This window comes from Azolla caroliniana, unplaced genomic scaffold (genome assembly GCF_043228905.1).
Source record: "Azolla caroliniana isolate FFs.n. ecotype wild unplaced genomic scaffold, voAzoCaro1.0.p SCAF_18, whole genome shotgun sequence".
Lineage (NCBI taxonomy): Eukaryota > Viridiplantae > Streptophyta > Polypodiopsida > Salviniales > Salviniaceae > Azolla > Azolla caroliniana.
In genome coordinates, this window is record NW_028230453.1 from 8,727,774 (window position 1) to 8,799,862 (window position 72,089).

At 42.4% G+C, this 72,089-nt stretch overlaps 3 protein-coding genes across 3 annotated transcripts; 1 reads left to right on the top strand and 2 right to left on the bottom strand.

Annotated features, from left to right (window-relative positions):
* The first annotated feature begins 1,337 nt into the window (after window positions 1-1,337).
* Window positions 1,338-5,025, top strand: LOC147852352 (uncharacterized). The gene is made up of 7 exons (XM_087334510.1): window positions 1,338-1,485; window positions 1,764-1,891; window positions 2,010-2,128; window positions 2,266-2,428; window positions 2,541-2,739; window positions 2,872-3,125; window positions 3,223-5,025. Exons 1-7 carry the CDS (start codon window positions 1,339-1,341, stop codon window positions 4,925-4,927), a joined length of 2,715 nt encoding a protein of 904 aa, XP_087190636.1. The 5' UTR covers window position 1,338; the 3' UTR covers window positions 4,928-5,025.
* Window positions 5,026-6,752: 1,727 nt separating this feature from the next.
* LOC147852353 (uncharacterized) lies at window positions 6,753-8,784 on the bottom strand. The gene is made up of 2 exons (XM_087333801.1): window positions 8,155-8,784; window positions 6,753-7,356 (listed from the first exon to the last, which is right to left on the bottom strand). The coding sequence occupies exons 1-2, from the start codon at window positions 8,758-8,760 to the stop codon at window positions 7,225-7,227; spliced, it is 738 nt and encodes a 245-aa protein (XP_087189927.1). The 5' UTR covers window positions 8,761-8,784; the 3' UTR covers window positions 6,753-7,224.
* Window positions 8,785-26,205: 17,421 nt separating this feature from the next.
* LOC147852354 (uncharacterized) lies at window positions 26,206-29,568 on the bottom strand. The gene is made up of 3 exons (XM_087334139.1): window positions 29,486-29,568; window positions 27,708-28,919; window positions 26,206-27,079 (listed from the first exon to the last, which is right to left on the bottom strand). The coding sequence occupies exons 2-3, from the start codon at window positions 28,875-28,877 to the stop codon at window positions 26,654-26,656; spliced, it is 1,596 nt and encodes a 531-aa protein (XP_087190265.1). The 5' UTR covers window positions 28,878-28,919; window positions 29,486-29,568; the 3' UTR covers window positions 26,206-26,653.
* Window positions 29,569-72,089: the final 42,521 nt, after the last annotated feature.

The window sequence follows — 72,089 nt, forward strand, 5'->3', positions numbered from 1 at the left end:
ATACACAGTCATTAATAGCGATGGTGATGTTGAGTTTTACATTTTGTGATTAGGGTTGACAATGCTTGCACAAATTGTAATTTAGAAGAGGTCACGCTATCATGAAAAATAACAGATGATCCCATGATTTTGTTTCATTCCAACTAGGGAACCATGATGTTTGTTGTTCGGATTAGTTAAATCAGTGATAAGCAAAACCGAAGAAGCTCTAGGATGCGCAACCATATTTGCGTAAGTTCCATGGCCATGCAAGTGGTCAATAGTGTAATGGATGAGGATGCACAAGAAACTAGCAAGGAAGAAGCATCGAATTCTCTCCTATCACCGGTTATGGACCCGCTATACATAACACCTTTCTTTTGTTATGGTTTATGAGAGCTGAGAGTCGTAAGGGACAACCCCACATCAGCATTCTATGAATTCTTGGACACTTACGCTATGCTAGGGGGGCCAAGAGGGAGGGGGGGGGGGGGAGAATTAATAAACCCATATTGCATACATACAAACAGTCCTTGGCATAGGACAAATGTTTCTTGTTTGTATGCAACAATAACTAACTAAAACTTGGTTATGAGAACAATAAAATGATTTTGATTGCTAAACTTTAGGTCTAAAATTAGACTGCAATTTCCAAAGGGTCAAGAGTTAAAGATTAAACAAGAAAAAGAGAGAGGTTAGAATCAAATCAAAATACAAATTTGACTAAATTTCATAACATAAAGAACAAAAAAAGGACCCATTTACAAAAAATATTAATGCAATCAATCTCTTAAAAGTTTGAAAAGGAACAGAAGAAGAAAAAAAGGAGTTCAAATATGGTATTGGAAATTTACGAGAATGCCCCTCGCCCCCCCCCCCCCGCCTGAACTTTATTGAATAAATTGCAAAACAAAATTCGTCGTTTTTTTGTTTTCCAAAAAGAAGAGGGGGCGGGGGGGGGGGGGGGATTCGGGATGACGTGGCGATGACGTGGAGTGTGACGTGGCGGCGACGTGGCGGGGGGGAAAACCCGCGAGCAAGATCAGAGGAGTTGGGTTTGAGAAACTCCAAACGAGTAGTAACGGGCGGTTTTCAAACGAAGCGGTTTTCGGAGGCGGTTTCGGGAGCCGGCGGGAAAACCGGCGGTTTCTGCCGGGACTCAGACAGTCGTTTTGGGGAGAGAGAATCTTCACAGAGATTCCTTCCGAAGAAAGAAGAAATAATAAAGCAGGAAAGACAGAGAGAAGCGAGCTCTTCATCTTCCCATCTTCATCAGTTTCTCTGTCTCTGGTTCTGTTTCTCGAAAATCTCGATCTTCCTCTTCCATAGCTAACTCTCAGAAAACCTCCTCTGCAAGCCATGCTTCCCTCTGATCGCAAATTAGAGAACTCCATTGATCCTTTGCTGGGCTACCCCCCTGCTTTTGCAAGCCTCTGCTCTCACTCCCTCTTCTCTCCCTCATCCTCCCACTCTTCCTTCCTTCCTTACCAACTCTCCCCCAAGCAGGTAAAACCTTTTGTAAATTAATCTCCATTAATTACCTCCGTCGTTAATCATTCATCCATTACCACCTTGTCAGTGTAATTTCCTGAGTTTGTACTGATCTCGCCCATTTTCATTGCATTCTATGTTTCTGAAAGATTTGTGGTCTGTTTACAAAGTCGAAGCGCTGTTCTGCTTATTCTTGCTTGTTTTTGGACTCTTCATTATACATTTAATCTGTTTTTTTTTCTTGCCTGTTGTTTTAAATCTAATGTCTGGAAATGCTGTTATTCTCACCATAGATTGCTACTTGCAAAGGGCTGGACGCCCTGTTTCCAGCCATCACTCATGGTTCTGATAATGAAGAAACCATGGCATCTCTCAGAAGAAACCAGGGTGGATTCCTGTGGGCTCAACTCAATCATCTTGGGTAAGTGCTCAAATCATTGTGGGATCTTTTTAACTGCATTTGCTTGTCCATGCACATAAATGTATACCATACTATAGGCGATCTAATTTATCTGCACTGTTTTTTTTTTAATCATCAGAAATGCTGGCTTCGATCCTGCAGAGTTTCGGATTGATCCATTTGGCAATGTGTTACAGTGGGCTGCCCCTCCCTTTACTCCTCTTGCGTGGGATGTGGACCATTGGTTTCCTCTGTCAAGTAAGTGTGAAATACAAACCAAATCGCATTAACGAAGAAGAAGAAGAAGAAGAAGAAGAAGCAGATTATTTACTTCTGGTGCATTCCATCTTCTGATACATTCTTAGAGCTTTGTTTCTGGTTTTCTTACTATTTAGGGGGAGGTAAAACAGTGGCGAGAAACCTTAGGTTAATCCAATGGCAAGTTCGTGAGCAGAAAGGCCAGAGGCTTGAGTTCCTCATGCCTTGGTGGGATTTCCAATTGGGCATCTCAGTAAACCAGTTTCTTCTCATTTATGCATCTAAGAATGCTGATTTCAGGTCAGTGGTCCTATTCATAGAAACATTAAGCTTTCTGCTACTTGTTGCTTATGCTTTGATTTTCCATGGCCATGGATTGATATAGGGCCACTGTGTTGTTAATTAATTCCAGGCACAGGGCCTTCTCATGGATCTATGGTAGTGATCATCATCATCATCATCATCATGAGATTAAGCATAGCTGGCCTGCTCACTTCAAAAGAAGAGCTGAACAACATGGATATGCAGCTGCCGGAATCGTAAATCTATCCGAGATCCAGAACAAATCGCAACCCGATTCTAATGCCTGGCCATGTGAAGTAAATAGTAATGTATGCATTTCTATAAAATGCATGAATCCTCCGAATCCTCTTTAGTTTTAATCTATACCCCAAAGTTTATTTGCACATTTTGTGGAAGATTTTGATGTTGGTAAACGGTCTCTCGTAAATAAATCTCTGCAGAGAGAAGATGGTGAGAGGAAGGCTATGATATTGAATGCAATTGAAGTTCAACAAAAACAAGAGGAGGTCTCCTTGATCGAGAAAGAGTTGAAGGTAATGAAAGACCGGAATGAGAGGGAGAGCGTGGCTCTCGAAGAGCTCGAGAACACTCTAGCGAGGCACAAAAAGCAATTAGAAAAGCAACGGATGTGGTCTGAAACACAATCGCATTATCGCCAATGCCTCGAGCGTGTAATCCGAGACACCTTACACCAGTAAGTAAACTCATTTCTGCAATAATATCATATACTATGTATATATAATGCATTGATCTCTAGCTAAAACCTAATTTGTTTTGATGATTTAATGTAGGAATATTATATATAGAGAGCAAGCAAGGATTAACCAAGCGGCATGTGGTGCTTTGCTCGCCAAAATTCAATCCCACAAGGTAAATGCCGAAGACGTTGAAATCAATCTCATCAAACAGTTGAAGCATCGGGAGGCCCTTGAGGTACTTGCGGCACAACCTGACTCGGAATTGTCTGCCCATACAAATCTTCTTGTAGATCAAGATGGATTCGACACAGGTCTCCGAGGTTTAACTGACCCACCAAACATGGTTACTGACAAAATACTAGGAGTGGACAAAGTTGGTGATGGTAAAGGTGAAGAGAAATGCTCGATAGATGTTCTGGTGAAGAGAAGCTCGGATGTCAATAGCATGGATGCTTCCTCGAAGCTGCCAATGATGGACACCATCATGGAAGAGGAAGATTGTATAGAAGAAGCAAAATTGGGAGGTGAATCCCAAAGTGTATCTCCATTGAAGAGGAAGGTAGTATCAGATCCTGATGTGAGACATGGCTTTCAACGACAAAGGATCGAATCCAATGGTCAGATCTATGGTCGAGATGAGTCGCTAAATGATGTGAAGGTCTCTCATGTAAAGGTGAGAAGAGAAGGGCAACAACTTGAGGATGTTCTTCAAGAGGCATTGACTCTTAAGAGTAGCCAACAACTACGCGATGCCGATGGCTATGGTGACACTAACAGCTTTTTTGTAAGCAGAAATGGCACATCCGGATTGGAGACAGAGGAACAAAGAACAAATAGGTTAGGGAAATCAAATGTGGAGAAATGGTTGCACCGGCTCCTCCTTAATACCAGTGCTTCAGACGAGCCATCACATGATAGTCATGAAGAGAGACGACTCTCTGATGCTGCTGTTGGGTCGAAGAAAGATCGTTATCTAGATGTGAAGAAACATGAAGATGCCGACAGCATGAGAAATGAACTAGAGAAGCCGAGGAAGGTATTAGATGGGCTCTTCCGGATGGTCAGTTTCAGACATGATCACGTGAGAAAGCTCAAGACATCCAAAGAGAGAATGAGAAGTGGTTATGATGATAATGTGATGAGGGACGGAGGCTCGCATAATGAAGCTGAGGAAATCCATTGTATGCAGGAAAATGTCGAAGTATTGGATGACTTGAGCGAAGCGTGCAATGACTCTATTTGTGATGTGGTTCCTAGTGACATAGACTTTGTGAAGAAAATGAAAGATCTGAGAGAAGTGGAGAAGAAGAAGAGGAGTTGCTCAACAACCTCACAACAATCTCAACCACGGCATTCGCATCATCAAGAAATTAAGGGCGATGACACTGAAGGTCTGCGAGCATTTACTGCGATCGAGAATCTGAACCTGACAAACATGAAGAGCTTCCCGTCGGAATCGAAACGTGGTGCTTGTCAAGATCAGCTGAAGAGAAGCTTGAGCATGAGGGCTCTCACAACCAACTCAGGTGAGAGATGCAAGGACATGGCAATGCACACAAGGAGGGGCTCTGACATGTTCACATCTTCATGGTTGTCATCATCAATCCTAGAGGAAAATGATGACCATGACCATGATCATGATCCCATGGCGTCTATACTTCAACCTTCATGGTCAATGAGAGGAGAAAAAGAGGATGGTCATAACAAAAGCACTAGTGGTGGCCTCAAGGCTTCCTTGAGAACATGTACAAAAGCAGTGAAGCATGCTGTCTCAAAGAGAAGGTCCAACAAATTATGACACTACTGTTAAGGAGACAATGATATATAAGCTCCATATAAAATCTTCTAACCTCCTAGTGGGTAGTTGTGTTCTATTGTTAGATTGTTCTTTTTTGACACACGATCCAAATGTAGTTTTCTAGGGGATCAATTGTCGTAAATTGTTGATAAATGTGCAAATGGAACTTGGGCTTGGGTTGGAACACTAGTTACATACATACATCATGAAGCAATGGTGTGTGATAAGTGAGAAATCTTTTTTTTAATTTTCACAATGGAGGAAATGGAAAAGCAAAACTCATGACTGGACAATGACATCTTCATTTGGGGGAGATCAAATTGGCGATCATGCTTCGTTGAACCATGTGTCTTTTGTTAAATCTGAGACAAAACAATTATCATTTACAGATTTATTTAAGTGAGAGTTCTAATAAATGCTATTTGCCTATGATCTAACTTTACAGATATATCGTCACCTGCAAAGCAAGACAATGTTAGATATAAACCTTCGTGTATAATGATAGGCCACATGAAGTCTATTTATTGCACTACAAATATTGTGACATGAAGTTTGTCCCTTCTTTGGATAATTGTGTTTAGCTTTTTGCGACATCCATCCATTGAGTTAATGACTTACTAGATAGTCTCTCCATTGTCTCTACATTATGTCCAAACAAAACCAAACTTTCAGTTGTATACAGTAATATCGAGTAAATGTTGCTTAAGAGTCAAGAAGGTAAAGGAATGCCATGCCACTTTTTCAAATCATAGATTCCACTCCAACCTTCAAATGATTAAATTTCCCAGAAATTATTATGAGGTACCGTGGAATATAATTTTTGAAATCTAGCATGCAACTATGAGCATGAATATTTTAGTTGCAGCAATTGTATAACAAAAACAGATGTAGTAGTATAATTGGAAATAAAATTAGCTTTGCAATCTTCGTATCATCTACCAACCCATCAATTTTTTGTTGACCTATAGTAGACTTCAACAATTGTAATATTATGGTTGATCCCACCATGATAGCTCAAGTAACAACGTAGATTTTCTTGCATCACCACCTTTACATAGAGCCTTAATGCAATTCTGTCATGAATCCTCACAAACACTTCTTTAATGGAGATCGTACACACTAGAGTTAGCTCCGAAAATTTGACTTGGCAACATTTACATTTTTTCCCACCATAGGACTCAACGAAGTACTAAGGGATTAGTGTATGATTGGATTGATAGACTCATCACAAAAAGCAGACTCAGATGTCCAACAGATGTTGCATTCTACAAATAAACGATGAGTGAGTAATGATCCATGTTTTGTATTTAGATGATTTGGCAATTCTCACGAGAAACATTGAGGTCAATCTATAAACTAGATAAGTAGACGTTCTAAATAGGGTTGGGGGTGTGTGTATAAAGGGATCAATAATTTTACTTAAAATTTCGATATAATCAAAACCTTATTCCATAAGAGAGTGAAAGGGTAATTGTATTAGTTGTGAGAATGTTTTGTCTCAAAAAATTCAAAGTTCTATAACACATGTACATACAAGGGTTTTGGATAATTATGCTTCATCTAGTCACACTCAAGCTCACACCTGTTTTAAAATTAAACAAGGGATATGGCCTGTTGCTCTTGATGCCCGATGATAAGAAGTAGTTAATCACTTCCAATAAGATTGCTTTAGACCATTGATGCACGTGTAAATTTTTTTTTAGAGGTATAGATTATTTTACTGAATGGAGGAGCTATTCTAGAAGATAATGCTGGTATAATCGGATCCATGGCGCATGACAAACAACAATACAAATGTGAAAATTACAAAAATAGAACCCATCTGTGGAGAATGCTCCTGCACCTCAGTGCATGTGCCATTGCGACTTCTTGTATTTATTCTGGACAAAAAACTGAGTGAGAAGGCAACAAGAGAAACACAAACAATAGGAAAGTGAGAAGGCATATGGTTGCAAAACTGAGAAAACAAGTTTTTTGTTTGTTACCCTAATATGTACAACTGCTTTGGTTTAAAAAAAAAAAACTCTGTAAAAGAGGTAATATCCACAAGCCTCTTAAAGCGCAAGGGGGCAATGTAGAGGATAGTCACACAATATTTATTCAATGTGTTTTTCTTAACTCTTAATGGGAGGGAAGGCAGTGCAAGCCCAATTTATTTTTGCACTCTTTTAAGTTACCAAGTGCCGAATCCGCAGAGCCCCACTCTATATGATAGGCTTAGTCGAAATGGAACAGAACATGACCAAACACACAAACACGAATCCAAACCCAAACACAAACCCCCATATGAGCTCTACTTATTTGCTCCAAAATGAAGCCCTAGCGATAGAGGCTAAAGCCACTCCCGCAGCTGCAATGGCTAGGCCAGCAAAGATCAGTGGACGGTTCATAAAGTGGAAGCTCGATTGCTCCTTGTTGTTTGCTAGATCCTGCAATCAATGATTTGCCAAGTGAGATTAGAGACAAAGGCTTGTAGTTTTTCCTCTTCCACTTTATGTTTTCATTACTGTATAGTAAGCCCATTAGCTATTTGATGGACACTGACTACTTGGGCCTGCTCAAGGGGTTAGCTAACCCTTTCTATTTGCCATAGTTCAAACACTAGGTCTATGTTTAAACCACAGCCATCCCAATTCCGGCCAACCAAATGACCATCCACAGAGCTACTCCATAAACACATGTTTATGCATCACAAGCACATGAATACAAAGCTCTATCGATGTATAGTGTATCTATTTATCTATATATGTATGTGTATATATATATATCGGACTAAACCTATGTCTATGGCCATAGCATAACTAATCAAGACTATGGCTATTCACAGCTAATGGACATACCTTTGACCTTATTGACTCCATTAAAGGAACAAGTATCCATAGCTACAGTATGATTACGCAGCAATGGCTGGTACTTAGTTTTCTATATATAAGACTCAACCCTACATCTATGTCCTAACCATAATTAATCAGGATTTGGATCATCCACAAGCTTGCGACCACATATATTGGCCTAATTGACTTCACTAAAAAATAGTAACGCGTAGCAATGTGATGATTCAGAATGAATGGTAGCTCTCTTAATCTGTCTAATCTAGGATTATTTCCCAACCATAGAAAATCAATATTATGTATGGCCAACCATATTTCCGCCTACAATCTAATGGTGATATCTATTGGCCTATTCAACTACAGTATGACATGAGTACAGTGGACGATTCAGAATACCTTTTCTTCCTCTACTGAATTGTTGTTCGAAGTTTGGACATATTGAAAATAATTCTTTCCACTGGCAGATAGATCATAAGGACCCTCTTCTTCTTTCTCGATTTTTTGTCCTTGAGAAACTTCAGCTTCTCCTGGAATTTTGACATGTTCAGAAACTTCTTTTTCTTCACTTTCTTTTACATCAACAGATGCTTCAGAAAACTGAGAAGAAGGATTCTTCTCCTCCACTTCATTTTCTTTTGCATTAACAGACTCATTACGAGCTTGCGAAGGATTCATCTCTTGGATATCTGCTTCTACTTCTTCTTTCATTTCTTTATCGACGTTAGGCTTCTTCACAGGTTCAGAGCTAACCTCATGACGCAAAGATGTCTTCACTGCTTCTATATCTCCTTCTGAAGACGTCTTGAACACGCCAACAGCTTCTTCTGAAGATGTGTTCACCACGTCCATAGCGTCTCCTTTCTGATCATCTGTTCGGGAATCTTCTTCTTCTTCTTCTTCTGTAGGCGCAGGGGTTCCGTCACTGCTCGCCATGTCTTTCTCTTCAGTAACGAGGAGGCCAGAGACTGCGACCGTTTCCTCCATTGATGGAGAAGTTGCCATACATAGATAGTTCAAAGCTAGATAGATGATGATGAAGAAGAAGAAGCAGCTTAATGAAGAATACATATGTACATACATACATGATACATATATAGAACTTAGAAGAATACACACACATTCATACATACATTCATACATACATACTGATACATACATACATAATACATACATACATACACACGCACACATGCACACACATAGTCTCTTTGTGCGTTTCCTTGGGTTGAATTCATATGAAGAGATCATACTTGACTATCACGAATGCCAGAAGACATCTGTCGCTCTCCTCAGTTCCGCCATCGACCTTTCCTCCTCACTCTTCTACTGCATCATGCCATGTGCTGGCTCTTACGAAGGATGGTTCTTTGACATCTGCACGTTGGAGACGAATACTGTTAACAATTGAGTGATTGTTGCATCACATGTTGCAAGCGAGCTGTAACTCATGTGTTGAGTTTTTGTTGTGAATGTATTTAGGGTAGCCATTGCATGTGTGAGCTCATATATGGGTCTCATGGATCAAGACTCAAGGTTGGCTTTGCTCTAGTGTGTTTCCTTGCTTAAAGTATGAAAGTGGGGATCACAATTTATGCTCATATGCATGGATTTGATGTCACTCAGGGGCCAAAGCTTAACCAAGTTTTTATTCCGTATGTAAGAGGATAAGCCAAAATATGAAATTTGAAACTTGTGCATAGGGTAAAGCTCAATGATGGGCGAGTCACAAGAGTGTTACCTTGGAGTAAATCTGGATGTGTGATGTGACCTAATTGTTGTTATAATGTACATAAAGAGTGGTACCTTGGAGTTTTGTGGGCATGTTGAAGACCATCATATACATTTTGGCCAAAAGGCCACTACTTTTAGGTATAGGTATCTACTTACTTTAGGTAGTCGGTTTGAAAAACTATGTAAGTAGTCTCATTTTCTTGATCTTGATCTGAGGGAGATTCCCCGTTTTGTGTATAAGCTTCCTTGTATAGTCTCATTGTAATAATCCTTCCTAACTAATGGGAAAGTAGCTTTATTTTGGAAAAAGAAGAAGAAGCACACATTACGTGTTGGTTCATCAGATACTCCATAGTATGGAACTATGTACTCTGGATCGCTTTATGGGGTTTGAGGGTGGGCTAACATGATGAACAACATACATATATGAGTCGTAATATATGTGGAGTGTGGTTATATAGTACTCATACATCAAAGCTATGGGTATATTTGAGGTCCTCTATAAATAATTAAAGGTATTTCTTGCTTAGTGCTTCATAAAAACAATGTAAGACAATCATTCATAGGCGATTTCACAATTAAGGTTTGCGCATCAAAAACTTAGGGACGGGGAAATTATTAACAATTTATAAGCGGGCAATGGAATTTGTGTGCATATATGTATATTATTGTTTGAAAGGCATAAGAATATACATGGATATATAGAATATTAAGACCTTGATCCTTAACCTAGGCTATTGCATAATATATTTTCTCCATTTCATAAGTTGTTACTCATGAAAGCCTCATGTATGCCTAAAATATGGATACATGTTACACATATTTATCATTTTGCAGTTCATGGAAATTCTATAGGCAAATTTTAAATGGTAAGACAAATAGTTGAAATATCAAATAATTGAATATTTATTCTCATGACAATAAACTAGAGATCTCAAAGAAGATTGGATCCAATTGACCAAAATGACTACGCATAAAAGAGTTTCATGTTTGCGTGTTGACTTTGTTGGATGGATCCCATGTTTTTCCCTTTGGACTATTGGGGGTTTTCTTTAGGAAGTTGAGTAATGTAATTTTATTGTGCATATCAATGTTTGTTCATTTGTATTGTTTTGTATGGATCTTGTCACATGTAGTTATGTGTGTGCGTGCGCGTGTGCAAGTGTGTTTGTCAACATGTGCGAGTATGTGGATTGCACAAGTGTGTGTGTGTGTGTGAACATGTGCACCATGATGTTTGAGTGACATAAGTAGCAATGGGCCTGGTTCGGTTCGGATTCTTTGCCTTGAAACCAAACCAAAATGAACCAAACCATTTATATAAACAAAAACCAAACCGAACCAAACCATTTAGGGAAAAGTTGAAACCAAACTGAACTATTTAATAAAAAATTTAAACCTAACCACATTTAAGCTAAACTAATTAAAAAATTAAATAAAATAAAAATACACTAAATTAAATAAGCATTTATGTTGAATTAATTAATTAATTAATTAAACATTAATTAAGCCATTCAATTAAATAAACATTTAACTTAAGTGAATTAAATAAATAAATAACATTAATTAAACCATTAAATTATATAAACATTTAAGGGATAAAAAAAGATAGCCCAAAAACCTATAAACAGATAAATCCATGTTTCAAAACCAAACCGAACCGTTTATTAATATTAAAACCAAACCAACCCATTTAATTATTTTGGAACTTATAAACCTTTAAACTATGGCTTAACGGTTTGGTTCCATTTGAGCTGAAACTGGGCCCATTGCTAGACATAAGGCTAAATGTAATTAGGAACAACTGAATGCAAGGCCAATCCAAATATAAACAAGCAAGAGCCAATAAGGAGAGAGCAAGAGAAAAGCTAAGGGTTACAAACCATAGGGAAAGGCAAAGGAATAGAAGGCGAGATAGAAGCTAGTGACACATAATCATAAAGTACCAAGCATGACCATGAGTGCTTTGAATATCATACTACATTAACATATTGTGAAGTTATTGTTAACGCCATTGAACTTTGTAACAAACTAGAGAATAAATTTTATGGAGAATCAAGTGTATATGCAATTGAATATTTTAACCCGACCATCTGCAATAACTCGTCTATAAATTTCTAGCATGGCTAAACCCTGAAAATTGGTTATAAGATTCAGAAGCAAAAGCTAAAATATCTAAAACCCAACGTGTGTGCATTGCTAAGACTTCTACAATTACAAATACAAGGTGATCAATCCATTTGAGGGTGAGCGCTGAGCTCATGAGTGGATGATACTTTAGGAGAGACCCTATGTGCTCATGAATGGAGATAGGTTTGTTGTAGTAGGGTTTAGGGCTTGCACATTCATTGCATGAATCAATTTTAAATTCACAATTTGTTGAAGCAAGAGAGGTAGTGAGTGAGATCTTTATATTGAAAGCTGGGCTGAGAGTGTGAGAGAGATGTTTATAAATTTCAATATGCTACCTCTTGTTGAAGGTTTACTTGAATGCACCACAATAGCATGACAACTATTAGAAAAATGCATAGAAAGTGGAGATTTTTAAGCGATTTTCCATTGTTGAGCGGCAAGCTCAACCGGATCCAGATCGGCTGAACAAGCCTGAGTCGGATTGGCATCTAGAAGGATGAGCCGGATCGGTGAGCCGGTGAGTAAGTAAGCCGGTGAGCTGGGGAGCCGGTTAGCTGGATCAAGCAGTAACCGGAGGCCAAGTAACAGCTAGTCTACTAGGGAGTTAATATCTCGTAGTTAGTGTCAGACGCTCGTATGAGCATTGAAGTACACCGTACTTTTGTTAGTTCGTATGGACTTGTATAAAAGTGTTCACTGAACATAGACTGTGTATAGGCATAGTAGTATTTTTGAATTGAGTTTCTATGTGCTCTCTCTCTCTCTGTCTCTCCCGTGTACTATTAAGCTCTCCATTAAACCTGTTCTCTGTTTTTTGTTTTCTATTGCTTCCGCACGCTATTTGTTTCTACATGGTATCAGAGCGCGAGGGTTGAGAACCTCTGCAGCCGACATTCGCTTTCACAAGAAAAAAACCTAACCTTTGTAAAGAACAAAAAAAAAACAAATGGATAGAGGAATGGCTAGCTCACTTCCGGTGGAGAAGCTCGACAGATCCAACTACGCATCTTGGTCATACAAGGTGCACTAGTACCTGCTTGGGCATGGTTACTGGATCTATGTTGACGGAGCTAACGACACAACACCTGATGTAGTACACACAGACTTCCCGGTGTGGGAACAATCAACAAGCAGAGTGATGTACTGCTTTGCGTCCAGTGTCGGAGACCAGTTGCTGAGCCACATCCGAGATGCCAAGACGCCGAAAGAGGCTTGGGGAAACCTGAAGAAGGTGTTCACTGCAAGCACTACAACCCGGAAGCTGCAACTCCGACAGGAGTTGAGCAATGTCCGACAGAAGGACATGTCGGTGGCTGATTACACGGCTTGAATCAAAGAGATCCGTGACTCGCTTGCCTCTATCAACGTTACAGTAGAGGAAGACGAGATGGTACAGGTCTGTCTTGGGGGCCTGACGTATAAGTTTCGAGCTTTCCGAACAACAGTATGTATGAGGGAGAATACGCCATCATTTTTCGACTTACAGTCGATGCTCATTGTAGAGGAGAACCATGCCGGTATGTCAACAAGTGCACCCACCGACAACCGAATGTTGTACACGGAGGTAGATCGGCCCCCCGTGGGTGTGGTGGACGAGGCGGCCGACAAGGGCAAGACCGACGGCACAGAGACCATGTCGACAGCAGTTCCGAGACCTCCACAACCAGGGGGAGTCAAGGCGGCGCCGGAAGCCGGCAAGACAAATCCGCCACGGAATGTTGGTACTGTGGTAAAAAGGGCCACAGAGAAAGCGAGCGCTGGAAGAAGCGCGCCGATTCGGACAAATCCGAATCTGGCAGAGAGAATCGGCAATATTCACACTATGTAGAAGGATCCAAAACTGGAAAAGCCGGTAAAGGGCCAACCTTGGTGATGAAACACGAGGCTAACTCGATGAAGAAGACCACATCCAAATCGGAGGAACTGTGGTACGTTGATTTCGGTGCGTCGAACCACATGACGAGCCATAAAGAGTGGTTCTCCTTCTTGGAGAAACCGGAACAACCAGGAGTCGTCGAAACCGGAGACGACACTCCACACCCAATCGTGCATATCGGAGAAGTCCCTTTGAGCCATGTAGGACATAGGGGGAAACTGATGAATGTATTATACGTTCCGACTATCACGAAGAACCTGGTGTCGGTGGGACAGATCGTCGACCAAGGAATGCAGGTGCGGTTTACGCACCTCGGGTGCTTCATCGAGGAAGAGGGCCAGATTATCGCGCAAGGGCGTAGAGATGGGAGGATGTTCATCCTCGACACCAATGATGTCGGCACCGCCTTGTTCGCCAAAGGATAGAAGGTCAAATCAGACATTGACCTGTGGCACAAGTGGATTGGCCACGTCAATTACCAGAGGCTTCAAGAACTGCAGACGAAACAAGTTGTTTTCGGTTTTCTGAAGTTTAGTGGCCGGAAGGCCCATGTATGTGAAGCCTGCCAACTTGGGAAGCAGCACTGGCTTCCATTCCCCACCGAACGAAATCGTAGTCGTAACAAGCTCGACCTTATTCATTCAGATGTATGGGGACCAACACAGAACGCGAGTCTTGGCGGGAGTCGATACTTCGTCTCCTTCATCGACGACTATAGCCGGCACACATGTCTTGACGAGAACGCAACGTTCCTTATGCGCGACGCTCGGCCACAACCGAGCTTAGAATGATACACAGAAAACGGGAAATAAAACACGACAAGAAGAAGAAGAGAATACACAGGAGGTTTACGTGGAAAACCCCAAACTAGGGGAAAAACCACGGTAGCCCACAGGTTGCAAACTGTCACTATGTAGGAATATACAACAGTGAGTTCACTGAGGCACCGACCTCGTGCTCACAAATCTTCGCCACAGGCGGCGGTCACAACAGAAGCAACAACCTCTTTCTTTCTCTCTCTCTCTCTCTGTATAGTTACACACACTAATCTCGTGCAAAAAAGGAAAATGACAACAACAAACAAAAAGTTTGCCCTAAGTCATATTTATACTAATATGACTTTACGGCTATTTACAAATATAGCCTCGATGGGCTCTCAGAAACATATTTATGAATATGTCTCTTCCTTCGGTTCTCACCGGGTCTGCACCATCTGGCTCTCCGTAGCCGGGTACTCCTTATCCGGTTCTCACCGGGCCTGCACCATCCGGCTCTCCGTAGCCGGGTACTCCTCATCCGGTTCACACCGGGTCTGCACCATCCGGCTCTCCGTAGCTGGGTACTCCTCATCCGGTTCACACCGGGTCTGCACCATCCGGCTCTCCGTAGCCGGGTACTCCTCATCCGGTTTGTTCATCGGCACTGTTCTTCTCCCTTCCCATCCGGAGGGACCTGTCTCCCAACAAACTCCCCCTTCACTCTGGCATGGGGTGTCTTACCAGTCCGATCCTCTTCCGGCATGCGTCCAGCTTGTCGGGTGTCAGCACTTTGGTCAGCATATCTGACCCGTTCTCGGCCGTGTGGATCTTCGTCAGTGCGAACTCCTGGTCATCTACTCTTTCTCGGATTCAGTGATACCTCCGCTGGATATGCTTCGTCCGGGAATGGTAGGCCGCATTCTTAGCAAGGTGGATGGCACTTTGACTGTCGCAATAGAGTCGGTATTCCTCTTGCCGGATACCGAGCTCTCCGATGAAGTCCTTCATCCATAAAATTTCCCTGCCGGCTTCCACAGCTGCCATGTACTCCGCCTCCGTGGTTGACAATGCAACCGTCTTCTGCAACCTCGACTGCCACGAAACAGCTCCCCCTGCATATGTCATGACATACCCGGATGTAGACCGGCTGGTATCCACATCAGCCGACATGTCCGAATCGGTGAAACCGTCCAGTTGAGGTTTTCCGGAGCCGAATCGGAGACACATATTTGAAGTGCCCTTCAAATACCGGAGTATCCATTTGACCGCGTTCCAGTGCTCCTTGCCAGGATTACTCATGAACCGGCTCACCACTCTGACTCCGTATCCTATATCCGGTCGAGTACAAACCATTGCGTACATCAAGCTCCCGACGACAGAGGCATATGGAATCTTCATCATATCCGCCTTCTCTGCTTTTGTCTTAGGGCTTTGCTTGCCGGATAGCCTGCAGTTTGCTGGAAGTGTCGATCCGACCGGTTTCGCTTCTGACATGTTGAACCGGTGAAGCACCTTTGTCACATACTTCTCCTGTGACAGCCATAATTGCTTCGCTGACCGGTTCCGGATGATGTGCATCCCCAACATCTGTCTTGCCAGACCCAAGTCTTTCATTGAGAAGGTCTGGTTGAGAGCCTTCTTCAACATCCGTATTTTGACTTGGTCTCGTCCGACGATCAACATGTCATCCACGTACAGAAGGAGTATCAGGAAGTCGCCTCCTTCAAACTTCTTCACAAACACGCAGTGATCGGCCTGCGTCTTGTGGTACCCTTGATCGGTCATGAAGGAGTCAAACTTCCGGTACCATTGTCGGGGAGCCTGCTTCAGTCCGTACAGGCTCTTCTTCAACCGGCATACCAGGTGCTCCTTCCCTTTCTCCACGAATCCTTCTGGTTGCTGCATGTAGATCTCCTCTTCGAGGTCGCCGTGAAGGAATGCCATCTTCACGTCCAGCTGCTCTACCTCGAGGTCCATGCTTGCTGCTATACTCAGCACCGTCCGGATGGAGGTCATCTTTACTACCGGGGCAAATATCTCGTCGAAGTCCACGCCCTTCTTCTGCTGGAACCCCTTCACCACGATCCTGGCTTTGTATCTTGGGGGGTTGCCGGCATCTCCCGGTTTCAACTTGTACACCCACTTGTTTCGGAGTGCCCGCTTTCCTTTCGGGAATCCATCTCATCCTGCATGGCACTTAACCATTTTCGGCTGTGGGTGTCTTCCTTCGCTTCTTCGAAGCTTTCTGGCTCCCCCTCATCGGTCAGCAGAACATGCTCTGCATCCGGAAATCTCCGGGGCGCCCTTCTCTCTCTGAGAGGATATCTACGTCTTCGGGCTTCGGTAACCGGCTCGTCCATCTGCTCTTCATCCGAATCCGATTCGGGGTCTAGGCCGGTTCTGGTTTCAGCTTCCACTACTTCTTCTTCAGCCTGTTCGGTATCCTCACCGTAACCGGCTGGTCCCTCGAGTGCTAACCGGTCTCTTGCCGGTTGGGTCTGCTCATCGTAGAGTCGATCCTTACCAGTCGACTCAGAGTTCATTATCTTCTTCTTCGACTCCCAGTCGGCGAGCGTCTTGTCCTCCATGAAGATAATATCTCGACTCCAAGTTGTTTTCGGTTTTCTGAAGTTTGGTGGCCGGAAGGCCCATGTATGTGAAGCCTGCCAACTCGGGAAGCAACACTGGCTTCCATTCCCCACCGAACGAAATCGTAGTCGTAACAAGCTCGACCTTATTCATTCGGATGTATGGGGACTAACAGAGAACGTGAGTCTTGGCGGGAGTCGATACTTCGTCTCCTTCATCGACGACTATAGCCGGCACACATGGATCTACCTCATTGAGCGGAAGAGCGAAGTCTTCGACTGTTTCCGGAACCTCCAAAGCATGGTGGAACGGAAATTGGAGAGGAAGATCAAGTGCCTGTGGTCAGATGGCGGAAAAGAATATTTTTCTGGCCAATTCAACAGTTATCTGCAGCAAACAGGAATTCGGAGAGAGTTCAACTGCAGATACACACCGGAGCAAAACAGTGTGGCCGAAAGGATGAACCGGTCACTTGTCGACGCGGCAAGGGCAATGTTGGAAGAGAAGAACATGCCCCATTTCTACTGGGCGGAGGCGGTCCGGACGACCGTCTACATCCAAAACCGGATCGGTGACAAGGTGTCCGCGCATGAGCTGTATTTCGGGTGCAAGCCGAATTTGAGACACCTTCGGATTTTCGGCAGCATAACATATGTGCATGTGTCGGATGAGAAGCGGAGGAAGCTGGATGCAAAATCGGGAAAGTGCATCCTCGTCGATTACTCACATGAGCAAAAGGGGTATAAGTGTTATAACCCCCGGACGAAGCAAGTTTGAGTTAGCCGCGATGTTGAGTTTGATGAGACGACATCATGGTATGCCTTACCAGCTCCGACTTCTGACCCTGACCCGATACCGGAGGATGAGGCTAGTGAGCCTGAACCGGTCCAGATAGAAGATGATGAATCCGGGACTCAAGAAGAGAGTCCGGAATCGTTTCGGTTGAGTGGGCCGAACGAGAGACTGGGTCAATCCGACCAGTCAGAAGAGGAACCAGCGAGTAGTGAAGACTCTACCGTGCTCTCCCCGCGTAGGGAACCGAGGAGATGGTTCACACGCAAAGAGAAAGGGAAGAAGAAGATGCCGGATTATGAAACCAGTAATGATGAGTCAGATCAGAGCGGATTCGACTCCGGAAAGGAAAATGACGGCTCTTCGGCACCGAAGACCGAACCAGCCAAGAAGGGCCTCAAACCGGGTAACGGTGGGTTACGCCGGTCAACCCACCAGAAGGAACCTGTTAAGCGGTATGGATACAATGAGTACATGGCGCATCACTATGCGTACATGACCAAGGTGGCGGAAGTGCGTGAGCCGGAGAGCTACGTAGAAGCGGCAAAGGACGCACATTGGCGTGCCACTATGGAAGAAGAGATGCAGGCACTTGATGCCAACAAGACATGGGACCTAGTTGACCCTCCCCGTCACTATAAACTGATCGGATGCAAGTGGGTGTACAAGGTAAAGTACAACGCTGATGGTTCAGTTAACCGGTACAAGGCCTGGTTAGTGGCGAAGGGATACGCGCAGACCCACAGAATTGACTACGACGAGACCTTCGCTCTGGTAGTGAAGATGACGACGGTTCGTGTGGTGTTGGCGGTTGCTGCGGCAAGGGAGTGGCATCTTCACCAGATGGATGTGAAGAATGCATTTCTTCAAGGCGATCTAGAAGAAGAGGTCTTTATGACCCAACCTCCCGGTTTCCAGACAGAGATGAACAAGTCGGCGGTATGCCGACTGAAGAAGTCACTTTATGGCTTGAAGCAAGCCCCCCGAGCTTGGAATGCGAAGATCACGCACCGGTTGCGTAAGATGGGGTTTGTGGCCTCCAAATCCGACTCTTCACTGTTCATCCGGCAAGGTCCGGACGGTCCGGTTTGCATCTTGCTATATGTTGATGATCTAGTCATCACCGGACCCGGACTCGATGAAATCAGCGAGTCAAGTCCTAGCTGTTGGCCACATTTGAAATGAAGGACCTGGGGGACCTTCACTATTTCCTTGGGATCGAGGTGATCCGAACCCCCGATGGCATATTGCTCTCACAAAGACACTATGTGTTGAATATGTTGTACAAGTTCGGATTGACAGAATGCCAACCTGTCTCTACACCCTTGGATCGGAAATAGAAGCTATGTCCCAACTCCGGACCGGCCTGCGATGAGAAACAGTTCCGACAAATTGTCGGAAGCCTTATATTTTTGACCATCACCCAACCTGACATCAGCTATCCGGTCGGTGTGATTAGCCAATTCATGCAGAAGCTGACCGTAGAGCATCTTCAGTGCGCGAACCAAATACTGTGATATGTGAGCAACACGAAGGACCGGGGACTGTTATACCGGCATGGTATAACCGAAGAGCTAGTCAGCTACACTAATGCCGACTGGGCCGGCGATGCATCGGATCGCCAATCCACCTCTGGATATATGTTTTCCCTTGGTAGTGCGGTTGTTGCGTGGAGCAGCAAAAAGCAGCCAACAGTGGCTTTATTGAGCACTGAGGCTGAGTATCGGGGCACTATCGTTGCCACTTGTGAAGCCATTTGGCTTTGGCATTTGTTGCAGGACCTGCGGATCGTGGTGCCAACCCCGATCCTGATCTACTGTGACAACATCAACAACATGTAGCTCGCCAAGAACCCCGTATTCCATGCTCGCACAAAGCACATAGAAGTGCACTACCACTTCGTGCGTGAGCATGTCCTGAGCGGTGAAGTCAAACTTCGGTATGTTCATACGGATCGGCAAGTTGCTGACATCTTCACCAAACCGCTCGGATCGGACAAGTTGCAACACTTCATCGAAATGCTTGGTGTTCAGCATCTCGACGTGCCACACTTGAGGGGGAGAACGGGCAAAGACACCGGAACGGGCAAAGGCAAAGAGACTGCTGATTGCGCCGGTGAGGGAAGAACCGATAAAGGGAGAGACAAGAAGAAGAAAGGAGCCGAGTCAACCAAGGAAGTCGAGGTGCGCAGGAATAGAAGGGTCGTGGCAAACGTGACCGGACTGGACGAGGAGCGCGAGCAAGGCGGAGTGACGCCATAAGGAGCCGGGTGGATGGACTGACTGCCATGGAGACTGACACTACGATCCGACCTCAAGTTGAGCTCGAGGGGGAGTGTTGAGCGGCAAGCTCAACCGGATCCCGGTCGGCTGAATAAGCCTGAGACGGATCGGCATCCAGAAGGATGAGCCGGATCGGTGAGCCGGATTGGTGAGCCGGTGAGTAAGTAAGTCGGTGAGCTGGGGAGCCGATTAGCTGCATCAAGCAGTAACTGGAGGCCAAGTAACAACTAGTCTACTAGGGAGTTAATATCTCGTAGTTAGTGTCAGACGCTCGTGTGAGCATTGAAGTACATTGTACTTTTGTCAGTCCGTATGACTTGTATAAAAGTGTTCACTGAACATAGACTGTGTACAGACAGAGTAGTATTTTTGAATTGAGTTTCTGTGTGCTCTCTCTCTTTGTCTCTCCCACGTACTGTTAAGCTCTCCATTAAACCTATTCTCGGTTTTCTGTTTTCTATTGCTTCCACACGCTATTTGTTTCTACAACCATTTTGAACCACAATTGCTCAACATAGCCCGCATCATGAAACAAAACTCATTTTTTGCAGAGTATGCATAGGAAGATACTAGGTGCAAAGAGCCATCTAGATTGTGGTGAAAGTAGGATTGACACAAGGTATTTTTGTATATGATTTTATTGATTATTCTTATCTACATTTTCTATTTATTCCATGTTTATTTTTCCTTTATTCAACAATGCATAGATTCCTTCTATTCTTCTATAGGCATGGATCATCTCTTTTCTATTTTCTACAAGAATATGATAATGAAGACATTTTGTATTAAGGGGTTTCAGAAGTAAGAGAACATGAAAGATGATGATATCACCATCAATGAAGATCATTGCTACCATGTCATTGCCAAGGGCAGAGAATTTTGTGTTAGATAGTGCACATCAAGATGGTGAACGAAACCCTCATAAAGATGATAATACAAGCGGTGAACATAACAACCACATTTATATATATTCTAGCCCGCAGGCTAATATTTTGATGAATTTAATAGATTGTTTCAAAGGTAATTTTGATATATCCTTTGTTATCCTTGTATTTACTTGGTTATGTGGCAATGTTCATGGTATTTACATTTTACATCATGCTTAGAATGTTGATGTAAAACTTTTTTGTCGGCTGCAGAGGAGTCTCAACCCTCGCGCTCTGATACCATGTAAAAGAATACGTGTGTGGAAGCGTATGCGAAAGATACATAGTACATGGTTCAGAAGTACGACAGTTCGGTAAAACGCAAAAATCACAGAGAAGGAGAAGGAGAGACAAAGAAAGTAGAAAAGAAACTATATTAAAAAATAATTCTCTGTATGTTCTTTGTGTACATACTTCGTGCTCAGTGAGCACCTTTTATACAAGCCCTGACTATTGGGTTCACACAAGTACTTACAGTACTTGACTGCTCATAAATGAGCATCCTACACTTACTCCCAAAATTATTCCTTATGAGGAATAACATTCTAATGGCCTCTTGGTTTACACACCGCTACGACCATATTGTGCGCACGGTTTTACGCACCCAGTCTATGCACTAGGTTACGCACCCGTTTACACACCCAATGTTGAGCTTGTCTGTCAACAAAAAGGCTCTCTATGGACTGAAACAAGCATCGAGACCATGGCACAGAAAACTTTCAAAATCTCTGAAAAAAATTGCTTTCAAAATGTCAAAAGCTGATCCATCATTGTATGTAAAGATTGTGAATGATTGCATTGTTGTGATTTTGATTTATGTTGATGATTTAATCATTGGAGGTGATTTATGGATGAAATAAACAAGTTGAAGAAAAATATGGAAATGCAATTTCACATGAAGGATTTGGGAGAGCTGAAATACTTTCTTGGTATTGAGATGATCAGATCTAAAAGTGGAATATATATGCTGCAAAAACAGTATGTTACAACCGTGCTGAAGAAATATGGAATGCTTGGATGCAAACCTATTGATGTACCGCTGGATAAGAACTGCAAATTGAGGGCTAATTTGGGAGCAAAAATAACAGATGTGAATATGTACAAGTCTATGGTGGACAACCTCATATACTTGACTATAACAAGACCTGATTTGAGTTATGCAGTTGGATTAGTCAGCCAGTTTATGCAGCAACCAACAAAGCCACATTTGGATTGCATTAGAAGAATTTTAAGGTATGTAAAAACTACTCAAAACTATGGACTGTTTTATAGGGCTGATCTGGACATAAAGTTGGAAGGATATACAAATGTTGATTGGGCTGGAAGCCAAACTGATAGAAGATCCACAAGTGGATATATGTTTACATTGGGAAGTGCAACTATTTCATGGAGTAACAAGAAACAAGCTATTGTTGCATTGTCAAGTACTAAAGCAGAATATAGAGGAGCTGCAATAGCTACATGTGAAGAAGTATGGATTAGAGGATTGCTTGCTGATTTGGGAGAGTATATAGATGGCGCAGTCACAATCTGGTGTGACAATATGAGTAGTATTCAGCTCACAAAAAACCCAGTGTTCCATGCAAGAACAAAGCACATTGAAATGAATTATCACTTTGTTAGAGAAAAAGTGATTGATGGAGAAGTAGATTTGTTGTATGTGAGTACAAATCGGCAAGTGGCTGATATTCTTATGAAGGGATTGAGCATAGAAAAACATATAGTTTAGGGACATGACGGGAGTTATAAGCATTGATATGATAGCTGGAAAGCATGATGGAAAAGAAGACTGAAGATGATCTCAAGAGTGGATAAGTTGAGCTTGAGGGGGAGTGTTAAGAAACAAGCTCAACAAAAGCAATGTGCTGCTTATTGGTAGCTGAGATCTTCCGTACTAGCTATTAGGAAATTAGCTACTATTAGACATATAGGTAAAACAACTATTTACCTACTCACAACTATTTAGCAATTCACAGCTAATTAGCTGAGTATGTAAGTCACTAATATACTTAGGTAATTTAAGAGTAAGAGAGAAAAAGAAAAGTAAGACAACAGACGAGAGAGGGTTCTCTATGTAATGAAACTAAATGTTTTTGGGTTGCTATAGAGGTGAGTCTCCTTCCCCCCTTTCTCTCTCCCTTGAACACTAAATGATCCTGCACATCACGTATCCGTTGTTGCACTAAGAAGAGTCATAGCGCCTTCTTAACACGAAGAATGTCGTATACCACTCAAGGACCAAGCACATCTAGAGGAGATACGATCACTGGCTCTAGGAGAAGGTAGAAGAAAAGGAGTTTGCTCTAGTGAAGATTCACACAATGGAAAACGGTTTGGACATGCTGACGAAGGTGTTGTCGACAGGGAAGCCAAATGTGTGCCAGCAAAGGGTTGGACTGATGAAGTACCCCATACCAGACTAAAGGGGGGGTTTGTTAGGTAATAGGTCCCTCCAGATGGGAAGAACACAAGTTAGATGGGATGGAGAACTAGCTGAATCAATCGGAATCCGATCGATTGAAGAACCAGATGATAGCTCGCTTGTTCGAATCGAAATTCGGATATTGCATAAGAAGCCGAATCCATTGAATTGTACTGAGCTATATTTGTAAATAGCCTAGATGTGCCCATTAGGGCTATAATTGTAAATAGCCCTAAAGTTGCATTAGTATAAATACAACTAGGGCAAATCATTATTATGATGAATGTATACTTAGTGTTGGTTGTTGCCTCTGAAACAGAGAGAGAGAGAGAGAGAGAGAGAGAGAGAGAGAGAGAGACCTCTATAACCGTTAGTCTGACGAAGAAGAACTCAAAGTTGTTGCCTTGTAGTTTCTTGTTGTATACCTTACTCATATAGTGATTTCTTGGAGTTCGTGGACTCCCGTGGTTTTTTCTGTTTCCAGGTTTTCCACGTAAAATACTTGTGTCTCTATACTTCTTTTGTTTTCTTGATTATTTCTGTCATTTCAATCTTTGCACCTGCATACGTATTAACCGGTTGTAGCTGGTTGAATCCTTATCACAAGCATGTCCATTATTCCTTGCAACACAATATTTCGAATATTTTCTTAGAGATCGGCTTTCAATGCAAAAATGGAGATGTGGGGTATCAATCCCTATACCTTTCGCATGCTAAGCGAGCAATCTACCATTTGAGCACTAAACATAACACATAACGATATGTATGAATCTAAGTGAAAAGTTATACAAATCCTTGTTTTCAAATTTAATCCCTTGAGGTCAAATTTAAATTAATACCTTTGCAATGATGCATAGTAGAGAAGAAGGCAACGACCCTATACTTCCCGCACACCAAGCAAACATCCTAGCCTTTGAGAATCTAGCAACATTGTTTGTGATACATTGGCACTCTATTTGTGAAATGAAATCCCTTGTAAAATCTTGAAGTTAATTCCTTTATTTCAAGTGTTTCCTGATACGTTTGTACAAATATGAAATGAGGACAAGGGTATCGATCCCATTTTAACCAAGACCCTTCCTAGTTCGTCTCCATTCGAAGTGGATTGACATTCACGAAAATAAGACACTTAGACCTTGCCCTTCAATTCTTTGATTCATAATGATACAAAATGGAGAAGCAGGGTATCGATCCTCGTACCTCTAAGAGAGCACTCTACCATGTGAGCTACATCCCCATCATGTTTAGATTTCTTCTCATTCTACCAAACAAGCTTTAATTTTGAACATAATCACTAGCCTATAATAATCCTTGTTTTTAAATTCTAGAGTTAATCTCTTGAGCTCAAGTTCTAATCAGTACATTCGCAATGATACAAAATGGAGAAATTGGGTACCAACCTTGTACTTCACACACACCAAGCAAGCATTGTTCAATTTCTTGTAAATGCCCATTAGGTTTAAAGAAAACGATTTCTAATAATTGTCACAAACAATGCTATGATTGATCATTAAACTATGAGGATTCTTATTTGTGAAATGAATTTGATTATGACATAATGAAGGTATATCCTGTAGTTCAAGTTTTGATTGATACATTTTAACTAATACAGAATGATTGAGTGGTGTATCAACCCCCTAGCCTTTGCATCATAACGTATACCTCTTGTTGTTAAGCATGAGGTCCACAATTTAAGTTGTGTTCCCACCCATTTGAGCTACATGTCGAGTGGATTTACACAAATGGAACTAAGATACTTAAGAGATTGGCTTTCAATTCTTAAATTTATAATGATACAAAAATGGAGATGTAGGGTATCGATCCCCATTCCTCTCGCATGCTAAGCAAGCGCTCTACCTTTTGAGCTACATCCCCAAAACATTTAAGAGGTCAACAATTTGATTTGAGCCGTTATTAGCTAGGTTTTGTGGCTTGAAATCGTGGCTTAAATGATTTAATTGGTGTAAATTGTAATGGTTTAGGGTTGACCCTTGAATATTTTCTTGAACCTTTTAACTTTGAAGGCTAATTCTTAGTTTAGAGAACCTTTGGAAAATTGAATCAAACCATGAAACTACCATTTAACAGCTTAACAATTTGAGAATCTCTAGAATCATTTGTTTTGAGCTTGGATTTTTTGTAACGGTTCACTTTGAACAGTTTCAATTTAAACAAGTTCGAGGTTGCATAGGTTCAATTTGGTTTGAGTTTCAATTTTTTTAAATGGTTTGAGGTTGAGACTTCCAAACCAAACCAAACCACTATTGATTGTTAATAGCCCACTAGTGTTTGGGTACTAAATCAAATCAAGTCTTTGGAACATCTTACAACTTGTTTCACTACTATGAAGAAACAACATATCAATATAGATGGATATCTAGTTCTTTACAAGCATCTCAATTACCTTTAAAATTGTGCATCTTATTTATGATATTTTCCTTGATATGTATTATCAATGCAATCATCGTCACCAATAAATGAGAAACAAAATCCAAGATAGAGTTACACTACCCTTCTAATATTATATACACAAGGCAACCCATATTGAAAGCACACAACATACTTCATTCTGAGTTTTGAAGATAAAAATATGAATATTGTTGTAAAGTATTGGTTCTACCTATTGTAAATATATACATAACATGAATGTATGTATGTATAGACAGATGTGTAGCTTGAGATAACTACATTTTGGACACACATACATAATTTATATGGCTAATTTTAAAATTCTAAGAGGTTTAGGGAGCAAAATTACTAAAGTTGTTAACTCATTTAACTGTTGTTAATGATAATCATTCACCAATATAGTTGGGAAGTTATTAAGCCATTCTGAGACTGAAATATGCAAAATATCATTAGCAAAATATATATGTTTTTAAAACCCTTTTTTCTCTTTCTTTCATTTTTTGGGAAAGAGATGCCCAAAAGCAAAAGCTTACAAAAATACTTCATTATGTCTATGTCATAGACCATCTTAGATTAAAGATTTTAGATGATTACACTGTTTTCTAAACATTACCTCTTCAAGCACCAGCATATAAACTGTGAAAGAATAGGATTTAACGAAAAGAAAATAAAGAAATTCATATATCGCCCCAAACTTACATTGGGTGGCACACTGCATTTCCTAAACTCTGATGATGCACTCCAAGAACAAGCCATATATATATGTTGTTCACATCACAAACAAACTTAAAGAGCGAGTGAGAGTGAGAGAGAGAGAGTGATTTAGTACCCGATGATAAGTCTTTTTTTCTCCACTTCTTATCCAAGTTTCCACTCATAAGTCTCTCCTTCTGGCTATATGTGATGGTCTGAGAATTTTTTTTCGTTGAGCTTTTCTGTAAGTTTTTCCCATTCTCATCCTAGATTCATGATCATCATCATAGTGACCAAGTCACTCTCTTCAAGAAAAGCCTATCTTTACCATGGGGTTGTGGAACCTGGATCACTTTCACTGTGAGCTCCTGTCCAATCTTGAAAAGCTTATTCAGAAGATCTTCTCCACCCATGCAACCTAGTTGAGAGGCTGGAAGGAGACCTTGCCGACCATTTGGCAAATCAACAATAACCCCTATAGATGTTATGTCCGAGACAATACCATCAACAGTGTCAGGGTCTCCTTTCTTATAGCAATCATCAGGATTGAGTTCAAACGTTCTCAATTCCTCATCCATCTCTTTTTGCCTTTGTAACAACATGGCTTGCCTTCTATATGCTTTCATGCGCATTTTTGCCTCCAAATTGTATGGCCGCCTCCTCATGGAAGAACTAACCTGACTGTAGAGAGGCATAGCTGTGTACTCCTCCTGATGTTAAGGAAACAAAAAGGGAAATATTAATATCACACATTCTCCAACTTACATAATTAACCTATAAAAAAGATCAATCATGTATGTTCTCTACTAATTCCATAACTTAACAAACATGATTAATCATGTATATTCTCTCCTAATTATGTAGTACCTTAACAAACACAACTAATCATGTATGTTCTCTTCTAATTACATAATTGCCCAAACAAACGTGATTATTTATACGTTGGCTACACCATCCGGAGTTGCTTTTAGCCTAGTGTAAGCCAATCAGCTATCATATGGGACACAAACCTCAGACTTGTGGATATATATAAAGAAAGTTCTACCTAGCCTTTCTTTGACTCTCCTTCTATCAATAGAAAACCTCCATGTATGAAAATCAATCATTTCAAATAAGATTCAAAATTAAAATCAATCAAAGTGGTTTCAAATAGAACCATTTGGGCGTGTTCTTCTTTGTGAACAAAAATAATTCTTATGACTTAAATACAATCCTATTTATGACCTAAAAATGCTGTTACATGTACAACCAAGGCCTAATAATGCTGTTAAGAGTATAGAGCAAGAGCACATTATAAAATGTGGACACTTTACAACCAGAAACAATGATTTAACTTACAACTTTGGGTTTCTCCGGGGCCGGTGGTGGGGTTTCTGCATCAGGAGGTGAGACTATTTCCTGTTGAGAATTTGTTTCATATTGAGGATTTGCTTGAGATTGAGGATTGGTTTGATATTGATATTGAGGACTGGGTTGATAATACTGGGGATTAGTCTGGTATTGAGGAATCGATGACGGGTATTGGTACTGAGGGTTCGATTTATACTGTGAATTTGTTTCATATTGAGGATTTTGCTGCCCATACTGAGAACTTTCATGCCCATATTGAGAATTTTGCTGCCCATACTGTGAATTTTCATGCCCATATTGAGAATTCTGCTGACCATACTGAGAATTTTCCTGCCCATATTGGGGAATTTGTTGCCCATACTGAGGGTTTTGCTGCCCATATTGAGGATTTTGCTGCCCATATTGAGAATTAGGTTGCCAATATTGCGGAACAGGCTGCCCATACTGAGGATATTGCTGCCCATATTGAGGATTTTGTTGTCCATATTGAGAATTTTGCTGTTGCTCATGTTGTGAGGAATTGGGTGGTTGTTGCCCATATTGAGAATTCCCTTGATTTGATTGATATTGTTGATATTGTGACGCTTCTTGTTGTTGAGGATTTTGTTGATACTGAGGGTTCTGCTGATACTGATACTGAGAGTTTTGCTCATATAATGTGTTCTGTTGATATTGATACTGAGGGTTTTGCTGATATTGAGGGTTTTGTTCATATTGAATGTTTTGCTCATACTGGGCATTTTGGTCATATCGAGAGTTTTGATTATACTGAGTGTTTTGATCATATTGAGGGTTTGTTTGATATTGAATGTTTTGGTCATACTGTGGACTTCCTTCATTTTGAGAAACTTGATGTCCATTCTTCTCAATGTTACTAGCACTATTACAACACACTTTCCCCTTCTTCATTCTAGAACCTTCTACTCTTCGTGGATTCTGTGGGCGATCGATGAAGATCCTTAAGCTCGTTAAGGAAGAGCGCAAAAAGGCTAGTTTGGATTGTGAGCCTTGCATTCTGATTGTGTGACGACATGAGAAGGAAAACTTCGGGTTCGATGAATGGATACCTGCATTTGATGGAGGGATTCTTAGTCTGGATGAAGAGACTTGGCAAACTTGTTGGGATGATGCCGAAGACATAACTGCTGTGGATGTCATCAGAGAAGAATAAAAGAGAAACTCTTGAAATAGGAAGGGCCCCTACATGAAACAGACTCAAGAATTAACAATGAATTTCACTTCACTCATATGATATCATCCCAATGAAATTGTTTTTGTTTTATCAGCTTAGTTTATCATATTGATTGCATAATTAGCAAGAACAATGAAAATCAACACGTTGTGATCTTCAGATACTTTTCTTGAAAATTTTTCTTAACATCACAAGGCTTCTCCTTATAAAAAGAAATTGCATCATGAGAATTTTCTAACAACCAAACCAAAACAAAGAAATTTTCATTAGGGTCATTTATATCAAGAAAACTTGGCATTAACAGGATTTATAGGTAAAAAAAAGAAAGAAAAAAGGTCTTGCACTACGAGGATTTTTAAGTTGAAATTTTGTAAATTTAAGAGGTTCTTTAAGCAAAAAAATTGCATTAAAGGATTCCTCTTTAGCTATTTGAAACTTGATTAACAACAAAAAGAGGGGAGTATAGAAACAATAATGGTAACAACATTTTTACAAAACAAAGACTGTAGAAAAGTGGAGTAGTGGTGGATGAGGTTACAGAGCAGAAGAGAGAGAGAGAGAGAGGGAGACATACCTTTGGGAGGTTGAGCTTCTCTTCTTCACGGAGAAACCTCAAGAGTCTGCGTGTCTCTCGCAGGAAACAAAGAGATAATAGAGCGAGCGAAGGAGGCCAAAACAAGAGATAATTTTTGTTTGTTTTATTAGTTAGAGTTCACACTTGGCCGGACATTTCGTCTTCAAGACAAACAATGAGCACGACACGTTGTGGACGCTTTTCTGGCACACGTTCCTTCACTTTGCAGATACATCCACATTGTCCGCGCGCGCTTCTTCATGCTTTTAAAAGGTTCTTCATAATCGATCTCCCTGGGAAAGGCCCATAATACTCTTGGACGCAACCTGAGCTCACTTAAAAGAAGCCACATCTTCCTTATGAGAAGCTCAGACTCCTCTTCGACAAGCGTAGCCAGCTTAGAAGGTACGTGAAGCTCACCGCCTCAATGCGAAATCTAAGGAGGCTCCCACCCTCCCTCTTCACAAAAATAGAGGGGTGGGAAACACGACCCTTGGAATCGTAACATGTTTGAAGATGCTTTTCGGGATTTTCAATCCTCACCCATGGCACCCGCGAGGTGGGACTGCATGTTGTGCACGAAAATGTGGACATCGTCTTTCTTGCTTAGATATACGAACGAAACTGTTGTAGATGATCAAATGATTGTTGTTGTTGCACAAAAAAGAATAGTGGTCAATTCTCAAAGCTAAAATGCATGCTTGGCGTACCGGAAGTACTGATATCTAAAATGCATGTATCAATCAAACCATTAACACGAGGAAATACTTTCATAATCTAAATATCAAATTCATTTTAGAAAGAAGAATCCTCATAGTCTAATGTTCAACGATAGAAATATTTGTGACAATTGTTGAAAATCATTTCATTCAATCAAATGGCCATTTGAAAGATATTGAACAATGCTTGCTTGGCGTGCGTAAAATACAAGGTTGATACCCAATTTCTCCATTTTGTGTCATTAGAAATATACTAATTAGAATTTGAGCTTAAGAAATTAACTCTAGAATTTAAAAGGAAAGACTATTCTAACGTGCCAATTATATTCAAATTTGACTCATATTTGGATTGAATGCGAAGAATTCAAAAGATGATGGGGATATAGCTCACATGGTAGAGCGCTTGCTTTGCATGCAAAAGGTACAGGGATGGATACCCTGCTTCTCCATTTTGTATCATTACGAATTACTAAATTGAGACATCATCTCTATTTCTCGATGCCCATGTCATCATTCCTATTCGTACAAACGCATCAAGGAAAACTAGAAATAAAAAATTTACTTCTAAACTTCACATCGAAATTTGATTCACAAATATCATAACAATGTTGCACAAAATAGAATATTGGTCGATTCTCAAAGCTAAAATGCATGATTGGCATACCGGAAGTACGGAGTTGATGGCATTATTGCAACCGTATTAATTTAAAAGTGACCTCACGAGATTACTTTTAAGATTTGAAAACAACTATTAGTACGGCCTATTACCTAGATTTATAAAGAAACATTATCTGTTACATGTCACTCCCCACTTTATAAAACATGGAGGCAAAAGTTTTGGGGATGTAGCTCAAATGGTAGAGCGCTCAATTCGCATGCGAGAGGTATGGGGGTTGATACCCCGCATCTCCATTTTCATATCATGACAAACTTAAGCATTGATATCCTATCTCAAACTATCTCAGTTCCATTAGTCTAAATCCAATCGACTTGTTCTCCAAATGAGCGGACAGAAAGCATAAATTGTGGATGTCACACTTAGCAAGCTAGAGGTATATGTTATGACGCATAGGATGTAAGCGCTAGGGATCGATACAGGACACAATCATTGTGTATCAGAGACGATAGAAATATTTGTGACAAATGTTGAAAATCTTTTCATTAAATCAAATGGCCATTTGAAAGATATTGAACAATGCTGGCTTGGCATGCGTGAAATATGAGGTTCATACCCAATTTCTACTTTGGTGTCATTACAAATGTGCGACTTAAAATTTGAGCTCAATAAATTAAATCAAGAATTTAAAAAGGAAAGAATATTATAACGTGCCAATAATATTCAAATTTTACACGTATTTGGATTAAATGCGAAGATTCTAATTTTGATGGGGATGTAGCAATCATGGTAGAGCGCTTGCTTTGCATGCGAAAGGTACGGGGATCGATACCCAACTTTTCCATTTTGTATCATTACGAATTATTAAATTGAAAGGTCATCTCTAAGTTTCTTAGTTTCAAGAATGTCATTCTGGTTTGCATGAGGATGATATTGTGAAATGCTCTCAAGAATATTCCATTATGTTCTAAGTTACATTTTATAGAGTACTCTTAGCGTGGAGGGTGTTCTCCCGCTCCAATTAGCTCTTCTAATTATGGGGCTTGGTAGGGGCCTAATTTGGGTGTGGTCCATATGGAGGTAGGGGCCTAATTTAGGTGGCCTAATTTGGGTGTGTTCCATGTGATCGCCACAGTTCCCCCTTGTAAAAAAAAGTTGTAGGCATGCGTAACGATGGGCAAGATTCGGTCCCAAGTCGAGTGCAGTGGATCGATGTAGGCCGAGATTTGTTGTTTTAAGGTTCGATTTGACGGGAATCCAACGCCCCTTATGCCCTAAGCTCGGCCACAACCGAGATTCTTTTCATACACAGAAAAGAGGTAATGAAACACGACACAGAGAAGAGAAATGGTACACAGGAGGTTAACGTGGAAAACCCCAAACTAGGGAAAAACCACGGCAGCCCACAGGCTGCAAACTGTCACTATGTATGAATGTACATAACAGTGAGTACTCGGAGGCAACGACCTCGGACTCACGATCTTCGCCATGGGCGGCGGTTACAACAGAGGCAACGACCTCGTCTCTCTCTCTCTCTCTGTACAGTTACACACTCTCTCTTCTTCTTGTACCAACAAGAAAATAACAACTACCACGACAATACTAAAAGTTTGCCCTAAGTCATATTTATACTAATATAACTTTTCGGCTATTTACAAATATAGCCTCGATGGGCTCTCAGAAACATATTTACGAATATGTCTCTTCCTCCGGTTCAAACCGGGCCTGCACCATCCGGCTCTCCGTAGCCGGGTACTCCTCATCCGGTTCACACCGGGCCTGTATCATCCGGCTCTCCGTAGCCGGGTACTCCTCATCCGGTTCACACCGGGCCTGTATCATCTGGCTCTCCGTAGCCGGGTACTCCTCATCCGGTTCACACCGGGCCTGTATCATCCGGCTCTCCGTAGCCGGGTACTCCTCATATCGTTTCGGCCTCGGCCGAGTTTGTTCGTCGGCACTGTTCTTCTCCCTTCCCATCCGCAGGGACCTGTCTCCCAACAAACTCCCCCTTCACTCCGGCATGGGATGTCTTACCAGTCCGATTCTCTTTCGGCATGCATCCAGCTTGTCGGGTGTCAGCACTTTGGTGAGCATATCTGACCCGTTCTCGGCCGTGTGGATCTTCGTCAGTGCGAACTCCTGGTCATCTACTCTTTCCCGGATCCAGTGATACCTCCGCTGGATATGCTTCGTCCGGGAATGGTAGGCCGCATTCTTAGCAAGGTGGATGGCACTTTGACTGTCGTAGTAGAGTCGGTATTCCTCTTGCCGGATACCGAGCTCTCCGATGAAGTCCATCCATAATATTTCCTTGCCGGCTTCCACAGCCGCCATGTACTCCGCCTCTGTGGTTGACAATGCAACCGTTTTCTGTAGCCTTGACTGCCACGAAACAGCTCCCCCTGCATATGTCATCACATACCCAGATGTAGATCGACTGGTATCCACATCAGCCGACATGTCCGAATCGGTGAAACCGTCCAGTTGAGGTTTTCCGGAGCCGAATCGGAGACACATATTTGAAGTGCCCTTCAAATACCGGAGTATCCACTTGACCGCGTTCCAGTGCTCCTTGCCGGGATTACTCATGAACCGGCTCACCACTCCGACTGCGTATCCAATATCCGGTCGGGTACAAACCATTGCGTACATCAAGCTCCCGACGGAAGAGGCATATGGAATCTTCATCATATCTGCCTTCTCTCCTTTCGTCTTCGGGCTTTGCTTGCCGGATAGCTTGCAGTTTGCCGGAAGTGTTGATCCGACCGGTTTTGCATCTGACATCTTGAACCGGTGAAGCACCTTTGTCACGTACTTCTCCTATGACAGCCATAGTTGCTTCGCTTTCTGGTTACGGATGATGTGCATCCCCAACATCTGTCTTGCCGGACCCAAGTCTTTCATTGAGAAGGTCCGGTTTAGGGCCTTCTTCAGCATCCGTATTTTGACTTGGTCACGTCCGACGATCAACATGTAATCCACGTATAGGAGGAGTATTAAGAAGTCACCTCCTTCGAACTTCTTCACAAACACGCAGTGATCGGCCTGCGTCTTGTGGTACCCTTGATCGGTCATGAAGGAGTCGAACTTCTGATACCATTGCCGGGGAGCCTGCTTCAGTCCGTATAGGCTCTTCTTCAACCGGCATACCAGGTGCTCCTTCCCTTTCTCCACAAATCCTTCTGGTTGCTGCATGTAGATCTCCTCTTCGAGGTCGCCGTGAAGGAATGCCGTCTTCACGTCCAGCTGCTCTACCTCGAGGTCCATGCTTGCTGCTACACTCAGCACCGTCCGGATGGAGGTCAACTTTACTACCGGGGCAAATATCTCGTCGAAGTCCACACCCTTCTTCTGCTGGAACCCCTTCACCACGATCCTGGCTTTGTATCTCGGGGGGTTGCCGGCATCTCCCGGTTTCAACTTGTACACCCACTTGTTTCGGAGTGCCCGCTTTCCTTTCGGCAACTCCACCAATTCGTATGTATGGTTCTCATGCAGGGAATCCATCTCGTCCTGCATGGCACTTAACCATTTTCAGCTGTGGGTGTCTTCCTTCACTTCTTCGAAGCTTTCCGGCTCCCCCTCATCGGTCAGCAGCACATGCTCTGCATCCGGAAATCTCCGGGGGGCCCTTCTCTCTCTGAGAGGATATCTACGTCTTCGGGCTTCGGTATCCGGCTCCTCCAGTTGCTCTTCATCCGAATCCGATTCGGGGTCTTGGCCGGTTCCGGTTTCAGCTTCTTCTACTTCTTCTTCTGCCGGTTCGGTATCCTCACCGTAACCGGTTGGTTCCTCAAGTGCTAACCGGTCTCTTGCCGGTTGGGTCTGCTCATCGTAGAGTCTATCCTTACCGGTCGACTCAGAGTTCATTATCTTCTTCTCCGACTCCCAGTCAGCGAGCGTCTTGTCCTTCATGAAGATAATATCTCGACTCCGGAATATCTTCTTGTCGACCGGGTCCCACACTTGGTAGCCGAACTCATCGTCACCGTAACCGAGTAATATGCATTGCCGGGTCTTTGGATCTAACTTTCCTCTCCGGTCCTTTGCTACATGCACGTACGCGAGACACCCGAACACCCTCAGATGCCGGTAGGACACTTCCTTACCGGTCCATACTCTCTGTGGCGTGTCTCCGTCCAAGGGTACTGAGGGTGATCTATTTATCACGTATGTCGCCGTCGACATTGCCTCAGCCCAGAACTTCTTGGGTAGTTTTGCATGCGCTAGCATACTCCAGACCCTCTCCATTATGGTCCGGTTCATCCTCTCGGCCAGTCCGTTTAGTTCCGGCGTCTTCGGCACGGTAAATTCGAGCCGGATTCCCTTCGAGCGGCAGTACTCCTCGAACTGCCCCCGGTATTCTCCTCCGTTATCTGCTCGAACCACCTTCAGCTTCCAGCCGGTTTCTCTTTCCACTCTCGTGTGGAGCTCTTTGAAGACGGATAACACCTGATCCTTTGTCTTCAACGGTATGGCCCACAGCTTCCGGCTGTGGTCATCTATGAACGTTACGAAGTACTGCGCTCCAGCATGTGACTTCGTGTCTACTTGACACACATCCGTATGCACCAACTCTAGTGGTGCATTACGTCTCATCGGTGGCCTTGGTCGGAAGGAGGTCTGGTTTTGCTTACCGGCCAGACAATCAGTGCACTTCTCCAAGTGCACGTTCTTCACTGGAATGAGGTTGTCGTCTGCAAGCCTCTTCATCCCCTTCTCGCTCATATGACACAACCTCTTGTGCCACAGCTCACCGGCAGTGTCGGATGCTACGTTCACTTCTTCCGGACATAACCAGGCATTCATCAAGTACAATGTGTTTACCTTCCGGGCCCGAGCCACAATCAGGCTCCCTTTGCTGAATTTCATGACACCGTTCCGGATGCTACCCGTGTAGCCTTCATCATCTAGCCGACCGGCTGATATCAGGTTCAGACGAACTTCCGGAACGTGTCGGACATCCTTCAGCAGCAACTTGTATCCGGTTGGTGTTGTCAGCCACACGTCTCCTATGCCGACAATTCGGCATGTCCCTTCATTTCCCATCCGGACACAGCCGTGATCACTGGCTGAGTAGGATGAGAAGTATTTCCGGTCCGGGGTAAGGTGGAACGATGCTCCGGAGTCTACCACCCAGGTCATCTTGTCGCCGGCAAGGTTTATTTCACTCTCCTCGGTGATGAGCATCAACTCCTCTTCACTTGCCGCGATTGCCGTCGTTCCCTTCCGGTCCGGCCCCCTCCGGTCTTTACCGTTCCGGTCCAGGGTTTGCTTCGAATCGGTACCGTCGGTTTCCTTGTCTTTATGGAAATGCCGACAGTTCTTTTGGAAGTGACCCGGCTTGCCGCAATAGAAGCAAGTAGGCCTACCCCTTGACTTTGACCGTGTCCCCGACTTCTCCCGGTTCTGGGGACTACGGTTTCTATGTCTTCCGCGTTCCGATTCGGTAAGGAGCGCTTTGGAGTCGGAGCTCGTATCTTTGTCTTTCCGACGAGCCTCCTCATCTAGCAAGCTCGACTTTACTCTTGCTAGGGATAACCGTTTTCCTTCCGGCCCGGCGTTGCCCAAAGTGACAACCAACGTCTCCTAGCTATCCGGGAGGGAACCGAGCAGGAGTAGCGCTAGTACCTCATCGGCAAGAGGTACTTCCAATGACGTTGCCTGGTGGATCAGCCCCTGGAAGGCATTCATGTGCTCCGCCATGCTGGAGCCATCTTGGTACCGGAGTCTTACTAGCTTCCGGAATACCGAAACCTGGTTGACAACATTTTTGTTTTGGAACATTATGCCGATCTTCTCCCAGAGCTCATGAGCCTTGCTCTCTTCATTGAAGTTGTTGTACAGGCTCATGTCGATGAAGCACCATATGTACGCCGTTGTCTTCATGTGCATCACCTCCCATATCGCGGCGTCGATTTTGTCCGGTCTCTTGTCCCCGAACTGAACCGGCAGCCAGAGGTCTTTAACCACGAGCATGTCCCTCATCTTCGACTTCCACACTGAGTAGTTGGAGCCGGTGAGCTTGAACATGCCGCCAAACGATTCGTCCATTTTCTGTGTCGATTTTGCTCTGATACCAATTGACGGGAATCCAATGCCCCTTATGCCCTAAGCTCGGCCACAACCGAGATTCTTTTCATACATAGAAAAGAGGTAATGAAACACGACACAGAGAAGAGAAATGGTACACAGGAGGTTAATGTGGAAAACCCCAAACTAGGGAAAAACCACGGCAGCCCACAGGCTGCAAACTGTCACTATGTATGAATGTACATAACAGTGAGTACTCGGAGGCAACGACCTCGGACTCACGATCTTCGCCATGGGCGGCAGTTACAACAGAGGCAACGACCTTGTCTCTCTCTCTCTCTCTCTGTACAGTTACGCACTCTCTCTTCTTCTTGCACCAACAAGAAAATAACAACTACCACGACAATACTAAAAGTTTGCCTAAGTCATATTTATACTAATATGACTTTTCGGCTATTTACAAATATAGCCTCGATGGGCTCTCAAAAACATATTTACGAATATGTCTCTTCCTCCGGTTCAAACCGGGCCTGCACCATCCGGCTCTCCGTAGCTGGGTACTCCTCATTCGGTTCACACCGGGCCTGTATCATTCGGCTCTCCGTAGCCGGGTACTCCTCATCCGGTTCACACCGGGCCTGTATCATCCGGCTCTCCGTAGCCGGGTACTCCTCATCCGGTTCACACCGGGCCTGTATCATCCGGCTCTCCGTAGCCGGGTACTCCTCATCCGGTTCACACCGGGCCTGTATCATCCGGCTCTCCGTAGCCGGGTACTCCTCATCCGGTTCACACCAGGCCTGTATCATCCGGATCTCCGTAGCCGGGTACTCCTCATCCCGTTTCGGCACTGTTCTTCTCCCTTCCCATCCGGAGGGACCTGTCTCCCAACACGATTGAGGCGCTCCGTCAATCCATTCGTCTGCGGATGGTAGGGCGACGTGAATAATTGTTGGATTCCTAATTGTGTAGAAACTAGGCGTAGGAGCTCACTATTGAAGTGGGGTCCTCGATCAGACAAGATTTGGAGTGGGCAACCATGGGGGAAGATGATTTTCTCCAATAGTTTGGAGGCGATGGTCATAGCCTTGGCATCTGGGATAGCGGCCGTCTCAGCCCAACGTGTCAAGTACTCGGTTATGACGAGGGTGAATTTGTTCCCTTCTTGTGATTCGGGAAAGGGGCCCATAATGTCCCATCCGACAATTTCAAATGGAGCTTGAACTTGTATCGGATGTAAGAGGCCTTGAGCCACTTGAGGTGATTTGATGGCCTGACATAAGTTGCATGCTTTGATGTAGGAGGCGACCTCGTGGCGTAGCCCCGGCCAATAGAGTTTGCAACGGATTTTGTCTAGCACCTTATGAAAACCCAAGTGGCCGGACAACGGGTGATCGTGGAAGAAACGAAGGTAAGACAGGTGCAGTTGCTCAGGCACGTAGACCCGGGGTTCCTTGCCTACTTGGCAAAATAGCAGGACATTATCCTGGATCATGAATTGCTTGGTGAGGGATGATGTGGGCTCGTCTCGTAGGCGGTGGTAGATGTCTTGGAATTTTTTGTCATGTTATTGCATGTTGGCTATTTAGGACGAGGATATGGGGAAATCGATTGTGTCAGAGGCGTCTAGGTCGCCTGAAAGGATATGCGGGATAATCCATCGGCGACGATGTTCTGGGGACCACGACGATAGCGCAATGTGAATGTGTAATCCTATAGTGCCAAAGCCCAACGGAGTAAGCGACTGGGTGGATGAGCCTTCTTTATGAGGGAGAGCAATGGCTGATGGTCGGTTTTGACTGATGTATTTGATCCGTGTACGTATGGGTGGAAACGATGGAATGCCTAGACGATGGCGAGCAACTCTTTTTCGGTTGTCGAGTAATTTTGTTCGGCTTTGGTAAGTGATCGACTTATGTAGGCAATCGGGCGTAGTTGGTCGTTGTCGTCGGATTGGAGCAGGACCGCACCAAAGCCGACATTGGAGGCATCCGTCTGTAGATGGAAAGGCTTCGTGAAATCAGGGTGGGCGAGGAGGTCAGACGTTTGGAGTGTTCGCTTGAGCTGCAAGAAGCTGGATTCGCAGGCTTTGGTCCATAGGAAGGGTGTGTCTTTTTGCAGGAGCGCGCGTAGTGGGGCAGACAGGTCGGCTAGCCGTGGGATGAAGCGGAGAGAGAACGTGAGGAGGCCGAGGAAGCGTTGAAGCTGCTTGACAGTGGTGGGGCGGGGGAATTTTTGGACTGCTTTTGTCTTCTCTGGGTCCATCTGTACTCCGTCGGAGGAGATGACGTACTCGAGGAAGCGGAGGCACCCCCATCGACACTTCTTTCATTGCAGCTGCAATCGATAGTGTTGAACACAAGTGAGGACCTCCCGAAGGACTTGAAGGTGTTCCACCCAAGTGCTTGTATGTATCAGAATATCGACTAGATAGACGATGACGACGCGGCGGGTGATGAGATCATCGAAGATGGCGTTAGCCATTCGCTGGAATGTGCTCCCAGCATCGGATAGGCCAAAGGGCATCCGTGTGAACTGAAAAATGCCTTTCCTAGTGTGGAATGCAGTTTTGTGGGCATCTTTAGGATTCATAGGGATTTGCCAATATCCCGAGGCCAGATTGAGGGAGGTGAAGTACTTTGATTTGCCGAGCTGGTCAAGGAGGTCGTCGATACGAGGGAGAGGATATCGGTCATGGGTGTTGACATGGTTTAGTTGTCGGAAGTCGACACAAAAATGGTAAGAGCCATCCCCGTTCTGTACCATGTGTGGCTCCGAGATCCACTTGCTCTTGGAAGGTGTGATAATCCCTTGTTGTAGCATAGTTTTGACGGCGTTGTCGATGCGCTTGTGGTCGAGAGGCGAGCGACGTCGAGGAGCTGCGTGGATGGGGCGGGCGTTGCCTGTAGGAATCGTGTGGTGGATCGGAAAACGGACCGAGGGAGGTTTTGCAGGTGGTGTAGACAACGAGGGAAAGGTGGCTAGGTGTTACGGGCAAGACCATATAATATCCCGTGGTGAGAATTTACCGTAGTATTCTATACACGTGGATAAGTGTGAGGGTTAAACGAGAGTGTAAGGAAGCGGAGGATTACTTTTAATCCTTGGGATTGAGACAACCCATTAGGTCAAGTGTGAACTTGCCTGGGGGCCTTGGGTATCGCTATAAATAAGAGGCCTAGATACCCTCATTTGAAGATCTTTTTGACTACATCGAGACTCTTCTCTTGTGGTGGGTCAACTCTTGTAGCGAGTGCGCCAACACCAAGTACGACTCGACGCCACGACGGTGGTATGGGACGCCGATCGAGGCTCGAGTCCGTCTCGATCCCTTCTCTCGGGGGTGGTCGGGTGGATCGACACCCTTCTTTCTCTTTCTCCTTTCTATCTATCATTAGTTTATCCTTATCTTAAGCTTACTTTAGTACCTAGATCTCTAATATTTGGTATCAAAGCTATGTACTAATGTTTCTTTGTTTGTCTTTTGTCTTTTGATTGATGGTGATCGATCGATGTGCGGTCGGCCTTGATCCAAACAACGATCAACAAAGAACTTCGGTAACTCTTTCCGTAATTTTTTTTCTTTCTATTCTCTCTTCTCCCATCTAATCATGTGTTTAGTTTATATGTCATTTTTTTTTTCATTAAGTCAATGATGTTGTAGTGGTCTTTAATTGATTATCTAAAACGTTTACATATGTGCACGAGGTCAATACCTCGTTTGACATATAAATAATATGTGATGAGTGTCGTATGCGTACGAGGTTAATACCTCAATTACGTATTACGTTCACGAAAATATGTTACGTTTGCGTATGAGTTTAATACCTTGATTTGTTGTAAACGATATGCGTTTGGTCTCGTATGCGTAAGAGGTCAATACCTCAATTGCGTATTACGATGATCTCTTATTTGTGGATGTTTCGTGTGCGTAGAGGTATATACCTCGATTACGTATCTCGCTCACATCATTTGTGGCTATTTAATATAACGATATGTTTAATATAGGCATATGTGGTCACATATATACGTATTTGATCGTATATATGTGATAAGTAAACATATGTGTATATTCGATTCGTTATTACGTGATTATATTGAAAGTTGTCATTGTCGGGAAAAGGATGTTGGTGGCCGTCCTCACATTGTTGTGAGAATGGCGTTGTCACCATCCCTTTTTCAACAATTTTTTATTGTTGACAACCCCGTTGATGACCTCGATTTCGTTACGTAAAGAAATGCCTATAGCCATAATGATGTTGAGTACGTAGGGCTTGACCCACTTCAAGTGAGGTCGCTCCAATGACACACGTATCCAACATCCCTCCCTCGTTACATGGATACGAAGCCACCATGAGCTCGTTCTTACGAGAGGCATTCGTAATGACGTGACCATATGATGGGCCACATGGGCCTACTACGAAACGAGGGCTCATTTGGCTTGACCATTAGGTTGCACTTTGGCGTATGCCATCGTAATTACGAGACTTGAGGTTAGGTAACGTACCAACATAGTTGTAGTAAATGAGGGTGAAATAAGGACTCTTGACATATATGTTCTTTTAAAAAAAACATATATGATCAAATGCCTCGCATATCTCTTATATGCATCAAACATTAAGCATTCGAGAAGAGCAACTTACTTGGTTGGCTCAAGTGTTTAATGTATTTGTTCTCGAGGTCTCGAGTTCAAATATGACCAAGACCATACAACATCCTTGATACATATGACTATAACACATGTTTAGACTTAAGGTCTAAGTGCACCTCGGGGTTCTCGTAATAGGACTTAAAGAGCTGAAACCACATATGCGGGCAAAGAAACATAGTTTATTGTTAACATTTTTTTCGTCTATAAACTACTCATGACGCGAACATACATGGTTGAGCCTCGGGGAGCCGCCATGAAAAAATCGATATAGAGATCAGGGAAAGACATTAAATTGTCACCCCTATGGTTTTTAAAACACCTTTTGTTACCATAGTAACCTGATCTTGAACCTCATCTCATACGTCTAGAGGGGTATTAACGTGAGATCATGATATCGATTAATGTTTGCCCATGATATGTTTACATCATGACATGATGTTATGACTATCTCTTTGACCTTATCCTATTTCTTTTCCAGAAATAATCTTGAATGGCTCAAATTAACGACCCAATGTCATCCGCTCAAGCGGAAGGAACTCAAGGGAATCCTCCTGGACAAATGTCCACTGAGATGTATTTGGCACAAATAACCCAATACCTTAGTTTCACCGCTCAACAGATGACCGAACTTCGGCAATCTCAGAGTGCTCTTGAGGCACGTGTCATTAGTCTACAACGTGAGACTAATAGACCAGATGAGCGACAAGGTGAACCATCATTTGTCGTTAAGCCATTTACGGGAGACAAAAAAGGAAAGAACCGAAGAAGCAATCTGCACATGGCTGGGACGATGGGAGTCTCATTTTGAGCTCTATCCCACGCCAGATAGTACGAAGATTGCATATGTCGGCCGAGAACTCAGGGGTAAGGCCGCCGCCTGGTGGCGTGGGCTCCGTACTATGGGGAAATTGCATGATACCTGGACAGATGGTGAGCATGCACATGACTTGCGTATGTGAGTGATACACCCGTTGTTGGTCGCCGAAGAGGATTTTAATGGGCGGTGCGTGGCTCGTGGGAAGTTGTAATTGGGTGACTAAATCTGCGTTGATGGAAGAGATGCTGCTGCCGGAGTCGAGTAGAACTTCTTAGGTCGTGTGTTGGAGGCGGGCGATTGTGGTACAAACGGGCAAAGTTGATGACGTGGGGGCATGGACATGCGGGGTCGGCTCGATCGTGGTATAAACGGGAGAAGTTGATGACGTGGAGGCGTGGACGTGCGGGGGCGGCTCGATCGTGGGAGAAATGAGAGAAGTTGATGACGTGGAGGCGTGGACGTGCGGGGGCGGCTCTCCCTGCGGCACCCCGCGCATTAGTTTTTCGGGAGCTCAGAGAGGGAGGCAGCGTCGGCTAATTTGACGTTCTGCTTCTGTTGGTGATTTTGCCACTTTCGGTAGTGACACCCAATGTGCCCATAGTTGTTGCAGTAGAAACATTTGGGGCGTCCTTGGCTATCTCGTTCGGGCAATGCACGCTTGGCGCGTAATTGCGCGTTTTGGACGTCGATGTCCATGGGAGTGGCGGCTGGCATAGTGTTGGGCGAACTCGAGGGTCCGGGAGATTCTATTGTGGCTCGAATCGTGCTGAAAGAAATGACAACATGGCTTGGTTAGTATGGTTAACTTGTAAAATAATGTTGGACAAGGCTTGAACCAGTTGGTCGATTGGTGATGTGGGCTGATGGTCTTGAATTTGTTGTTGGAGGAATTCCGGATTCATTGAGTTTGCGTTGCCGCCGTTGTTGTTGTGTTGCATCGTGGCGTGTGTTGTTGGGGTCGTGAGTTGGGGTTGCTTTGCCCGTCTTCTCCACCAAGATGTGAAATGCTCTCAAGAATAGCCTCCATTCCATTATGTTCTAAGTTACATTTTATAGACTACTCTTAGCGTGGAGGGTGTTCTCCCGCACCAATTAGCTCTTCTAATTATGGGGCTTGGTAGGGGCCTAATTTGGGTGTGGTCCATGTGACCGCCACAATATCGGAAGCATCACAATTAAAATGGGATCAATGCCCATTTCATCATTCCTATTCGGACAAACGTATCAAGAAAAACTATAAATAAACAATTAACTTCTAAACTTCACATGGAAATTCGATTCACAAATATCTTAACAATGCTGCACAAAGTAGAATATTGGTTGATTCTCAAAGCTAAAACGCATGCTTGGCATACCAGAACTATGTAGTTGATGGCATTATCCCAACCGTATTAATTTAAAGTGACCTCACATGAGTACTTCTAAGATTTGAAAACAACTATTAGTACAACCTATTACCTAGATTTATATATAGGCATAATCTCTGACATGTCATTCCACTCTTTTTAAAACTTGAAGGAAAAAGTTATGGGGATGTAGCTCAAATGGTAGAGCACTCGCTTAGCATGCGAGAGGTATAGGGATTGATACCCCGCATCTCCATTTTCCTCTGATGACGAATTGATAGCCTATCTCAAACTATATCAATTCCATTGGTATAAATCCAATTGACATATTCTACAAATGAGCGGAGAGAAAGCATAGATTGTGGATGTCACACTTAGAAAGCCAAAGGTATATGTTAGGACGTATAGGATGCAAGCGTTAGGGATCGATACATGACACAATCATTTTGTATCGGTTCAAATGATTCAATTAAATCATTAACAGGAGAAAATAACTTCATAATCTGAATATCAAATTCAATTCACAAAGAAGAGGCCTCATAGTCTAATGATCAATGATAGAAATATTTGTGAGAATTGTTGAAAATCCTTTCATGAAATCATTTAATGGCCATTAGAAAGATATTGAACAATGCGTGCTTGGCCTGCGTGAAATACGAGGTTGATACCCAATTTCTAAATTTTGTGTCATTACAAATGAACTACTTAGAATTTGAGCTTAGGAAATTAACTCTAGAATTTAAAAGGAAAGACTGTTATAACGTGCGAATTATATTCAAATTTTAATCGTATTTAGATTGAATGAGAAGAATTTTATAGATGATGGGGATGTGGCTCACTTGCTAGAGTGCTTGCTTTGCATGCGAGAGGTATGGGGGTCGATATCCCGTTGCTCCATTTTGTATCATCACGAATTAGTAAATAGAAAGATCATCTCTAAGTCTCTTAGTTTCAAGAATGTCCTTCTGGTTCGCATAAGGACAATCTCGGAAGGGTCGTAATTAAAATGGGATCGATGCCCATGTAGTCATTCTTATTCTAACAAACATATCAAGGAAAACTAGAAATAAAGCTATTAACATCTAAACTTCACATGGAAATTTGATTCAGAAATATAATAACAATCTTGCACAAAAACGAATATTGGTCGATTCTCAAAGCTAAAATGCATACTTCGCGTGTACGCAGTTGATGGCAATATCGCAATCGTATTAATTTAAAAGTGACCTCACGGGATTACTTTTAAGATTTGAAAACAACTATTAGTACAACCTATTACCTAGATTTATAAATAAGCATTATCTGTTACATGTCATTCCACACTTTTTAAAACATGGAGGCAAAAGTTTTGGGGATGTAGCTCAAATGGTAGAGCGCTCGCTTAGCATGCGAGAGGTATGGGGATCAGTACCTTGCATGTCCATTTTCCTCTCATGACAAATTTAAGCATTGATAGCCACTCTCAAACTACCTCAGTTCCATTAGTATAAATACAATCGAGAGTTTCTGCAAATGAGCGGAGAGAAAGCATAAATTGTGGATGTCACACTTAGCAAGCTAGAGGTATATGTTATGACGTATCGGATGCAAGCGGTAGGGATCGATACATGACACAATCATTTTGTATTGGTTCAAATGTATCAATGAAATCATTTATAGGAGGAAATAACTTCATAATCTGAATATCAAATTCAATTCACAAAGAAGAAACCTCATAGTCTAATGATCAACGATAGAAATATTTGCGAGAAATGTTCAAAATCTTTTCATTAAATCAAATGGCCATTTGATAGATGTTGAACAATACTGGCTTGGTGTGCCCAATTTCTACTTTTGCGTCATTACAAATGTACGACTTAGAATTTGAGCTCAATAAATTAAATCAAGAATTTAAAAGGAAAGAATATTATAACACGTCAATAATATTCAAATTTTACTTGTATTTGCATTAAATGCGAAGATTCTAAATATGAAGGGGATGTAGCTCATATGGTAGGGCGCTCGATTTTCATGCGAGAGGCACATGGATCGTTACGCCGCTTCTCCATTTTGTATCGTTACGAATTACTAAATTGACAGATCATCTCTATGTCTCTTAGTTTCAAGAATGTCATTCTGGTTCACATGAGGACGAGCTGGGAAGGGTCACAACTAAAATGGGATTGATGCCCATGTCATCATTCCTATTCGTACAAACGTATAATGGAAAACTAGAAATAAACCATTAACTTCTAAACTTTACATCGAAATTCGATTCACAAATATCATAACAATGCTGCACAAAATAGAACATTGGTCGATTTTGAAAGCTAAAATGCATGATTGGTGTACTGGAAGTACGGAGTTGATGGCATTATCACACTCGTATTAATTTAAAAGAGACCTCATGGGATTGCTTTTAAGATTTGAAAACAACTATTCGTATGGCCTATTACCTAGATGCATTATTTGTTACATGTCATTCCACACTTTTTAAAACATGGAGGCAAAACTTTTGGGGATGTAGCTCAAATGGTAGAGCGCTCGCTTAGCATGCGAGAGGTATGGGGATCAATACCTTGCATGTCCATTTTCCTCTCATGACAAATTTAAGCATTGATAGCCACTCTCAAACTACCTCAGTTCCATTAGTATAAATACAATCGAGAGTTTCTGCAAATGAGTGGAGAGAAAGCATAAATTGTGGATGTCACACTTAGCAAGCTGGAGGTATATGTTATGACGCATAGGATGCAAGCGGTAGGGATCGATACACGATGCAATCATTTTTTATTGGTTCAAATGTATCAATGAAATCATTTATAGGAGGAAATAACTTCATAATCTGAATATCAAATTCAATTCACAAAGAAGAAGCGTCATAGTCTAATGATCAATGATAGAAATATTTGTGAAAAAGTTGAAAATCATTTCATTAAATCAAATGGCCATTGGAAAGATATTGAACAATACTGGCTTGGTGTGCTTGAAATACGAGGTTGATACCGAATTTCTACTTTTGTGTCATTACAAATGTACGACTTAGAATTTGAGTTCAATCAATTAAATCAAGAATTTAAAAGGAAAGAATATTATAACGTGCCAATAATATTCAAATTTTACTCGTATTTGGATTAATTGCGAAGATTCTAAATATGATGGGGATATAGCAAACATGGTAGATAGCTCGCTTTGCATGCGAAAGGTACGGGGATCGATACCTAGCTTTTCCATTTTGTATCATTACGAATTATTAAATTGAAAGATCATCTCTAAGTTTATCAGTTTCAAGAATGTCATTCTGGTTCGCATGAGGACGATATCGGAAGCATCACAATTAAAATGGGATCGATGCCCATGTCATGATTCCTATTCGGACAAACGTATCAAGAGAAACTAGAAATAAACAATTAACTTCTAAACTTCACATGGAAATTCGATTCACAAATATCATAACAATGGTGTAGAAAGTAGAATATTGGTTGATTCTCAAAGTTAAAACGCATGCTTGGCCTACCGGAACTACTTTGTTGATGCTATTACCACAACCGTATTAATTTAAAATTGACATCACAGGATTACTTTTAAGATTTGAAAACAACTATTAGTACGACCTGTTACCTAGATTTATAAATAAGCATTATCTGTTACATGTCATTCCACACTTTTTGAAACATTACTTGGAAGCAAGAGTTTTGGGGATGTAGCTCAAATGGTAGAGCGCTCTCTTAACATGCAAGAGGTATGGGGATCGATACCTTGCATCTCCATTTTCCTCTGATGACAAATTTGAGAATTGATAGCCCATCTCAAACTATCTGAGTTCCATTGGTATAAATCCAATCGACATATTCTACAAATGAGGGGAGAGAAATTATAAATTGTGGATGTCACAGTTAGAAAGCCACAGATATATGTTAGGACGTATAGGATGCAAGCGTTAGGGATCGATACACGCCACAATCATTTTGTATTGGTTCAAATGATTCAATTAAATCATTAACAGGAGAATATAACTTCATAATCTTAATATCAAATTCAATTCACAAAGAAGAAGCCTCGTAGTCTAATGATGAACGATAGAAATATTTGTGAGAATTGTTGAAAATCCTTTCATGAAATCAAATGGCCATTAGAAAGATATTGAACAATGAATGCTTGGCCTGCGTGAAATACGAGGTTGATACCCAATTTCTAAATTTTGTGTCATTACAAATGAACTACTTAGAATTTGAGCTTAGGAAATTAACTCTAGAATTTAAAAGGAAAGATTGTTTTAACGTGCGAATTATATTTAAATTTTAATCGTATTTGGACTGAATGAGAAGATTTCTATAGATGATGGGGATGTGCTCACATGTTAGAACACTTGCTTTGCACACGAGATGTACGGGGATCGATACCCCGCTTTTCCATTTTGTATCATCACGAATTAGTAAATAGAAAGATCATCTCTAAGTCTCTTAGTTTCAAGAATGTCATTCTGGTTCGCATAAGGACGATCTCGGAAAGGTCGCAATTAAAATGGGATCGATGCCCATGTCGTCATTCCTATTCTAACAAACGTATCAAGAAAAACTAGAAATAAAGCAATTAACATCTAAACTTCACATGGAAATTCGATTCAGAAATATAATAACAATGTTGCATAGAAACGAAGATTGGTCGATTTTCAAAGCTAAAATGCATGGTTCACATACCGGAAGTACGGAGTTGATGACAATATCGCAACCGTATTAATTTAAAAGTGACCTCACAGGATTACTTTTAAGATTTGAAAACAACTACTAGTACGTAGCTCACATGGTAGAGCGCTCGCTTTGCATGCGAGAGGTACAAGGATCATGACACCGCTTCTCCATTTTGTATCTTACGAATTACTAAATTGAAAGATCTTATCTATGTCTTCTCCATGTCTCTTAGTTGATACCCAATTTCTCCATTTTGTGTCATTAGAAATGTAGTAATTAGAATTTGGGCTTAAGAAATTAACTCTAGAATTTAAAAGGAAAGACGATTGTAACGTGCCTATTATATTCAAATCTGACTCGTATTTGGATTGAATGCAAAGAATTCGAAAGATGATGGGGATGTAGCTCACATGGTAGAGTGCTCGATTTGCATTGGAAAGGTACGGGGAAGGATACCACGCTTCTCCATTTTGTATTATTACGAATTACTAAATTGAGACATCATCTCTATTTCTCTTAGTTTCAAGAATGGCATAAATTGAAAATCATCTCTATGTCTCTTAGTTTCAAGAATGTTATTCTGGTTCGCATGAGGACGATCTCGGAAGGGTCACAATTAAAATGGGATCGATGCCCATGTAATCATTCCTATTCGTACAAACATATCAAGGAAAACTAGAAATAAACAATTAAGTTCTAAACTTTAGATAAACTTCACATCGAAATTCGATTCACAAATATCATAACAATGCTGCACAAAATAGAACATTGGTCGATTCTCAAAGCTAAAATGCATGATTGGCATACCGAAAGTAAGAAGTTGATGGCATTATCACAACCGGATTAATTTAAAAGTGACCTCACGGGATTACTTTTAAGATTTGAAAACAACTATTAGAACGACTTATTACGTAGATTTATAAATAAGCAAATTATCCGTTACATGTCATTCCACACTTTTTAGAACATGGAGGCAACAATTTTGGGGATGTAGCTCAAATGGTAGAGTGTTCGATTGGCATGCGAGAGGTATGGGTATCGATACCCCGCACCTCCATTTTCATATCATGACAAAGTTAAGCATTGATATCTTATCTTAAACTATCTCAAATCCAATCGACCTATTCTACAAATGATCGGAGAGAAAGCATAGATTGTGGTTGTCACACTGAAAAAGCCAGAGATATATGTTAGGACGTATAGGATGCAAGCGTTAGGGATCGATACACGACACAATCATTTTGTATCGGTTCAAATAATTCAATCAAATCATTAATAGGAGAAAATAACGTCATAATTTGAATATCAAATTCAATTCACAAAGAAGAAGCCTCATAGTCTAATGATCAACAATTGAAATATTTGTGAGAATTGTTGAAAATCCTTTCATGAAATCAAATGGCCATTTGAAAGATATTAAGCAATGCGTGCTTGGCGTGCGTGAAATACAAGGTATATACCAAATTTCTAAATTTTGTGTCATTACAAATGAACTAGTTAGAATTTGAGCTTTGTAAATTAACTCTAGAATTTAAAAGGATAGAATATTATAACGTGCCAATAATATTCAAATTTTACTCATATGCAGATTAAATGCAAAGATTCTAAATATGATGGGATGTAGCTCACATGGTAGAGCGATCACCTAGTTTTTTGCCATTAGCCAAGAACCCCAGGAGACATTCGCCCAGTTCACGATCTGGTTTCAGGATCTTTACCACCAACTCGCTCAGGATGTCTCCGCACACCACATTTCGGATACCTTCCTTGCCGGCCTACGGGAGCCTCTGTGGACAACCCTCACACTAATCGACTTCTCCCAACAGACAGTCGAGTAGGTAATCGCACATGTCCTCGCAATTGATCGGACACAACACAACACAACTTTTTCCATGGGCTCACTGCAAAGCACTCTCCCTCCACAGGAGGACCACCGCTTCCGACAGGCTCTCCAATGCATGGCTGCTCGGGCTTTGTCCATTTAGCCATTGAGTGCCCTCACTGCCCTCCCTGCCAGTCATGGTTATATACGGTTGAACAATGTGAATAAAATTTTGTCAACTGAACGACAACCGCCCCAGTTGGCCAGATCGAGCCTCGAAATAGATACTCATGCTAGGACGAGCGTTAATCCTACCGTAATAGGGATAACGAGCATCCACGGTCATCGGATCATCAACGATGAGACGACGATTACTGCCGCGATGACGACTGATACCGAGCCAACAACCGAAGGTGATCGGACAATGGCCGTGATCGATATCGTGATGACCACTATCGAGCCAATGATGATTACGACCGGTACGAAGACGACCGGGATGACCGGTACGAACCGCGTTATTCACGAAATGATTGACGTAACTCTCATCAAGGTTCGTGAAATAATCGATGGCACAGCGACTATCGTCGCCGAGAACCTCCTCACTTCGAACTGCGTAGGTTCCTTCCCCACAATGAACCGAGGAACAATGCACCCCACGAACGGCTTTACACCTCGCCTACACGAGAGCCCACGAACTTGTCACACCCTCCCCTACAGAACGATCGAGGAGAGATAAGCAACTTGACGTCGGTCACTTGTTTCAAATGTAACCAACTAGGCCATTACACTACCCAATGCCCAACCAATGATCGAGGTAAGACATTGGCCGTGAATAGTATCATGGCTGACGTTCAACAGGTCACCACGCGTAGTAAAACATAGTCAACCTAATGGCAAATACAAGACGAAGTCAGACAAGCTGCCAAGGAATAGATTGACAATGGCAACAAAACCAATGTCGATCGGATGCATACCGAGATGCAGGACATCATCATCAAGGCACCACAGTCCACACAACCATCCAACTCGACCGAAGACGACCAATTGTGGGACGGTCTCACCAGCTCACGGATATCGTTGCCATTACATAAGCTCCTGCCAGTCATGCCACGATTTAGAGATACATTGCCTACGTTAACCTCCAATACCAAATCCACATCACTCCTCGTTCACTTGACCGAGCCAGGGTCGGGACCACCTCTCATGGATTCCCTGAACCCCGCCATGAAAATAATCATCAAGGGATGCGACCTTCATGGTTGCATCATCGACGGAGGCTCCGGTTTTAATGTAATCAGTGAGGCCACATGCCAAAATCTCGGTCTTACCCAGTGGGAACCATACCCCTTCTGGCTCCGGATGGCCGATACTCGATCGGTCCACCCAATAGGGTTAATCCGCCATCTCGACTTCATGCTAGGAGGCCATATGTTCACTATATCTGTAGTAGTCTTATGCCTTGAAGCCCCGAGAGCATACCCAATTCTTCTTGGTCGTCCTTGGTTGCGAACAACCAACATTAAGCAACATTGGCAGCGCAACATGATCTCGTTTCATCGAGGAAAGACTAAGGTACAACTAATAACAGAGGAACGTCTCCCAACTTCCCAAAACACCACTCCCTTATACGCGGAAGGTGTGCACATGCTCGACGAACTAGCCGAAGAGGAAGTGGATCACTTCCTGAAAGAATATCCCACGATCATACCACTCTTCAAAATAGACGTCATCTCGTCCATCGTCTCACCCGTGGCCGAGGTTGTCACGGAGGAATCACTCCCTCAAGCCGAGCCAGATCCAACAACAATCGCGGAGTTACGCCACGCTTGTGATGCGTTTGAACGGGAACTCGCTATCTCCCAACGAGTCAAGGCATCCACACTCGAGTCATTCAACCTCGGTTCTGAAGAAAACCTGCGAACGCTAAAAATCGCCAACAACTTACCACCCGACGAATGGTCCGTGCTCATATGGTTGCTTACAGAATACCAGGATGTATTCGCCTGGTCCTACACCGACATGAAGGGATTGGATCCCCAATATTACGAACACCAAATACACCTCCAACACGACACTCGGCCAGTGCAGCAACGACGCTATCGCATGAATCCAAACTACGCGGCCAAAGTCAAAGAAGAGATCGATAACCTTCTCTGCGTAGGTTTCATTCGACCAGTGAAAAGAGCCACATGGTAAAGCCTCATCGTCGTTGTCCCCAAGAGAAACGGGCAAATCCGCGTTTGTGTTGATTACCGCAAACTCAATGCTGCGACGGTCATAGACACTTTCCCACTCCCATTCACGGATAGTGTACTCGACACGGTGGCTGGCCACACATGCTACAGTTTTTTAGATGGATTAAGTGGCTATAATCAAATCCTTATGTACCCAGATGATCAGGTAAAAATGACATTTGTCACGGAATGGGGCATCTTCATGGCCGAAGTAATGATGTTCGGCTTAAAAACGGTACCGACTACATTTCAATGAATTACCACCGAGATCTTCGACGAATATATTCCAGCATTCATGCAAGTCTTCCTCAACGACTTCACCGTATATGGCCAACAACTAGAACACTTGGGCCAGTTACGCTTCTGTCTTGACCGATGTCGCCAAGTTCGGTTGCGTAAACCCAGCAAAATGTTCATTTTTTGTGGCAAGCGGCAACCTCCTCGGTCACATTGTTAGTTAGGAAGGAATCGCCATGGATCCCGACAAGGTACAAGCCATCATGAATGCTCCCACACCCTCTACCGCGAAGGCCCTCAGCCGAGTTTTGGGCCAAATTAGATGGCATAGCCGGATGTTACGACATCTAGTCAATTTCGCGACTCCCTTGCACGCAACAGTACATAGGCTTCCATTCCAATGGTCCTCAATAGAAGGAGAAGCTTACCAATCCTTGAAGCTAATGTTATCACATGCCTCGGTCATACAACCACCGGACTGGTCGCAACCTTTCCACGTTTTTGTGGACGCATCGGATATAGCCATCGGAAGCGCGTTCATGCAATGCACACCGCCAAATTGGTATCGGTTGATGTATTATGCTAGCCGCTATCTCTCGACCGCGGAAAAGAACTTCTCCACAACGGAACATGAAGCCCTAGGCATGGTTTACATCATCACGAAGTTTCAACATTACCTCCTCGGTTGACGATTCATATTTCATGTTGACCACTCGACCCTTCTATATTTGGTCAACAAACAAGGCCTCACGGGTCGATTGGCCCGATGGATGTTGCTTCTACAAGAATTTGACTTTCAAATTCACCACCGGCCAGGGGTGGGTTTAGGACTACCTTAGTCGCCTCGAGTCGAGGGAACCAACCGATTTGATGTATGATGATCTACAAGACACCCACGTCTTCAGTCTGACAACAACAACTACACCGGACGAGAACGAAGACGAATGGATCAAAGACATGACTCACTTCCTCAACACCAACCTTCCTCCTAACCACTTACCCCTAGATGCTCGGAAATGGCTAGCACTCAGGAGCCGGAATTTCTGTCTCATCACAAACACCCTCTATCACAAAGGCTCGGATTGTATTTGGCGCCGCGCGGTACGACAATTCGAGAAGCACACAATTCTCTAGGCAACACATTACGGAATACCAGGAGGTCTCTATGTTAGAGATTCCATGGCACAAAAAGTATGGCAAAGAGGGTTATGGTGGCCTACCATGAAAATGTTAGGAAACAGGTCCCTCCGGATGGGAAGTGAGAAGAGCTGTGTTGATGAGCAACTCGGCCGAGGCCGAAACCGGAAATCGTGGAGATAGCCAACACGGAAGGCTAAGTTTGTAAATAGTCTGAATATGCCCCCGTGGGCTAAACTTGTAAATAGTCGAAAGGTTACATTAGTATATAAGTACTTAGGGCAATCATGTTAGACAAGTGTGTTATTGTAAAGTTACTGTTGACGAGGTTGTTGCCTCTGTAACTGTGAGTGTGAACGAGTGTGAGTGGAAGCGTGTGAGCTCCATAGCCACCTGTTGGTGAAGCAGGATCTTGAGGTCGTTGCCTCTGAGATCTCTGATTGTATTCCTTTCTCTCATAGTGTTCTGTTTCAGAGTTTGTGGACTCCGCGTGGTTTTTTTTCCCAGTTCGGGTTTCCACGTTAAAATCTGTGTCATTCTCAGTTTTTGTATTTTGTTTTTCCCTTCCATTAGATTGACTATTATTCCGCACACGTACAACCAGTCGTGGCCGGCAACAATTTTACCTTCAGAAAAAGGATGCTCAGAAATTCTATCGGTAGTGTGATTTGTGTCAGCGTATGGGGCAGCCGACCGAGCAAGCACGAATGCCGCATCAACCCATCCTCCCGTTAGAGCCCTTTCAAAAATGGGGGTTCGATTTTGTCGGACCATTCAAACCAGCCGCGGCTCGGATTGGGAACAAGTATATCATCGTAGCAACCGACTATTGTACAAAATGGGTGGAGGCTAAGGCATTACATGACAACACAACCGCATCCACGGCAAAATTCGTTTACAAACATCTATGGTGTCGTTTTGGATGCCCAATCAAGCTCATCAACAACCAAGGTGGGAATTTTCTAAATCACATTATCCGCGAGCTCACAACGCACTATGTAGTAGTACATAAGAAAAGCCCGCTAGACTACCCTCAGGTGAACGGATTGGCGGAATCCACGAATAAAAAATATTGCAAACCATCCTCAAAAAGATTGTTTACGAGAACCGCACTTATTGGGATGACAAACTGCACAATGCACTATGGGCATATTGGACCACATTCAAAACCAACATTCAATCCACCCCCTTTCGAATGACATTTGGGTTGGAAGCAGTAATGCCAATCAAGTTCCAGATTCTGAGACTTCGAGTCCAACTCAAGGAAAGGATGCCAGAATCTCAATCTAAGCAATATCGACTTGAGCAACTTCTTGAACTCGGACAAAACCGAGTGGCCAATATGGCCCAACTTGAACAACGACAACGACAATGCAAAGCCTTCGTGGATCAGCACTGCAAAGCCATAGAAAAATCATTTACCCTCGGAAAACTGATGTTAGTCTTTCAAACACCGTTCGGCGCAATGTTAGGGAAACTACGTTTCCAATGGACATGCCCTTTCTGGATCATCGACGAGTTTAATGGCACGTTTCAGCTCGGCACACTCGCCGGTGACATTGTCCAAAGATGGGCAAATGGGTTCCGACTTAAACCATACAACGGGACTATCCCACCCAATCCCTTTGCGAAGTCAAGCCATGACACTGACCAACCTACGACAGACGCCATGGCGGATGCCACGTGTCAAAATCAGTAAACCCATTACCTACCGCCCAAAATTGTATGCTAAGTAATTTTAGGTGTCATTTTAGCATACAAATCTGCACTCACATTAAAACAAAAATAAACAAATAAAAAATCAGTAGGAGCACTAGAAGTCACCTTCACTTTAACTTAGTATTTAAAGAACATGCACACCACACGAGGGCAATAGCACTAACAGTCCTGGGACGCGTGGCCATAATACCTTATTATGGCAGGAAAGATCAAGAATCTAGAGAACCTTAGCCCAACGCAAAACCCTAGGCACCCACATAATAGAGGTTACCTCACAAACGACGCATACACCTACACAGAAGCTCTTTCGCGTTCGCATCCATCTGGCAAACAAGCTCTTTCATGCCATCACAGTTCCTGCAAACAGACTCTCTCTCATCTTCACAACCACTATATAGAGACGCTGTCTCGGTCTATCCTCTCATCTCGCTCTCTGAATACCTGCATAGAACCGCATTCCCACTTTCGAACAACCTCTTCCATCTCTCTGTCTAGTCCTTGTCTCATCCACTTCCCTTCTCAATCATCCCACGATTCAACCATGCCTCTCGAAGTTTCCCAGGAAATCCACACATGGTTGCAGAGATGTGGTTTGGGTGGCTACCTTCGTGTCATCAATGCCCCTACTCACCCCGAAGCTCAGGAGATTGCGCGACAGTTAGACCTTCCTGACTAACAACATCATTCGCTCCACGTTAGACCTCCAATGCGATGGAGAAAAAGATTTCAAGGTCCCACCTCACACGATCCTTAAAGACTACTTCGGCGTATACTCGGTTTCTAGGAAGGCGTATCACACGTACAGAGGTTTAAACAAGTTCTTTGGTGAAATCACTCGGATATTGATGGAATATGCCTTTGCGCATACAAACCCCACCAACATGCCATAGAAGAAGGTCGTTGTCATCATCAAGGCGTACCAAAGCGGAACCATGGACTGGGGAATCCTCACCGGCTTTGGGGTCCTTTCAATCTGGTAAGCGTTTTGTACCTGTGCTGGCACAATACCTCACGGTGCTATACCCACCCCCCGCAACTTCCCTTCGGCGTGCCACCAGAACTTTGACACCACCACCAAAAACGCAAAGACAAAGGACCTTGACCTTGAACTGCGTCGAATGGGATGATGCTCCTGAGACAACCACCGAGGATGTCACCATATGGCGGAAGCCACCAAGGGTATCGAAGGTCTCACCACGGCAGAGCCCTCGCTCAACCAACCAATAGCCCTCAGGAGTACAACCACCATGGACAAACCAGGCCGATGTCGTGACGCAAAACGCACCAGGGTCGCAGGACCCCCCCAAGGAGAAAAGATGCCTAAATCACGAGACGATAGAAACCCCCGAGGGTAACCAACAGATTCAATCAAAGGAAGCACGTCCAACTCCCGTACTCTCCACGGCCACCACCCAAGTAGGGACCTCGTCCCTCACTGGAAAAATTGAGCATGGGCAAACAACCCAAATATCAGAGGATGAAGTACTGGGTTACAAGGACCTCCCCATGGAGGCGTACGAGTTCAATGCGTTACTCCGGCTCGGCACCACATACGAATTGATGGATTTCCTCGCACGTACCCAAGTAGCTGCATCAGCACGTATAGCCGAGGAGCATGTGGAGACTAAGATGATTCAACGTGCCCTCATGGGAGACCTTGAACCTCACGAGGATCGAGCTTTGCAAAAGATCTTGAACAATTCTTGCTTGGCATACGTGAAATACGAGGTAGATACCCAATTTCTCGATTTTGTGTCATTGCAAATGTACTAATTAGAATTTAAGCTCATGAAATTAACTCTAGAATTTAAATGAAAAGACTATGATAAAGTACCAATTATATTCAAATTTTACTCATATTTGGATGGAATGTAAGAACTTTATAGATGATGGGGACGTAGCTCACATGGTACAACGTTCAGTTTGCATGCGAGAGGTATGGGGATCGATACCCCACATATCCAATTAGTATCATTACAAATTACTAAATTGAGACATCATCGCTAAATCTCTTAGTTACATGAATGTTATTCTGGTTTGTATGAGGTCGATTTCAGAAGGGTCACTTTTAAAATGGGATCGATGCCCATTTCATATAATAACAATGTTGCACAAATAAGAATATTGGTCCATTCTCAAAGCTAAAATGCATGCTTGGCGTACCGGAAGTACGGAATTGATGGCATTATCGCAACCGTATTAATTTAAACCTAACCTCAGGGGATTACCTGTAAGATTTGGAGAAAAGGATTAGTATAGCTTATTAGGCATTATTTGTTACATGACCATCAACTTTTTTTAAAACTTGAAGGCAAAATATTTGGGGATGTAGCTCAAATGGTAGAGCTCTCGCTTAGCATTGGAGAGGTATGGGGATCTATACCCCGTATCTCCATTTTCATATCATCACAAATTTCAGCATTGAGAGCCGATGTCAAACTATCTCAGTTCCATTAGTATAAATCCAATCGAGCTGTAGTACAAATGAGTGGAGGAAAAGTATAAATTCTGGATGTCACACTTAGCAAGCCAAAACTATATGTTATGACGCACACCACGCAATCATTTTGTATCATTTCAAATGTATCAATCAAATCATTAACTAGAGGGAATACCTTCATAATGTAAATATCAAATTCATTTCACAAAGAAGAATCCTCATAGTCTAATGATCAACGATTGAAATATTTGTGAGAATTGTTGAAAATCCTTTCATGAAATCAAATGGCCATTTGAAAGATATTAAGCAATGCGTGCTTGGCGTGCGTGAAATATGAGCCTGATATCCAATTTCTAAATTTTGTGTCATTACAAATTTACTAGTTAGAATTTGAGCTAAGTAAATTAACTCTAGACTTTAAAAGGAAAGAATATTATAACGTGCCAATTAAATTCAAATTTTACTTGTATTTGGATTAGATGCGAAGAATTCTTAATATAATGGGAATGTAGCTCACACGGTAAAGTGTTCGCTTTGCATGTGTGAGGCATGGGGATTGATACCCCGCTTCTCCATGATTTTGTATCATTACGAATTACTAAATTGAAGGTTCATCTCTAAGTCTCTTAGTTGCAAGAATGTCATTCTGGTTCACATGAGGACGATCTTGGAAGGGTCAAAATTAAAATGTGATTGATGCCCATGTCATCATTCCTAATTGTACAAACATATCAAGAAAAACTAGAACTAAACAATTAATTTCTAAACTTCACATGGAAATTTGATTGACAAATATCATAACAATGTTGTAGAAAATAGAATATTGGTCAATTCTCAAAGCTAAAATGCATGCTTGGCGTACCGGAAGTACTGAATTAATGGCATACTCGCAACCGTATTAATTTAATAGTGACCTCACAGGATTATTTTTCAAAATATCTCAATTCCATTAGTCTAAATCCAATCGACTTTTTCTCCAAATCACCAGAGAGAAAGCATAAATTGTGGATGCCACACTTAGCAAGCCAAAGGTATATGTTATGAGCCATAGGGTGAAACCGCTAGGGATTGAAATAGACATAAGAGATCAAAACTAGCCTACCTAGCTTCTTACTTCTTGCTCAATGTATAGTCCATACAATGGTACCCATTTGGGTTGGCTTAGCTACATGCATGCTAAAATGGGTGTGCTAAAAGTGTGGGTTGGCTTAGATACATGCCTACTAATAAGGGGTGGTACAAAGGAACATATGCACACCACAATATATTTGTTTTATCCTTAGGAATTTAATATATATTTTATTAAAATAAAAGCACCATAAATATTGTTTTATTTTATTTTCGTATACCCCTCTTGATCAAGATGGTCATGCCCTAGAGGCGGCCTTATGTGTGGAGATCGCATCACTAGAGGTCGACCACCTAATTTTCTATAGGTGATGCTTGATCATCTAATTTTCAAATTGACATGGATTAATTGATGATCATGATATAATAGGAGAATGACCATTGACAATCAATGTTAATAAAGTTGGCCAATAGAATTAGGGCGATGATCATTGAATGTCAATAATCAATTGATCATTGACCCTATGATTATATCAAAGGGCCACAATCATCCATCACCATGGGTGTGTTTTAATTATATGGATGATTATATAGTTGATTATAAGGATGATGATAGGATTAAATGGATAAGATCATCATCAATTATTAATCGATGCAAATGAGAGAGATAAGGGAAAAAATTAGTTTTATGAGAGGGGAGCATGAGTGTAAGATGGATGGGAAGAATATGGGGATGATGATTGAAGGGATGTTTTGATCATCACCCCTATTTGTTAGAAGTGATTCTCATGAAAATCACAAACTATCCCCATTGACTTCCAAAAAGGGGATGTTTATTACTAAAACATAAACTAGGAATTCTCATGAACTAAATAGGGCAAATTTCCTAGTTTGGAAGAATTTAAGGGATTATCTTTAGAGAGGTGGTGACCGACTACTCATCACCAACTTCCTAAAAAAGGAGGTCTTATTACCTAATGTCTAATCTAGGAATCCAAATAGATAAAAAAGGGATTAATTCCTAAATTGGATATATCATAGGGGGATCTTTTATCCTCACGAACTTGAATGGAAAAAGGTATATAAGTGTTCTCTCTCATGATAATATATCACACTTCTCTCCCTCATCCAAATTCGAAAGTCTTAATTAGGGTTTTCCTTACGGCTTTGCAAGGAGTGCGGGTCGATATACCGCTCGAATACGGAGCATGTCCACTCTTGATAGCGATAGGCCCCCCCGAACCCATTACTATCGTAGCTGTAACCAGGGCTTCCCGGGAGGTCACCCATCCCAGTACTGTTCTGGCTCAAGCACGCTTAACTTGCAATGCTTGAAGCATCCAAACAACCACAAAACTCATGGCATGTGAGTTTTGTGGATAAAAAATAGATAAAAAAGGGATTAATTCCTAAATTGGATATATCATAGGGGGATCTTTTATCCTCACGAACTTGAATGGAAAAAGGTATATAAGTGTTCTCTCTCATGATAATATATCACACTTCTCTCCCTCATCCAAATTCGAAAGTCTTATATAACACACTTTAGTACATTTCTTCCTTTACTCTCTTAGCTCTCTTCGCAATTTTGCACATCACACATCTCCCAACTATTGAAGTTTTTCGACATATCCCACATCTCCCACCCATCAAGGTCATCCAATTTCTTCTATGCGAGATGAGGACGACCAGCCAATATCTCCAGTCTGTGATGAGGATATTAACGACAATATCGAATTTGTCATTAGGGATGATTTCCATAAAACCCAAGACGATATTGTAAAGTCAGTGACAATGGTCAGAACTGCATTCTCCTCCAAAGTTGAAGGGCTTCTTGATGCCAATAGGCACCAATTTGAAAACCGTCAACAACAGATTTTGGAGTTAAAGGCACATGCTTCCACATCAAGCATTACAATGAAGGCTTCATTTAGGAAGAGGTAAGCAATGCAACCACTAGTTTGTGAGCAGTTGGATAAACCGATGGAATGGTCACTTTTGCCTCGAGAATATTCAGAATGAATTTGAAAATATCGATATGGCGGTTCGTGAGATGATCGGTGCCGCAAACTCTTGGTGGGAGTAGTTGGATAGAAAACTGTGAACGTGGGAGGCATTTGAAAAGACTCTTAGGATGGAATTTGTCCATCCCAAGATAACTTCTCAAGTGATACAAGATATGCATCACTTATCTGATAAGGACAGGACTATTGACCAATTCAATCAGTATTTCCGCGACTTGATAGCAAAGCATGAACCTTTATTGGCTTCTAATGAGGAAATATTGATAGGATTGTATATGAATAGTTTCCATAATAAAGATTTTCATTATGAGATCCACACTCATCAACCCAAGACTTTGGGAGAAGCAATGGAACGGGCCCACATTTTATTTGATACAAAAGCTCGTTACCAACCAATAGAGTCGGAAGGAGAAAGCGGTAAACGTAGACACCAACCTTCTCCGATAGGTCAAGGCGACAATGTGACAATGCGTAATAATCTTCAACTTTGGTAAGAAGCCTGGGCCTAAAGCCAACGAGTGTAGGTAGAGAAAGGAGAGCAGTAACTCGAACAATCCGCAAAGAAAGCCATCAACTTCCAATAATCCAAGTATGTTCTTGAATTATTTGAATTCCGTTAGTTCTAATGTATTACAAAAAAATATTCTTGGACCACACAATTTACTTAAAACTTATCGGACAATCCACAATCAAAGTGTAACTATACTATTTGACTATGGTAGCACTCATAATTTTCTTGACTCTAATATGGTGCAGATGTTACGAATAAAAAGAACCCAAAGTGACCATGACTACAAAGTCCTTACTGCAGGAGGCCACGTCCAAAGGCATTCAGTAATTGCACATGGTGTACCCCTAGTAATAAATAACTACACTGAAAGGTTGACTTTTCATGTAATGCATTTATGAACGGTAGATGTAGTGCTTGGTTACATATGGTTTTATAATAGACATAGTCTTGATATGGATTGGTAGAATCATACTATTTCTTTTCAAGGGAATAACCACCAACAAGTTTTTATTCATGGGATTGCGATAAACAATTTAATGTATGTTAATCATCTTTATGCTTATGATCGAAATGTGAACGCACAATTTTATGCGGGTATATTACAACCCAATGATCCTCTGTATCAATTTGTTGATAAGAGTTCATTGGATGATTTTGAGAAAGATGCTCTACGTGATATCTTGTCGCATTTTAAGGAGATATTCAGGCCGGATAAGTTACCTCAAGGATTACCTCTGTCTCGGTCTATAGATCATAAGATAAACTTGGTTCCAGGTGCCAAACCTGTGAGCATACCCCCTTATCGGTTGAGTCGAACCGAAGAGAATGAAATTACGTGACAAATCAAGGAGTACTTGAGGATGGGACAAATTCGGTACAACAAATCGCCATGGGGAGCTCCTGTCATATTGGCCAAGAAGGAGGATGGAACTTGGTAAATGTGTGTAAATTACAAGGGTTTGAATAAACTCATCATTCACAATTCCTACCCTTTGCCTCGTTATGAAGACTTGATAGATAGACTCCCAAGTGCAAGATATTTTAGTAAGATAGATTTGCGCATTGGCTATAATCAAATCAAGGTGGGTTTCCGAAGAAGATGTTTCCAAAACAACTTTCCAAACTCATTATGGTCATTATGAGTCTCGGGTTCTACCATTTGGGTTGACTGATGTTCCAGCCACATTCCAACAATTGATGAATGATATATTTAGAGATCAGTTACGCAATTTTGTGGGTCGTATTCCTTGAGGACATCATGCTATATAGTAACACATTTGAGGATTATATGCGTCATGTCTGAATAGTTTTGGACAAGCTTGGTGAATACAAGCTATTTGCCAAACTATCTAAATGTGATTTCTTTCAAAAGGAAGTTACATATCTTGGACACCACATATCTAGGTCGCGTGTGTCTATCGATAACTCTAAGATAGAAGTGGTATTAAATTGGCCACAACCTTCAAATGTCAAGGATGTACGATCTTTCTTAGGATTTGTTGGATTCCTAAGAAGATCTCTTCAAAACTATTCATCCTACACTACACCATTTACGGACCTATTGAAGGGTATTACAAGAAAGTCCACTAAACCTATTGAGTGGAATGCCTCTCTTGAAGAAACCTTCAATAAGTTGAAGTCATTAATTGTGAATGCGTCTACTTTAGCTATACCTGATCTCGATCAAACATTTGAAGTTGAGATGGATGCAAGTGATTATGCTATTGGGGCTTCATTATTTCAAATTGGGAGACAAATTGCTTTTGAAATCGAAAAATTGTTATTGTTTTGGAAGAGAGCTGAAACAGGTATTGACGTCGATTATAGAACCACATCTACCCCGAAGAACCTTTACTATGTTGTGAATGGGTTATTGTACTACACTAGTAAGGTTTGTATACCACACATAAAGGAAATCAAGAATAAAATTCTTTATGAATGTCATGATGCCCCTTTTGTTGGACATTCAGGTGTCCAAAGAACATTGGCTTTGATTAATGCTAGGTTTTTTTGGCCAAAAATGAAACCTGAGGTAGAGTCCTATGTTATACGTTGTCCACAATGTCATGTCATTAAGGCCGAGCGACAGAAAAAAGTTGGCTTATTGGAATCTCTCGATATTCCAGGTTAAAAGTGGCAAAGTATATCTATGGATTTCATAGTTGGATTACCTCGTTTCGTTGAGGGCAATAATGTCATTTGGGTGGTTGTTGATCAACTTACCAATATGGCAAGATTCATTCTAACAAAATCCACAATTACCGCAAAGCAATTGGCTATTAAGTTTATTAAACATTGGCAGAACTTATATGGTCTACCGATGGAAATTGTAAGTGATTGAGACTCCAAGTTTACAAGTACATTTTGGTTAGAAATTATGCAGAAACTGGAAACAACCTTGAGTCTCAGTTCTTCTGATCATCCTCAGTCAGATGGGTAGACTGAGAGAGTGAATCAAATATTAGAGGATATGTTGAGGGCATATTAGCTCAAAAACCCTCATTATGGGAGACTTATCTTCCTATGGTGGAATTTTCCTATAACAGTGCTAAGCATACATCAAGAAAATATAGTTCGTTCATATTGATGTTTCATTTGATTCACATACTTTGGATAATACAAAGCATTTTCTCTCTGATATGCTTGAAGCACATAAATTAGCAGAAGAAAACCTCAAGATGGCACGAGACAGAAATGTCTTTTAATGCAAATGATGATAGAAAACCAAGGGAATTTCACGTACCACAACATATTTTTCTACGAGTTCCTAAGAACTCAGAAACGTTGAGAACAAGACCGTGTGCAAAATTAGCCCCACGATATTGTGGACCATACAAAGTTTTAAAACGTATAGTGTTGTCCTCCAGAATTGTAACCACCGGACATAATGCGTAAAATATAAAAAATCTATTAGAAATGTTAAGGAAAAAGATGTAACGGTTCACGCGAGCAGCATGACTGGCTAAACGCCTTGTGTATATAAAGGGCAGAAATCCTCTATAAGAGATAGTGTGTAATTTTTGAGCGTGAGGTTTTTCTCATAGAATCTTATCTTCTTTGATTTTCTGTGTCTGTGCAACCTGTGTTGTCTTGTGTAATTTCTGTGCTATTCGTAAGTGCGTCTCTGTAAGTATAGGGTAAGAGTCAGTGTAGTAGCGCACTCAGGTTCTCGGTTGTAGATGTGAAGCTTCACCCATAGATACGCATTATTACACAACTAACGGATTACGGCTCACGCCTCGTGTGGCGTCATACCTTGCCATGCAATCACCTTGAGGTGTATCTCGAAGGATTGAAGATAGACAGTGTACCATATCGGTAACACGTTTGGCAAGCCCGGTGATTTGTGATTTCTCACAAACGAACAACAAAGGATGGATGTGTAGCCATTGATGACCCAAAGAACCGACCCGGCAAGACGGACCACTCACGAGGTCCATCACACGTTAGACAGAGGAGTGCACAAAGCAAAAACCTCGCCTTAGCTATTCCATTCAGCACTACAAAGTTGACTCCACCATCACAAAACACCGCGACGTCAAGCAGGAAGTCTTGTCACCACACAAGAAACGTGGTCTTCCTCTGCCCACCATAACGTTGGCAATGACCTTCTCCTATCCACGCTTCAACAGCGAAACAAACGCCACAAGCCACATCCGGCTGTTCTTGAATGTTTGGAACGCTAATGACATGGCGCAGTGGCTTCCAGAAGCGGAACCACACGGATCGAAGATTGTAGAGTTCCGATTAACTCTGGATGGTTGAGCGGCGTGCTGGCACTCTTAGATGGACCTGCCAGTAATCACGACCTTCGATCAGCTGCAATCAACATTTTTGCGATGTTTCCATAGAAGGGTACCGCAATGAGAGATTATTGGGCAATTTTACACCACCAAGCAATCACCAACGGAATCCGTTGTCGTTACGCTAGGCGTTTCCTCAAGACGAGGAACACCGCTTCTGCTAGGCTATTCAGTGCACGATCTGTCTCAACTCCGGGCATTCCGTGGTGGAATGCAATATGCGAATTCATTGCCCAATTTGTCACTCAGAGGCAGACACGGTCGAGTAGTGTGAATACAATATGCTTAACAGACCTACATCCATAGTACGACACGTAGAACCACAACAACCACTTCGCCGAAATGATCAACGGCGCCAAGAGGAACGACCCCGATATATGGAACGAAATCCGCGGGAAGACTGTCACTACTATAATCGCCGGAACAACAACTTAGATTCCGATGAAGAGGAACTGGAGGAAGAAGAATATCGGGGCAACAACTGATATAATAAAGGGGGGCGTCGTTATAACAATCGACGTTTTGCAACCAATCGCGGGGGATTCATTGAACCACGGCTACAGGGACATAATAGGCAGTATAAGGACCAACATCGGTATGACGAAAGTTCGGAAGATGAGTGGCGCCAGGAGACACATCGCGAACCTCGGCACCCACCACGGAATAACAGGAGGCTTCAACAAAATCGGGATGAACAAGGAATAGCCATGGAAACGGCTACACCGCCAGAGAGAGAGACAAGCGAGTCCAATGTCCATTGTTTCGTATGCCAACAACCCAGACATTATGCGACTCAGTGTCCACTTTGCAAGGGCAAAGGACCCGCCATAAATACGATTACAACGGAAGTTCAACAAGTGACAACACGGCAATAAACCAAGAACGCAAGAGGAGATACGCAAAGGGCCCAAGCCTGGGTAGAAAAAGCTAACGCGGGAAATACGGAACTTATGAGGTAGGAATCCGCGAACAACTTACCAAGGGGAGAAGATGAGGCATCACCGGATTCCATATGGCAGGCACTAGCGGACTGCGAGATAACGATGACCATGGAGAAGCTCCTCCGACTGGTTCCACGATTCAGACAAGCAGTGGAGTAGCACATTACGGGCACATCTGGGATAGATGTCTCGACAAATTTTGCAGAAAGCAATTCCAATCCAACGGTAGTAGACCATCACAACCCAGCCATTAAACTGGTGATACAGGGTCAAGAAGTTGACGGATGTATAGTCGATGGGGGTTCCGGTGTCAATGTCATTAGTACGACTACATGTGAACGATTAGGAATTTTGAATTGGGAAGTTTGCCCTTTTTGGCTTTGCATGGCAAACACCAGATTTGTCTGATCCTTAGGGTTGATCTGGAAATTAGGCATTATCGTCGGCGGTCATCATTTGACATTTCGGCAGTGCTATTGGTCCTTGATGCGCCAGGAGCGTACCCAATATTGCTTGGCAGATCGTGGCTTCAGGCGGCTAACATCAAACAGGACTAGTAGCATAATTGTATCAGTTTCTGACGAGGACGCAACAAAATCCGCGTACCCACTCAGGAAATGGCTGCACAACCCAAGGGCATAACACCATTATATGCACAAGACATAAATATGCTAGAAGAGGTAGATGATGCGGAGCTAGAAGCATACATTGATGATCATCCACGAATCGTCCCATTATTTGAAATTGATATTATAGAAACCGTTGTGGATTACCTAGCCAGTAATATGCTTCAGGAAGAGGCGTACGAGCTGGATCCAAAATCGTTACTAGAGCTAAGCAGAGCACGAGCAACATTTCACCGAGAAATGGAAATCTCATGGCAAGTCTCCGCCTCAGCATTAGAAGACGTCAACGTCGAAACGACAACGGATCCATGAGTACTCTCGATTGCAAAGGATTTACCTCTGAGTCAAAAGGAAGCAATGATCGTGTTGCTCAAGGAATATAAAGATGTGTTCGCTTGGTCCCATGAAGACATGAAGGGGTTGGACCCAAAGTTTTACCAGCATAAGATCAACTTAGTTATCGATGCGAAACCTGTACAATAGCGTTGCCAGGGTTTATTCGACTGGTTAAGCAAGCTACGTGGCTAAGCCTAATAGTCGTAGTACCGAAGAAAAATGGCAAAATCCGCGTTTGCGAAGACTATCGGAAATTGAATGCCATAACAATTACAGATGCGTTCCCCTTACCTTTCACCGACAGCGTACTAGACGCAATCGCAGGGCATGACATGTACAGTTTTCTAGACGGCTTCAACAGATATAATCATGTACACATGCATCCTAACGACCAAGAGAAAACTGGGGGTTTATGTCGTGGTAATCATGATGTTTGGGTTAAAAATGGCGCTTGCCACATTCCAACGGACAATTACGGAAATGTTTGGGGAATACATACCTGCCTTTATGCAAGTCTTTCTGGGCGATTTTACGGTGTATGGGACAACAACTGAACATTTGAGTCATTTACAACTTTGTCTGGAGCGCTGTCGTACTTCACGCTTTAGCCTGAATCCGGCTAACTGCGCATTCAGCGTCACCAGTGGAGCCCTCCTCGGCCATACACCGCACACCTTTCAAATGGACGGCAGTCGAAGAAAAAGCGTATGACGCACTTAAGATAATGTTAATGCAAGCACCAATTGTACAACCACTGGATTGGGTGAAACCATTCCATGTCTTTGTGGATGCTTCAGATATAGCAATAGGCAGCACGTTGATGCAGCTCATGGAGCCGAATTGGTACAAACAAGTCCATTACGCCTGTCGAAAGCTATCAACGGCCGAACGTAACTACTCCACAATAGAATAGGAGGCGATGGGAATGACATACAACATCAATAAATTCCGCAATTATCTACTAGGGCGAAAATTTACGTTTCACGTAGATCATGCAGCGTTGCTCTACCTTGTGGAGAAACAGGCCCTGATAGGAAAATTGGCTAGATGGACGCTATTGCTCCAAGAATTCGACTTCATAATTCTGTATCTCCTAGGTACGCAGCACGCCGTAGCCGATTTCTTCAGCAGGGTGGATAACGGGGAAACTGCAAGCCTTAGGAAAGTTGAGGATGACTTTCCCGATGCGGACGTTCTACGGGTCGCGATGATAGTGTCACGAGAAGAGAAATTTTTTCTAGATCGATGGCTAATGGAAATGACGTACTTTCTGACTACAAGAATGCCACTGCCACAATTAAGGACGGACGAAAAGAAGCGATTGGCTGTCCGTAGCTGTAAATTTTGCCTGGTCGAAGGAATACTGTATTACAAGGGCAACGATGGAATCTGGCGACACGGGGTACGTAAGGATGAGAAGGAAGCTATTTTGCGCGAAACTCACTGCGGTACGGTAGGGGGGCACTATGCGGGAGATGTTACGGCCAAAAACATATGGCAAGCTAGTCTATGGTGGCCTACAACGCGAAAGGACACGCACCTCTATTGCAAGCAGTGTGATTTATGTCAATGATTGGGTTAGCCCATGGAGGGCGCGAGAATGCCACATCAACCCGTTCTCCTGCTAGATCCATTCCAGAAGTGGGGTCTTGATTTTGTGGGACCCTTTACACTGGCAACAACGCGAACAGGTAATAGATATATTCTGGTAGCCACGGACTATTGCACTAAGTGGGTGGAAGCAACAACGTTATGGGACAACACGACATCATCTACGGCAAAATTTCTGTATGACGCCATTTTGGTTGCCCATCGAGCTCATCAATGATCAAGGGAGTCACTTTCTGAATTCAGTCATTCACGAGCTCACACACCGTTATGCCGTCGTCCATAAGAAAAGCACGACGTACTATCCACAGGTGAATGGACTAGCAGAGTCCACGAAAAAATCTTGCAGACAATACTGAAGAAGATCATGAATGAAAATAGAACGGACTGGGATACTAAATTGCACAGCGCTCTACGCCATTCCGGTTGGCATTTGGGTTAGAAGCTGTAATGATTGTCAAATTCCAGGTGCCAAGTCTGCTGATTCAAGTGCGAGACCGACTAGTAGAAGGCAAGTCTGAGCAGCTACGGTTACAACAACTCCTCGAATTAGGAGAGGCTCGGGTACGTAGTATGGCCATACTGGAGCAGGAACAAAGACGGCGTTGTCGGGGTAGTTGTGGTTCGTGCGGCGAAGTCAGAGGGACTAAGGTTAAGGGGAGTTGAAGGAACTTTTATAAGGCTTGCGCACAAATGTTAGGAAGATTAAGGATAAGAAGAATAAGAGTTTAAAGTAATGTGAGAGAGAGTGAGACGAGTATAGATAAAAGGTAGAGACAATGTATGATTCAAGAAGCAAGATAGAGACAAAGTATGATTTAAGAAAAAAAAGTATATGATATGAACATTATGTATATTACAAATACAAAATTTTACCAAATTTACAATGCTTGATAGCAAGATGAACCCTTTCTCTATCGACTCTTGATTTGAACCCTTGACTCCAACTTGGAAACACGAGCCTCTTCACCAACAAGCTAACATGTTTGTTTCTTTGATTATCTTATTTCTCTAACTTTCTCTTCTTGACTGATTCCCCTCCCTTACTTGATTCCCCTCTTTTTATAGGTGCCCCCATGCATATAATGCATGTGAGGGTAAAGACATGCATGCATTGCATGTGATGCATGATCGCCATTTGGGGTTCATGCAGTACATGTGATGCATGATAGAAATCTCGCTCATTTGAGCTTCCATGTATGAAAATAGACATGGGATAAGTATAATGATGAAAATACATTCCAAAATAACTAACCTAGCTAAGTGGTGTGTACTTTATGCTTGGTATACAAGGTTGAGGGTTCAAGTCTCTCAATTTTACTCAATACAATATTTAGCTTCATTCTTTACAATATTTCTAAAAAATAAATAGCCTAGCTTAGTGGCATGTACATTGTATTTCATATATAAGGGTGTGGGTTCAAGTTTTTCAAATATTATTTAATACAATATTTAAGTTCATTTTTATATCATGAAGCACATTCTTCACGACACCCACCCCCTCTGAACTTGCACATTGGTTGTGCAGAGTTCATCCAACACTTATTCCGATTCTTTTAGTTCTTGTACTTCTTCATAAAATTCGGGCTCTAGTGACTCCCTCCTTTTAAATATTTTAATCCTTTTCCCTGCAATTGGGATACGAATTTCTGTTCCATCTAATTCATTGAGGAAATATGTGGCCTTATCTGTTATTTTCCTGACTTCATAAGGTCCAAACCATCTTTTTGCGAAATTCCGAATAGTACTGTATTGATTATTTAGGCTGTTATCATATACTAATACCCAATCTCCTTCTTGCACCTTTCTTGGTCGTATTCTTTTTATCTTGTCAAATCTGTCCTTATTCTTGATTCTTGCCTCTTTCAGTCTACTAGCTGCTTTTTCTATGTCTTCTGTCCTTGATTGAAGTTGTCGTACCCGAATCGCAAGTAAATCTTCCCTACTCATTTTTTATTCCCAAGGCAACACAACCCATGTAGTTATCTTTTCTTCAATTGGGATTATCGGCTTCTGCCCTGTGATTAATTTTGCAGGCATATATCCAGTAACAGTGCTATGAGTTGTCCTATCAGCCCATAATGCATAGGGTAAGACTTTTGGCCAATCACTGACCCGTTCTTTACATGACTTTGCTAAAGCTATGACTATTGGCCCATCTCCCCTTTCTATCTTTCCATTAGCTTCCGGATTGTATGTCGTTGTCAAAGATAGCCGAATCCCTATTTTGTCGAAAAAATATTGAGCTTCTGCAGAATTGAGCTCTCCCTTATCTGCTACTATCTTCTCGATACATTCATATCTACAAACAATGTCCTCCAAGATGAATAAACAGACTCCTAATGTCCCTTTTGTTCGTAGTGCACGTCCTTCCACTTTATTTGTTAGATCTTCTCTTGCATGAACCAAGTATGTCTTTTGTCCTACTCCAAGTGGCATTGTTACTGAATCTATCATCCACTTGTAATGTACCCCGGTGAGTATGTTGGGTGTAATTCATCACAAAATTTTACATTTGAATAATATTGACAAGTGGGACAAGTTTCCACATACTTTTTTATTTGCTCATAGTATCGAGCACAATGGTTTGCTTGAACAGCACGAACTACCACAAATGGAAAGGTAAGATGAAAGATCTTCTTTTTGTGAAAAAACTACATTTACCTGTTTTCGCAGTCGCTAAACCGGAGAGCAAAACCACCGAGGAATGTTTTCACAGTCGACAATGGGTAGGAGATAATGTCCTAAACCATATTGTGAATGAAACGGATGCCAAATCTCTATGGAACAAACTTTAAACATTCTATGCATCTAAGAAAGGTAACAATAAGTTGTTTTTGCTAAAACAAGCGATTCATTTAGTGTATAAAGAAATTAATTCCATTTCAGATCATTTAAATGAATTTCGAGGATGTTTCAAGCAAGTTTTTGGTATGGGAGTGAAATTGGATGATGAGATTCTTGCATTATGGTTGTTAAATACTCTTCCTGATTCATGGGAAACTTTTAGGGTATCTTTAACTAATGCAGTCCCAAAAGGAATTGTGACTAGGGAATATGTCAAGAGTGGTGTTCTAAATGAGGAAATGAGACAAAGGACACAAGGGGCATCATCACATTTGGAGGTCTTGATGGTTGATAGAGGGAGGACTAAGCATAGAAGCCAAGGTCGAAACAACTGAGGGAGGAGTAGAAGTAAATCAAAACCCAGGTATAAAGATCTAGAATGTCCTTTTTGTGATA

Bases quoted from the DNA above. Each gene is read 5' to 3' on its own strand.
- LOC147852352 (XM_087334510.1), top strand. From the start codon at position 1,339: ATGCTTCCCTCTGATCGCAAATTAGAGAACTCCATTGATCCTTTGCTG. The intron at 2,429-2,540 runs GTCAGTGGTCCT...AATTAATTCCAG, and splicing joins TCTAAGAATGCTGATTTCAG to GCACAGGGCCTTCTCATGGA. The intron at 3,126-3,222 runs GTAAGTAAACTC...GATTTAATGTAG, and splicing joins ATCCGAGACACCTTACACCA to GAATATTATATATAGAGAGC.
- LOC147852353 (XM_087333801.1), bottom strand. From the start codon at position 8,760: ATGGCAACTTCTCCATCAATGGAGGAAACGGTCGCAGTCTCTGGCCTC. The intron at 7,357-8,154 runs GTATTCTGAATC...CATTGATTGCAG, and splicing joins ATTCAGTAGAGGAAGAAAAG to GATCTAGCAAACAACAAGGA.
- LOC147852354 (XM_087334139.1), bottom strand. From the start codon at position 28,877: ATGACATCCACAGCAGTTATGTCTTCGGCATCATCCCAACAAGTTTGC. The intron at 27,080-27,707 runs GTAAGTTAAATC...CCTTAACATCAG, and splicing joins CCCCGGAGAAACCCAAAGTT to GAGGAGTACACAGCTATGCC.